Raw genomic sequence first — 72,089 nt, 5'->3', positions numbered from 1 at the left:
GATGCCCCTGAACAATTGATGCAAATTATACATCCAGCCACTGTTGCCTTTCCCTTGGTTTCTTTCGTCTATTTTCCATTCTGAAGGAGAAAATCACAAATGTTATGTTTAACCTCTAGGGCATTGTACGAAATGAGGATTAAAGCAGACCAGGCCATTCATACTCTCCTAATATTACAACAAAGTTGCACGGGAGTAGAATTCTGCACTTGCGCATATCTCTTCTATGGCAGAAAGAGGAAGAGTCACAGCCAGATGAGGATATGAGGCAATTTAAGTCTGGTAATTGTATTTTACATTTTACAATAATTAATCCCAAACCAGCATTCTAACATAAATCAGCATCTATTATGTGGGGGGGGGGGGGAAGGATTTCCTCTATGTAATGTGTAACAAACTTATTAACCTGTTTACGGTTCTCTTAAAACATAGCACACAAAGAAAATCATCTTCTGTTACCTCACCATTTAAACCAGGAGGGTGCTGTTATCTGTTTCAATGACTATGTGATATCATGAAACTCTGTGGGTAAGTTGTATGATCAGATAATAACCATCTGCTGTTGATGGGTTTTTAAATATACTTTTCGATTGGTTAATTTTGAGTCAACTATCAGAATAATTGTCGGAGGTGATTCTATGTTTTTTTTTCAAATTCTTTTATTTGTCAGTTTCTTTTCCATATTTTGCTTTTCAGTGTACAAGAGACTTTAGTCTTTTCAGGCCAGCAACTTCATTCTCATGTTCTAATTTTTCATCTTGCAGTGCTCTACATTTCTGGTAATCTTTTTCTTTAACTGCCTGAACTTTCTGAACTACCTCTCTTTCCCTTTCTGCCAAGAGCCCTTTCTGTTATTCAATATTGACCTTAAGAATTTCCCATTCATTCGCCGTTGCACATTATCTCTCCCAACAATGGAATTTAACCAATTTGTAGCTTGGTGACTCTGGCAATTACTTTCTTGTTTCTGGTTGGAGGAAAATTCTTAAAGTCTGTTCTACCTCCTCCACTTCAAGGTTTACTGCAGCTCTTCACAACTGCTCAACCCAGAATAGCAGGATCATCTGTTTCAGTGACAAGGAACACACAGCTAACATCTTTACCTCGTGCATCTCTCAGATTCAGGTCGTTCCCAAATGTATAATCTCACTGCCTGGTACGTAACTAACGTTCACACCATACAAATGCCAGACAATGACCATCTCCAACAAAAGGGAATCTAACCATCTCCTCTAGATATTCAATGGCATTAGAACATAAGAACATAAGAAATAGGAGCAGGAGTAGGCCATCTAGCCCTTCGAGCCTGCCCCGCCATTCAATAAGATCATGGCTGATCTGTCGTGGCTCAGTTCCACATTCCCGCCCTCTCCCCATAACCCTTAATCCCCTCGCTTATCAAAAACCCATCAACCCGCGTCTTAAAAATATTTAGCGAGGCAGCCTCCACTACTTCAACGGGCAGAGAATTCCAGAGATTCACCACCCTTTGAGTGAAGAAGTTCCTCCTCAACTCCATTCAAAACCGCCCCCCGTTTATCTTGAGGCTGTGCCCCCTAGTCCTACTGTCCTTTCTGAGCAGGAAGAGTCTCTCCACCTCTATCCTATCCATCCCATTCATCATCTTATATGTCTCAATGAGATCTCCCCTCATCCTTCTAAACTCTAACGAGTACAAGCCTAGTTTATTCAGCCTCTCCTCATAGCTTAACCCCCTCAACTCCGGTATCAGCCTAGTAAACCTCCTCTGCACTCCCTCCAAGGCCAAAATATCCTTGCGTAAGTACGGCGACCAAAACTGCACACAGTACTCCAGCTACAGCCCCACCAATGCCCTATACAGCCACAGCAAGACCTCCCTACTTTTATATTCAATCCCCCTCGCTATGAAGGCCAGCATCCCATTCGCCTTCCTGACCACCTGCTGCACCTGCAGGCTGGGTTTTTGCGACTCATGCACAAGGACCCCGAGGTCCCTCTGCACCGTCGCCTGCTGCAGTTTTTCGCCCCGTAAGTAATAGTCCTTCCTACCATTATTCCTACCAAAGTGGACCACCTCGCACTTGCCAACATTAAATTCCATTTGCCAGTTCCTGGCCCATTCGCCCAGCCTATCTAGATCCTTTTGCAGACTCTCCCCACCCTCTGCACAATTTGCCGTTCCACCAATCTTGGTGTCACCAGCAAATTTCGACACCATACACTCGGTTCCCTCCTCCAGATCATCTATATAAATGGTAAATAGCTGAGGCCCCAGCACCGACCCCTGGGGCACTCCACTAGTCACCAGCCACCAACCCGAATAGCACCCATTAACCCCCACTCTCTGCCTCCTATTTGACAACCAATCCTCTATCCACGCTAACACCCTACCCCCAACTCCATTCCCCCTTACCTTCTGCAATAACCTCTTATGAGGTACCTTGTCAAACGCCTTCTGAAAATCAAGAAAGACCACATCCACCGGCTCTCCTCTATCCACCGCCCTAGACACATCCTCATAGAACTCCAATAAATTTGTCAGACACGACTTCCCCTTAACGAAACTGTGCTGCGTCTGCTCTATCAAGCAATTCCCCTCAAGATGCCTCGCTATTTCCTCCTTGATGACGGATTCTAACATTTTACCTACAACAGACGTTAAACTAACTAGCCTATAATTCCCTGCCTTTTGCCTGGCACCCTTCTTAAACAACGGCGTAACATTAGCCATTTTCCAATCTTCCGGCACTTCCCCAGAATCCAGCGACGTTTGGAAAATAACCACCAAGGCATCCACTGTCACCTCCGCCATTTCTTTCAGAACCCTCGGATGCATTACCATCACTGAATTCTCCACTATTAACATCCTGGCGATTAGCATTGACCTTATAAGGCTAGCCCAATTAGAATTGGACTAGCCTTTTAAAGAATGTGGCTACAAGAGCAAGTTAGAAACCCTGTGGTGAACAATTCACTTATTGAATATCTAAAGCCTGACCATTATCTACAAGGTATAAATCAGGAATGTGATGGAATACTTTAGGAGCTCAATATCTTCTAGGTCAAAGCAACCCACTTGATTGGCATTCCTTCCACAACATTCACTTTGGGGTGGCGCAGTGGTTAGCACTGCTGCCTCACCAGGCCAGGGACCGGGTTCGATTCCCAGCTTGGGTCACTGTATGGAGTTTGCATGTTCTCCCCATGTCTGCTTGGGTTTCCTCTGGGTGGTCCGGTTTCCTCCCACATTCTGAAAGATGTGCTGGTTAGGTTCATTGACCTGAACAAACACTGGAATGTGGCGACTAGGGGAATTTCACAGTAACTTCATTGAAGTGTTAATGTAAGCCTTGCTTGTGATGAATAAATAAACATTAAAAACTTTTTACCTCCATTGATGACATACAGTGGTAGCAATATATACCAAAATGACGGGCAAAAATAGTCTAGCGAGTGGTCCTCCTTCATCTCACTGGGCTACAAAATTTACATCAGGCTTGTTCACTAACTATGACCCCATGAATAAATTAAATTCATTGCATACATGTTGTATATTTCATAATGGATTATAGCAGGTGCTTCAAATGACAAAAACAAAAGAAATGTTTACATTTTAAATGCAGAGGGAGCCCATGGCTCTGATAGTCAATGCCATGTGCAATCAGCATGAACCTCACTTCACATGCCTCTGCTTTACATGTGTATCTCTTCAACCAAAACGCTAACAAAAAGTCTATGCTGATGGAAATCAGCAGAATGTGGCAACCATGCGTATCCGGGCAACAGTCAACAAAATGTCTTGTGGGCTCCACTCAGAACCCAGATGAGTTGCATTTGGTCCTGGGCTGCAGTTTGCTCACCACTGCTGTACCATCTACAAGATGCACTGCAGGAAGTCAACAAGCCCCCTTTGGGAAATACCTTCCAAACCCATGGCCATTTTCATCTAGAAGGACATTGTCAGCAGATACTTGAGAGCACTACCCCCTTGGAAGTTCTCCACCAAACCAAACACTCCCCTGACTTAGAAACATATTGTCGTTCTTTCAGTGTCGCTGTGTCAAAATCCTGAAACTCCCTCCCGAAGAGCACTGCAGGGCCACCTCATGGACTGCAATGGCTCAAGAAGGCAGCTCACAACCACCTTCTCAAGGGCAACTAGGGACGGGCAATAAATAAATGCTGGTCTGGTCGGTGATGCCCACATCATGTAAATGGATTTTTAAAAAATATTGGAGTTTTGTGAGTGATAAAAAGTATATACCATATATTTGAAAAGTTTTAGCTATACCAACCACTCTGGAAAAAAAACTTAACAATTGTATTGTATATTTCATGGCATCAGAATGTTCCAGAGTACGTTACAATTAATGATGTACTTTTGAAGTGCAGTTACTGCTTTCCTGTCAATGTTTTCAATCATAATCGTCTGCCCTGTATTCTAATGGAAACTAAATATCAAAACCTGTAATATTGTAATCATGCCTGTGGAATGGCTATTTACGGGAGAGTGTAATTACAGAATGAGAAGTTTATAGAGACAGTTTCTGCTATACACGTGGATATGCAACTATGGAAATAAGGGAAAATTGCATAATTTTAAATCAAATTATTCCTCCTCTGACTGTAACTGACCTGAAAACTACCCGATGTTGATGACTCTGGGTCCGATTTTACCGGGCATGAAGACATGGTAAAGTTGGACGTGAGGCCATTAATACGATCTGTGCCCATGCCTGCGTTCACGCAGATGCCCACTTTACCAATGTCTGAAAATGGCCAAAATTTTCATGTATTTAAATTGAATTAATGAACTGCCTGTCCAACGTCATCAGCCTTTCCCCCTTTACCGTCACGTTCGCGCGTCTAGATTTGGCGTGAAACAGACCTGTTTGACAAAGGTCTGTTTTGGTGGTCCAGCTGCTGAAGAGGTATGTTCAGTGTTTCAACGGCTCTCTGACTCAGATCGGTGGTGGAGAGAGGGAGACAGCCGAGCCAGATCATTCTCTCTTAGAGGGATGGGGAGAAGGGAAGCCTCATCATTTCCTGGTGGGGGGGTGAGGAGGAGGTGGGTCAGATGTATCTCTGGTGGGGAGGGGGGACAGAGGAGGGAAGCCTGATCATTGTCTGGTGGGGTGGGGAAGGAGGAAGGAGGCCAGATTGTTGTCTGGCAGGGGGAGTGGGGTGGGGGGGGTGCAGATCATTGTTTGGTGGGGGAGGAGGGAGGCCAGATTGTTGTCTGATGGGGGTGGGAAAGGCCCAAACTTTCTGTCGGGAGGGTGTGGAAGTGTGTAGGAGGGGGGTGGGTTGGGTGGGTATTGGTGGTGCGATCATTCCCTGAACATAAGAACATAAGAAATAGGAGCAGGAGTAGGCCATCTAGCCCTTCGAGCCTGCCCCGCCATTCAATAAGATCATGGCTGATCTGAAGTGGCTCAGTTCCACTTTCCCGCCCTCTCCCCATAACCCTTAATCCCCTTGCCTACCAAAAACCTATCTACCCACGTCTTAAATATATTTAGCGAGGCAGCCTCCACCACTTCAACAGGCAGAGAATTCCAGAGATTCACGACCCTTTGAGTGAAGAAGTTCCTCCTCTACTCTGTTCTAAACTGCACCCCCCCCCGCCTTATCTTGAGGCTGTGCCCTCTAGTCCTGCTGTCCTTTCTAAGCGGGAAGAACCTCTCCACCTCTACCCTATCCATCCCTTTCATCATCTTATACGTCTCAATGAGATCTCCCCTCATCCTTCTAAACTCTAACGAGTACAAGCCCAGTCTATTCAGCCTCTCTTCATTCTCTGGTGGGGCGAGGGGAAGTTAATTCTATCACATTTCTAATTCTGATCATTCCTGTTATAAATGCTACTTTGATTATATTTCACTTGCCATGAGTGTTGTTTTTTCACCCCTACACCAGCAAGTTCAGAAGAAGTAGAAATTATTTTATTGCCATTTCCCAAATTATCTTGTGGTTGGGGTGTGGAAATGACTGCCTGCTGTGATAGCGGAGTCTGACCCTTTAGTAACTTCCAAGCAGTTATTAGATAGGAACATAGAGCACACCAGAATGACAGAGAATGGGATACTTTGATCTTGGTTTTGGACAAAGCTCGGCACAATACCGAGGGCCGAAGGGCCTGTACTGTGCTGTACTGTTTTATGTTCTATGTTCTATCTTCTAAACTTGGAAATACAGCTCTTAGGACTTACTGCAAGTTGCTGATTTTGCAAGTACAGGCAGCAGAGAGAAGGAATTCCACAGCTATAACAATGCATGTGCACTTAATGAATGAAACTGTCAAAGTACTCGGCTGTAAGTGAGTATGTGAACCACTCTGGGAGGGAGGCTAGTTGGATCTCTGGTGGGGGAGCTGGGGGTGGGGGGTGGGGGGGGGTGGCAGGGGAAAGGTGGGTCCATTTGCCATTCTGCGGGCGATCAGTGGGAGGGAAAGGGGGCAGAGGGTTGTGATCAGTCTGGGTAGTGGGGTGGGGGGGGTTGGTGGTGGATATGGGAGAAAGTTGTAGGGGTGGTATCTGCAGGGACCATCACTCCCGGGCGCTTTATCCACTTTTTGTGGCCCAGGAGTGATGTGACAGCGGCGTGATTTTCAATTTTCTCTTCCTCACTTTACATGCGCAGTTCAGAGCTCCAAACATTTTGGGCGTGCTAAGCCCCGCCCACAATGCAATTCAGACCCACAATTTTGCTTTCAGGCTGAGTGCATATGGGGGCGCCTGAAAGCAGATTTCCAAGTCAGATCTAAATTGTACCCAGATTCAGCACTTAGAATGAAAATGGTAAAATCAGGCCCACTGTCGGCAATTCTATGAGAAATCATTTGGTTCACTTAAGTTCTGATGAACTGATCTAATTCTGTATTTTTCTTGTAAATATCAACAGCATTAGTTTCTCATTCCTTTCAGTTCTATATTCAATTCTTGTAATAGATTCCAGTGCTAGTTTTAACCTGATTGCCAGGGACTAACAGTGTGATACCTTTCTGCCTACCAAATAAATGACTAAGACATGGTGGACATCCTGTCTTAATTCCTGTAGTATTATACAATGCTGAGGCACACTACGTAATCTACACAATTTCACAAGTTATGGTTCAGAGGTGATATAACACTGCCTGCAGAAGCTGTTTTGATTCAGTGAGCCTGATGATAGGTTGTGAGGAGATGGTTTGAACTGTAACATCGATTTTTATGCATGGAATGCATTATCTCTCCCAAAATACCGATCAAGCAGCAGCATACCAGCATTTTAGCATAAGATCACTGTCCCCAACCAGCAACAGGATGACATGGAGAGAAGAGAAAGATACTTAACATTGAAAGTACAGAGCCTCTGATGGTAATGTTCTCCTTCAAAACATTCATACTGAAATTTACAATAATGGCCCTATTCATAGGTTCAGTTGGTGTAATCAGGGAAGCTACTATGAGCTCCTTTTAGATTGTGGAGTAATCAAGTGCATTATTCATGATCCTATTCGCATAGGCATTTTGTGAAAATACTGAAAAGGGCTGGCTACTAAATTAAGACTAGCTGGGGCAATTGACCTAAAAGTAAATGGTTTCTCCTGTGGTAATTTTGTATGTTATATAAGGATTAGTATTTTAGCATGAGATTAAATTCTTGTATTAAATAATTATAAGATTGCGGTATATCCCTCTCTCTACCATTACTATCAAGTGGGAGATCAGCCCTGGTTCAATGAACAGTGCATGAGGGCATGGCAACAGCAGCACCAGGCATACCTAGAAATGAAATGTCACCTGGCAAAGCTACAACAGGACTACTTGCATGCCAGGCTGCACAACAGAGCTAAGACAAAGCTAAGTGATCCCATGACAACCGGATCAGATCAAAGTTCTGCTCTCTTACCCAATTCAGTCATGAATGGTAGTGGACAATGAAACAACTCACTGGAGACTCCACAAATATCCCCATCCTCAATGTTAGTGGAGTGCAGTGCAAAAGATAAGGCTGAAGTATTTGCGACCAGCTTCAGCCAGGTGTGCAGAGTGGATAATCTATCTTGACCTTCTGTTGAGGAGTCCAGCATTACAGATGCCAATTTGATACTCTCCATGTGATAGCAAGAAATGTCTGAAGGCATTGGATCTGCAAAGACTTTGGGCCCTGATGGTACTTTCACAATAGAAGACTTGCATTTCAGAAACAGCCATCCCCCTAGTCAAGCTGTTCCAGTACACCTACAATGCTAGTATGTATCAGGCAATGTGGAAACCTGACTGGGTACGTCCTGTCCACAAAAAATGCAACAAATCAAATCCAGCCAATGATTGTCCCGTCAATTTTACTTGATCATCAGCAAAGTAATGGATAGGGTCAATGACAGTGCTATCAAATGACACTCAGCAAAAACCTGCTCAATGATGTTCAGTTTGAGTTCTACCATGGCCACTCAACTCCTGATCTCATTGGTCAGACTGAATGACCTTGACAACATTTGGTTCCGTGTGGATCAAGGAGCCCTAGCAAAGCTGGAGTCAGTGGGAATCAGAGGGGAAACAACTGCTGGATGGAGTCAGATTGAGCATTAATGAGGATGATTGGAGGTGAATCATCTCAATCCCAGGAGTCTCTGAGGGGAGTGTTCTAGACACAAGCATCTTCAGCTCTTCATCGATGACCTTCCCTCCATTATAAGTCAGAAGTGAGGATGCTCGCTGATGATTGTGCAATGTTCATCATCATTCATTATTCGGATATTGAAGCAGATTGTTGCCCATATTGGGCAAGACCTGGACATTATCAAGACTTGGGCTGATAAGTGGAAATTAAAACTCATGCCACACAAGTGCCAGGCAATGACCATCTCCAACAAGGGACAATCTAACCACTACCCCTTGACATTCAGTAGTCCCTCTATCAGTCTCCTGGATGTTACCATTGGCCAGAAACTTAATTGTTTCTACAAAGGCTGATCAGATGCTGGGAATTCTGCAGCAATGAACTCACCTCTTGCTCCACCCTACCCCTCACTCCCCACCCCCCAAGCCTTTCTATAATATTATCTACAAGGTTCAAGTCAGGAGAGTGCTTGCATATTCTCCATTTGCCTGGGTGAGTGCATCTCCAGCAACACTCAAGAAGCCTGACACCATCCAGGACAAAGCAGCCCTCTTGATTAACATCCCATACACTGTCTTAAACACTTACTCCTCCCATCACTGACGCACAGTGGCGGCAGTGTATATCACCTTCAAGATGGATTGCATCAGTTCACCAAGACTTCTTCAACAGCCTCACAAACCTTTTTGAGTTCTTTGAAAAGGTGACCAAAGAGGTGGATAAGGGTAAGGCAGTTGACGTGGTGTATATGGATTTTAGCAAAGCGTTTGACAAGGTTCCCCATGGTAGGCTACTGCAGAAAATGCAGATGCATGGGATTGAGGGTGACAGCAGTTTGGATCAGGAATTGGCTAGCTGATAGAAGACAGAGGGTGGTGGTTGATGGGAAATATTCAACCTGGAGTTCAGTTACAAGTGGCGTGCCTCAAGGACCTGTTTTGGGGCCACCGCTGTTTGTCATTTTTATAAATGACCCAGATGAGGATGTAGAAGGATGATTTAGTAAATTTGCTGATGACACCAAAGTCGGAGGAGTTGTGGACAGTGAGGATGGATGTTACAGTTTGCAGAGGCACATAGCAGAGCTGGACTGAGAGGTGGCAAATGGAGTTTAATGCGGAAAAGTATGAGGTGATTCACTTTGGTAAGAGTAATAGGAGTACAGAATATAGGGCTAATAGGAGGACTCTTGGTAGTGTCGACGAGCAGAGAGATCTTGGTGTGCATGTGCATAGATCCTTGAAAGTTGGCACCCAGATTGATAAGGTTGTTAAGAAAGCATACGGTGTGTTAGCTTTTATTGGTAGAGGGATTGAATTTCGGAACTGTGAGATCATGTTGCAACAGTACAAAACTCTGGTGCGGCCGCACTTGGAGTATTGCGTACAGTTCTGGTTGCCGCATTATAAGAAAGATGTGGAAGCATTGGAAAGGGTGCAGAGGAGGTTTACCAGGATGTTGCTTGGTATGGTGGGAAGGTCTTATGAGGAAAGGCTGAGGGACTTGAGGTTATTTTCGTTAGAGAGAAGAAGGTTAAAGGGTGACCTAATTGAGGCATACAAGATGATCAGAGGGTTAGATAGGGTAGACAGTGAGAGCCTTTTTCCTCGGATGGTGATGGCTAACTCGAGGGGACATAGCTTTAAATTGAGGGGTAGTAATTATAGGACGGATGTCAGAGGTAGGTTCTTTACTCAGAGGGTAGTAAGGGCGTGGAATGCCCTGCCTGCAGCAGTTGTGGACTTGCCAACTTTAAGGGCATTCAAATGGTCAGTGGATAGGCATATGGATAACATTGGAATAGTTTAGGTTAGAGGGTCATTAGATTCATCCCATGGTCAGCGCAACATCGAGGGCCAAAGGACTTGTACTGAACTGTAACGTTCTATGTTCTAGCACTTTCCAAATTTGCAACCTCAACCATCTCGAAGGAAAAGGGCAGCAGCTGTAACATCAGCAGCTGCAGGTTACCCTCCAAATCGCACACCATTCTTACTTGGAACTACATTGGCTTCCTTCACTGTCGCTGAGTTAAAATGCTGGAACTCCCTTCCTAACAGCACTGTGAGTATATCTGCACAACATGATCTACAGCTGTTTGAGAAGGTGGCTCACCACCACCTTCTCAAGGTTAATTAGGGATAATGAAGGTTTAGCCAGTCACACCCGTATCCTGTTTAAAAAAAAATCTGATTTATATTTTCATGGAAATTCCCTTCCTCCTTACCTTTGGAGAGATGCTTCCCACTTGAAGTATTCCACTGGAGCCAGTATTACTGGACCTATCCATTATTCATCTGTACATCTTGACAGTAAGACCTGGGTTTTCTGCCGCTGGTCACGATCATGGCAAAAATCAATGTTTGTGCAAATTGGTTGCTATGTTTTCTTACAAAAAACACTGATCACTTCAAAAGTAATTCATTGGTTATAAAGTTGTTCATTACTTCCCAAAGATATAAAAGATAGTCTATAAATGTTAGTTCTTCATTGATTTTGCTCATTGTTCCTTGCTGTTTCGGCCAAAAAAAACTAATTGATTGCAGTCCTTATTATAGTTTTCCAAAGGCTTTCAGAATTGCTGTCACTTAATCTTGCCACTCCACTTTAATTGTTACTAATCATTTAAAAATATTAAACTCTCACCACTGGTATTCTCCCTACACCTACCTAAATCTGTGTTTGAAATTATGGTAATTAGATGTAAATAATACCTGTCGCTTAATTCTATCTAAAATTTGCCACTTGTCACTCAGGGCTCAACAGTAGCAAAAAACCTAAGCTGTAATATCAACAGCCTATTGATTATGATGGTCAGTAAGAACTGAGCCTGATTCTGACATTATATTGAGTAATTCCAGTAAGGATCATTGTACAGTGGTGAGGCAGTGGAGATAATGGATAGTCTTCCCTCACCCCCTCAAACCTATAGCAAATTGTATCATCCCTGTCATTGCTGCAGTTATGGTCAGTGAACTCAGCAGGTACCAGAAATGTAAGCCAAGCCATGAACAGGTTGTTGCTCACTGAACAATCTTCCTGAACTGTGAAGTAGTTCTCACCTGTCATTTGATATAATTCATTCCACGATAAAACATGTCTAATGAAGAGTAGGCTCAGCATGGGTTGCATTTTGGGAAATCGTAGGACAGCAGCTCAGGATTCTCTGTCCAATAGTTTTAATCACATCACAGGCAACAGGATAGCAATTATTAAAATTCTTAAAGCGAGTTGGAACCCAAATGAAATCTTTAGCTCCTACACAATGATTTATGTCTACTTTATTTCCACTATAAGGATCTATATGCTGTTATTCTATTTCTTTTACTAACTTCCCTTCTTCTGTAATTCTCTTATTGTACTTTCAGTTCATTCTTTGCTCAATGGTTCCCTGTGTCCACTCTACTTTTCCATAAATTCATTGCAAGCATCCTTTTGTGCATATTGCGAGAATTTCAGCTTAGCTTCCTAAAAAGTTATCCAGCAAGATGGATCGCATGGTCCCTAGTGAATCTGCATGATTTTCATTCCTTTTCTCAGTGTTTTCCAAACTTTTTTTCCAGTGACCCATTTTTATCAAATGGCCATCCCTCGCAACCCATATCATGTGGGATGTGTAATGAAGTACGATCCTTCCACATAGTATCAATATTACACAATGTATTAAACATCAGGGGGTCAGTTTAAGATCCAGTTTCCTATTTATTCGGGTCATATTCTGGCACAAAGGAAATTGGTGTCAGTATTTTGCAAACTCCTCTCATCAACATATACATTCAAAATAAATGTCTGAAATCAGACAACACATCCATTTACTGTGTATCAGCGGTCCACTGAAAATTGACTGCTATTTATCTGTACAGATTTCTCAATTAAGACACACCTTTCAAATGCGGAGCTCACCAGATCAACTTTTTATTTTCTATATTTTTATACCTATTTCATATATCTTATAGGCATGTTCAAGAGGGAGCTGGATGTGGCCAGGGATCAATGGGTATGGAGAGAAAGCGGGAGTGGGTTACTGAAAATGCATGATCAGCCATGATCATATTGAATGGTGGTGCAGGCTCGAGGGACTGAATGACCTACTCCTGCACCTATTTTCTATGTTTTCTGTGTTCTGTTTTTAGGTGAAAACTCAATAGGGCAGACATCAATTATCTATCTATTACCATCTCATCAATAAAGCTCACTGGTAAGTAGGATATGCCACATCAATGACTACGTTTTGCTGCAGCCATTGAAGTCTGTTGTTTGTGTTGATTATTCTTTGTCACATACAGCTGTAATTACAGAAAAAAAGTCCCAATGGTTTTCCTGTTTTTCAGATGTCATCTCATTTGGAAATTGATTCAGCATTTTTTATGCACACGGGAAAAATAAGGAGTTGGATTGTGAGATATACTCATCAAACTCTGAAGCTATCACCGGCCTTCATGGCAGGAAAATGGAGACTCAGGCAGAGTCCACAGACCAGGCAAGCTGCAGTACTGCCACTGCAATCACAATCTAAATGGGATTTATTTTACAATTGAAAACACACTCCTCTGCTAATTACCTTTCTCCCTTCATAAAGTGTGCACAACTTGAATTGTATAAGGCAATCCTAAACTTTGTCTCCACATCAGAAGTCCTTATGCTGACTATGTCATCATCTGAGATGTCCTCCTTGCCATTATTTATAAAATGTTCACTGTAAATAAATCATCTTGCAACTTTTTGAATAGGATCTCTTTTTTTTTAAACAGGATTGTGAAAAACCCTACTTTTTTTTAGCAGGATCACAGGACATACTGCATTTTTGTAACAAGATCAGGTTATAGAGCAGCGAGAATTTACCCGTCAACCCATTTTCAGCATTCTGGGACCCACCTGTGGATCTCGACACGCCCTTTAAAAAATCTTGGCCTAGATGATGAAGACAAAACTGTACTCTAGTTTCATATTACATAATGGAGGACTTACATGTTCTTGGGTTTATAGGAAACTGCAATTTTTAAGAATGTGTTTATGAAATGTGATTATCGCTAACAAGGTTAGCATTTATTACCCATCCCTAATTGCCCCTGTGAAGGTAGTGGTGAGCCACCTTCTTGAACTGCTACAGTACATCTGGTGCAGATATCTTCACAGTTCTGTTCAGGAGAGAGTTCCAGAATTTTTACCCAGAGATGGTGAAGGAACACCACCACCATTCCAAGTCCGATGGTTTGTTGTTCGATGGGGAACTTGCCTGTAGTGGTGACACCATGCACCTGCTGCTCATGATCTACTAAATGGTAGAGGGCACAGATTGATAAGGTGCTGTTAAAAGAGCGTTGCTGAGTTTGTTGCATCTTGTAGATGGTAAACATTCCTGCTACTACATGCGACTGGTGGAGGGACTGAAATCTAAAGATAATGGATGAGATGTCAATGATGTAGATTGCTGTGCCTTGGATAGTGTCAAGCTTCTTGAATGTTGTCAGATACTTATCCAGGTTACAAAAGCCTATTTCCTTACGCTCCTGACTTGTGCCTTGTCAAAAAAAAGTGCATTTTTATAGAACGTTTTACAGATATTGTCTACAACTGGATGTCTCAAAGAGCTCTGATGAAGGTCATCCAGACTGAAAATGTTGGCTCTATTCTCCCTCTACACGATGTTGTCAGACCTGCTGAGATTTTCCAGCATTTTCTGTTTTTGTCTCAATGTGTTTTACAGCCAATGAAGTACTCTTCATTTATTGAAGTGTAGTCACTGTTGTAATGTAGCAAACACAGCAGCTAATTTGCACTCAGCAAGCCCCCACAAGCACAATGTGATCATTACCAGGTAATCTTAGAGTGGTTCACCTTTAGTTTTCACTGTCACCCAGCTGTCATCTGTGGCTCTAAGGGATTATTTGCATGCAACAGCCACCACATCCTGAACCTGCAACCCAAATAATAATGGCTGAGGCCACAGAATCGTCTTTCATTCATCTGAAGTAACGATGGACCTTGGCAGCCCAGATCAACGGAACCATTCTAGTCAGGATCACACTGCTCACCTCCATGGCATAAGGAAGGATCTGGAACAAGTGCCCAAAAACATTGTTTGCTACATTTACCCTGGCCAATTTACTATGACTGACAGGGATCCTGTTAAAATAATCAAACAATACATATAAAGAAGACAGAGGTAACATCACCTACCATTGTTATGTGGAACACAAAAATGCTCATGCTTTATGCCAGAGCTGGCAGACCAAAGGTGAACAACCCTGGCTGGGAGAAATCTTTCCAGATACAGCATGTATGTAGCAGCATTGAGTGAGACTTGGCTCACCTAGAATGAAGGGTAAATTAGAGGAACTGGAACTTGATGCAGCTTATTCTGCTGCAGTGGCAATAGCAAAGAGTATCATGAAGCAGGAATAGAGCTGTCCTCAAACTTGCCAGCCTTCCCAAAGGCAAAACTCACTGCCTTATGACATTGCAGCTTTCCCTCACAGCGAAAAATCATGTCACCATTGTTTGTGCTTACGCACTCAGGATGTCAAATTCTAAAATTTATGAAGAGCTCAAACCTTTGATTGCTGCAGTGCCAAGATCAGACAATCTCATCAGCGCAGAACTCCTGTGGAGTGGCAATCACTGTCAGATTGCCACTCCAATCTTTTTTACTAAGCCAGCTTTCGAGCTGCAGGTCTCCTGTCTAATCCTCAATCCTGGGTCTGGTGAGAAATGTGAAGGCAGCATCTCCAGGGGGGGGCCATCCACCATGGTAGCATCATGGTGATGGGAGGGAGGGGAGGTGGGAATGGTTGGAGGGGGGTATTGAAGCCATGCTCCCTTTTTTGCAACACTAGCTGCCATAACCAAGGAAGATTTAAGGCTCCCAGCTGTCCTTTTCTTGTCATAACATGTTACCTTGGACTGATTTAATGTACAGGACATAAGACATCAATCAGTCACAAGGGATTGGCTAAATATGTTTTGAGTTTGGGAGGGTTGGGTTTTTGGGGGGTTTGGGTGCTTTTGGGGATGGGGGCCACGTGAGGTCGGAGGGTATGTGATGTGATCCTTTCCCTCCTACTACACCCACTCCACCAATTCTCTTTTAGTGCCAGTAAGAAGTCAAATAAACCTGTTGGACTTTAACCTGGTGTTGTGAAACTTCTTACTGTGCTGACCCCAGTCCACACAGTGAGTGAGATTGGCCCAGCACTTGCCGGAATACAGTCTGCATCTAGAACCTCAAGGACAGGGGTTGTTCAATGCCACCCACAACAGCTATCTGAAATACCCTTAGTGGAAGTTGAGCAATTGTATGTTCCATCTTCAAACTGTAGAGAACAAGAAGCATTTTGTAAGAGTACCCAAGATTCGTTAAAAAACCCAAAAAGTAGGCATTAGGAAACTTCAATGGCTGATATAATTGATAAAATACACAGATGGAATTGCATATTTTGTTTTTTTTTGTTATCCTGAATCTTATGTTAGTGTTAATATTGACACTGAAGTGAAGGCAAAACCCTCAAAGCTATAATGAGGCAGGCAGTCAGATGGTAGTAGTAAGGACAGTGTTTACAATGATTGTGGTGCTGTCAATGTATGGGGAATGGGATGGATTGTTTATGGGTGAGCCACTCTCTGAGATCTCGGGTAGCTAGGGATGCTAATGATAGATGTTGTTTTTGATCATCTGCCTCAGGCTGTCCTGCTGGTGGCAAGACTTAGCTTCCCCACTGTGGCAAAGTTGTGGAGCATGCAACCAGAAGTTGGGGAAATGGAATTCTTTCTCATTCCTGCGATGGGGCACAAAAAGATATGGATGAAATCTATGGTACCATGGACCTTGGAATGTGAGTGAAGAATTGTGTACTCTGGCATTGCTTCACTCTACTGGAAAGAGATGCATGTATTTACTTTGACATAAAGCACTTTGGTGACTCCTTGCTAAAATCGTGAATACTTTAAGTTAAATCTAATTGACTGGAATACATTGCGGCTGGAATCAACATAAGATATTCTGCAAAGTCTGAAATTATTATTCGTACCTCATCAAATACAAGAAGAGATAATTTTAGATAATAGAGCACAATGCTCATGCTCTGGGTTTTAATGCATTTGCAAAATCGTATGGATTGTTCACATTATGAACTGCTCTAAGTATATGTGAAGTAATGACAGAAAGACAGAGCATTCTAAAAAGAACCTGCTTATGGAAGTTGAAGGATCCATATCGATCTTCAGTCAGACTCTGAATTGATACAGCACAGCAAGTGAAATGAACAAAGCCTTTTTGCTTTCTATTTCAACTCACGTGGCAAGATTTTTTTTGTTAATTTGTGAACCTCCTGTAGAATCTCCTATAGACTTCTGATTTGTAAGTTGTATTCTGAGTTCCTTTAATTGAACTCTGAATTGTCAGAGCAGATTTCCGTGTAGCTGGATCATCCTGGCTGTGCAGTCAGGCTAAAAACTAGTTACCTTTACAACAAATCTGGCTGACTGCCTGTGGTATCAGTCTTCATTGAAACTGGGTGTGCAGTACCTTATCATCAACTATCAGCCTGCTAAAGGTACTTTCTATTAACTAAGTACTTCTAATTTAAATTTCTGCACCTTTCAGCAAACACTGACCAATTAATTCTGATAAACTTTGTACTTGCATGACTAATATATTCACACAGAATAGTCAAGTCTTATGACATGACTATTTTGAATATTTTCCAATAAAATAATTTGAAGACAAAATTAAAAAGTTATACCATATAAATATCTCTTCACGCTTATGTTTATTGACAGTTTTCACTATTTTGCTGAATGCTATATTTTAAATGCCTTCTGGCCTTTCATCCTCATTTTGCATTTGTATTTTGTAGCAGTGTTGTTTGTGCACTTGTGATCTTCTGTTGAACAATGAGGCAAATGTAACTTCTCCTTTGGTACACGGGGAAATTATGGCCATTCATTTATCTTGTAAATTCCTTCAAAATATGTGGTAATGATACAAAAATTGTTAAAACTAATTAGAGCTACTGTTCATGTCATATCCTCCACATTGAGAACTTTGGCAATTATAAGAACTTTGTTACATTGCCCTGGATAACACAGTTGTGAAATTGGCAAGGGTTCTAGCAAGAGTGCGCTGTGTATGCACCTAAAACATGCTGAGTGGGTGGATTGTGATATCAAATAGTTTGCAACACTATTTTGGGACATGAGGATCAGGATTTGCTGCCAGTGACCATGGTTCTGCAATTCTACTCCAGTGGATCCTTCCTAATGGGAACCAGCACATAGTACAACATCTTGAAGTTCACCAGTTGTTAGTACATCTGGACAAGGGAACTTCATTGCTTTGTCATTGACAAGCAAGGAGAAGATGGGGAGAGTGTGTGAATTTCTGAGACTGGCAGGATTCCTGGTGGTGCAAGTTGCAATCAATTACAAAAGAGGGTCTGTAGCTACCACTTGTTATTGGGGAAACTTTCTTTCACCATAATCATTAACTAGGGCCGGGATTTTCCACTCTAGTTCAAGTTGGATTGTTATAGTGATGGGAGAAGAAACTATTGCAAGGCTAAAGTGAAAACATGAAGAGATTTTACTTTCCACCCATCAGTCATGACTGCAATTCATGATGCTGAACATTGGGAACTTCATTATAATAAATTATCATATCATTATCAGGCCCATATGTCGGAATCATCCGCCCACATCACAGAATCCATCCATGGCAGCATGAGGGCAGAATGGTTTGAAGCACGACTGCAGTCCAAATGTGTGAGGCTGACAGGCAGTACTCACAGGGAAATTAGGCAAATGCAGCACTCAGTGGGAAGAGGTTCATGCCATGTAGTGCCAGGGTTGTCCCTGGGGAGTGCCAGTAAAGGTAGCGTAGGGTGCCAGCTTGATGCTGGTGGTGCCAGTGTGTCAAAGTAGTACCAGGGCCTTTGCCAATGTTGGAGAAATCTCAACCTAGGAATCCACCTTGTCTTATTGTTATGCCCCCAATATACCCAATTTGCAATAACATAAAAGAGCTTACATATGAAAGATTTGAAGCCATAAAATGTCATCAGTCACCATGAGGTGCAGGGACAGAAATCTCTCTCTCATTTATTTGTAACAGTTTGGAAGTGTATTTTCTTGGAACTGCTCTGTTTGTTAGTTTTACAACGTCATTAACGCTAAATGAGTAGAAATTGCATAACAAAATTATATTGAGAGAAAGGTGTGTGGTTTTGAGTTATTTATAAACATTCCAAATTTTATTATGGTAGTTTGATCACTTCTACTTGCTGACTGATTCATTTCTGTTTACAAAATGTTATATTATGAATGATGTTGTTTCACAGAAATTAATTTGCCTCTGGATAAAGCAAAAGAAAAATTATCCACATAAAACAAAAAGAGGGCTGTCAGAAGGTAACACTGATGTCATCATAATTAACGTCTTGTCACTTTATAAATATTTCAGTGTAATTATTCCTTTTTCAACAGGCCTACTTATCAATTCCTGATTCTCTTTGTAAATTAAAATTCAACCAGCCTCTGTACTCAGCTGGATTTTTTAAAAAGTGATTTCCTCACTAAATAGGTTGCTGAAAATGAATTTGAATAGCTAATTAAACGAAAATGATGATGAAAGTGTATGGAGGAGTACAAGGATGAGATAATACAGTTGTTTCCAAATAGGTCCAGTGAGTCTAGCAAAGTAGACCTCTTTAAAAAATGGAAACCTTCTCATTCAGACAACAAAATACAGATTAAAACCATCCTGCTATATATTACTTGATGCGTTGTCTCACACTTTAAAAAATGTGTAACATCCATTTTTTCAGATGCAGCTAACTACATTTATAGCAGGCATCTATTTACTTGGGAAGAGGTCATTCGTTTTCACTTGTCTTTTATTCCAGCCTAATAAACATTAAATATGATAGCCATTATCTGCAACTGAGTTATTATAAATGTTCACATTGATGCAAATGCAAAGGGATGGCAATTTCATATTCAATTTCAATTATTTGCTGTTTAAAGAACTGACTTTATGCTCTCAGAGCATTAGCATTCATATTAAAATACTACCATCCTTGACCACAAATTGACAGTGGCAGACTTAAAATTGTAATGTTGATATTGGTGATATTAAAAAGACAGCTTTATTTTGTTATCCAGAAAGGTAATTCGATTGAACCTGATAGGGAGTGGATGATCGCACGCTGAACTCAAGGGACCAAAGGTAGAAAGTTTCCAAATGCATCCTCAGGTGAGAATTGATGCCTCCATTGCAATTTGCCAGTCAGGATATGTGGTAATTGTCCCTTTAAGGACAATACAACAAAAAAGGGTCACCTGTCTTGGGGACCAATTGATATTGAGACTGGGTAATCACCCAGGAGATGGAGTGTTCTCTTAGGTGAAAACATCCAGAGGCATATAGCAGAAATGTAGAGACTGGGGCAACTAGCAGGTTGCTCTAGGGCAGTCAGGGGGCTACTAGCCTCTGTAAAGCTTTTCCTTATTAATAAATACACTTTGCATTTCTGACAAAGCCTGTGAGCGTGTGTCATTAGATGGCAGTTCAAATTTCAAACAGTTCCCCTAGGGAGGATAACAGGTGGGGAGTGTGAGTGTGTGTGTGGGCCAGAAGCAGAGACTGAAAAACTACTGCATTTTGGGAGCACAATTAACAATAACACCTCATCAATTCCAATAACTCAAACCTGGATATGAACATAACACACCATCACTCCACCACCATTGCTCCACCCACCCTCAGAGCCCTACTTTACCATTTTGATTCCAAGTGCTAGGTGAGCTTGAAACTGGGAATGTTTCAGATCTGACTTTTAGACCCATTCTCCGGCGCCTCCTTATGCACTCTGCCTGCAAAAATGTCAGCAATTCTGAATCACACTGCACTAGTCTGTGGGTGGGGCTTACCACGCCCGCATTCCTGTAACTCCGATCGGAGCATCCGACTGCGCATGCGCAGAAAAAAAAGAATGTTGCTCCCCTGTCACATCCTTGGCTCCCTCTGGCCCCCACAGACATTGCCCATCCGCACATCATTACTGACACCCTTATCGTCATCCTGCCCAGTTGCGGGTGCCTCCCCCCCACTGATCATAGGCAGAGAGGCAGCGGACCCTCCCTTCCTCACCATTGATCTCAGGCAGAGCGACAGCTGACTCCCCTTCTTCCCCACTGATCTCAGGCAGTGTGCCAGGGGACGCACCTCCACTCTCCCCAACAATCTCAAGCAGAGAGCCATCGGACTCTAAGCACCTACCACCTCACTAACTGAAGCGCCCAAATTGGACTTCTATGGAGCAGTGTCTTTCGTGCTGGTTGTGAGTGGGTGAACGTGGTGGTAACGAGGGAAGTGCTGGTAAAGTTGGGCATGCAGCCCATTAGGTTAATTTAAATGCACGCAAATACATTTAAATGGCCGTCACGTCCATTCTGGGCATGGTCCTGATTGCAGCCATTTTCTGGCCTTGGTAAAGGGGGAACCAATGTGGAGACAGATGTGGATCGCACTACTCGCCACTACTCATGCCCAACAACGAAAACGGGCACAAAGCAATGGTAAAATTGGGCCCTCGGACTGCACCAGCCAAGCAGGCTGTTGACCCACTCGTTGATCACCTATTTATGTTACACACCACACCCAACGCTGATACTGTTGGACAGATGAAAAGAATTGTTTAGAAAAACTTTTATATTTACATGTTTTGGACAGTGGTACAAATAGGGACCTATAACGGAACTGAATATCAGGTGCTGGACAGTCCCAATCCAATATTGCCCATATTATATCAGTTCCCAAGACAAACTTTTACCCCAGGATCTGATAGCAAACAAATTTTTTCATTCGGTGTTAAATGCTCAAAGTTGACTTTGGTTATGACAGCGTACGACTTTTTAGTTAAACTATTTAAATAATAATGTGCTCAGTAAATTCCATATTTATGAGCTAGAAATCAGTCTGTTATGATTTGCAATCTAGCTGCACCAAATGTCATGGAGGCAGTCTGCACAAAATTAATTGTGTTGCCTCATTTACCTGACAGCATTGGTCCATTTGGAGATCTGCTCTACCAACCTCTTACACTGCTCAGTGTGGACGCTGTGTAGTTGTGTTGGAGGCTCTGCATGCCTCACATGGAGGGCATTGGACTTTCATAGCATTGACTCCAGTTACGCTGTAGATTCAAATTTCACGCCCAGTGTGTTGAACAAAGGCACACACTTATAGCACACTTATGAAACTTAAAGATATTTTCTGATGTCATTGATATTTCTAATCGCTACATCTAAATTTGAAAAGTAAGCATTTTTTAAATCGTTTACACAAAATTAAAGATAGATATTTCAATGAAAAAACTATCAACTTGAAAACTTAAGAGATCTGATTCTGAAAGGCACTAACATCGCCTCCCCTCTAACTTTATTCCATTTTTCTCCCTCACTTGAAAGTAGTACTTGTTATTTATATCAAAATTTAAATGTGCATTCGCAGCCATATTCTCACCAAATGTGACATTCTTAATGCAAATCTAAATATGCATGACTTATTTCCCTCTGGAAGCATCTCAACATAGTGTAATCAGGTTCTTGCATTACGTGCACGCTCTTCTGTTTTTCAGCAAATAACGGAAAGTAGTTGATATTTTCCCCCTCTGACCTGGAAATGCAGAGCATAGATGTAATACGTTGACTGAATTGAATAAACTCAGAACAGACCAGAGTCATAGCATTTTGACAGCAGATCAGAATTCCTGAAATTGATGGCAGATTGGTCACAAATTAGAATGACCTTTTAACAAATAGGATTCATGCTTTTTTAAGCAAGTGCTGCTTTTGATGAAGTGATCAGAGGATGTATATCCACATATTGTAGGAGACACGGTAGCAGATGTCCTAATATGTTGTATGAATGGAAGAAGAAAACCAATAAGGTAAGCACACTAGGAATGGTTTTATAATTGCTTTTTGAAGAATTAATCATGCACCAAAATGCTAGACTTGACTGCAAATCCACTGACACATTGTTGTACATTTGCCATGTCAAATGCAGGTAACACAGAATCATGGTCTGATTACAGAAGGAAGTAATTTCTCCCATCATGTCTGTGGCAGCTCTTCACAAAAAGCACTCACTTGCCTATTCTTCACAGCTCCACAACCCTTTACCCTTCAGGTTCATTTTAAATGCCACAATTGATGATGATGATCACAAGCAATACATTTCTAGCCACTCATAAAAAAGTTTTTCTCATGTCACCTTTCATTCTTCTATCATTCACCTTAAAATCCATGTCCTCTGAATCTCAACTTGATGTTAATATAAGTTGTTTCTTTCTATCCACCCCTCATGATTTTGAACTCTTCTTTCAAATCTCCTTTCAACTTCTTCCTCCCTAATGCGGACAACTCCAACTTCTCTAATCTAATCAGGTAACTGAAGTCCCTCCTCCTTGGAACAATTCACATAAATCATTTTTATGCCCTCTTTAAAGCCTTCAAATTGTGGTGCCCAGAATCAGACACAGTACTCCAGCTGAGTCCAGTGGTTTAGAAAGGTCGACTATACTTGATTATATATTCCGTTGGTGTAATTTTCTGCCCTCTGCTATGGAAAGTTTGGTAATGTGGATGGGGACATTTAAATGGGCAGGAGGGTGAGGGTAGTGACTCTATTACTTTCCTCCCCTTCACTCTGATTAAGTCTGTGATGAGAAGAGTGCAAGTCACTCACTCAGAATTAACTCTCCAGAGTGGTATTGTTTGTATACTGAACAGCAGATTCCCAAAGATCTATCTATCTCTGCCTTGAAAACATTCAAAAACTCTGCTTCCACTCGGCTTGAAGAACAGATTTCCGAAGACTCACTAGTCTCACTCAAAAAAAAAATTCTTTCATCTCTGTTTTAAATGGGTGACTGCTAATTTTTAAGTAGTTTTTTTACTAGCAGTCCTGGTGTTTTCTGGCTAGGCTATCATCGGTATGTGATCAACTTAGGGAGGGCTCATCTGTATGGGCTTGCTGAGAGAGGTCAATCTCACCTTCTCCACAGGAATGATCTTTGGCTTTGCAAGCTAGCTCTGCAGCACCCTCCTCAAACTGGGATATTTTCTGGACTCCTCCTGTCTGGAATTTCACCCTCCGCTTGTGGGTGAGCTTGGCCTGCATGAAGATAAATGGATGGAATGTGTGAGAAAGGATGGAAGACAGGTTGGGGTGCATGCTTGCCTGCTATGTGTGTTGAGCCCTCCCTCAGTAAATGCTGAGGATGGAGTTTGTGCAGAATGGTAGATGAGATGCTGGTGATGTTAAAGTGTTGTTGAGACAATCAGTTCAGATATCTTCCCTGCTAGTATTGTGTGAGATTCATAAGAAATGTAACCCTTTGAATGTATAATACCTGAATGAGATTGGAATAAATTGAAGGATGATTTACCCTGGTAGAGCTGATGAAATCATGAATCCTCTTTGTGCATTGGATGCAATTTCTTGGGCAGGAGCCCAGTGAGCTTACCTCCCCCAGTCACTGAGGTTAGGCTGGGAGCCATCCCTCAGCTAGAGGACATTCTGGTGCTGGTGGACTCCATGGAAGAGAGCCTCAAGGGAGTCAACCTGAGAGCTGTTTTTACTTCTTGGTGGTGCCACATCAAGTAGTTTCCTGCATTCAGCCAGCTTGCTGAACAGAATGTGTGTCTTTGGATGCTGTTTAAAGATGGAGCCTGGGCCTTCAACCCCATTATGCCAGGTGGACAAATGATTGTCCTTCCCTCCATGTGATTTGACAATTTACTTGCCAATGCATAATTAATGAGGTTCTAAGTGTGAAACTGGGTGTGATTTCCCACCACGCTGCCCAGTGGGAAATGTATTATGAAACCCAACCTCTACCCCACCTAGTTTCCGGAATGGACAATTCTGCCCAGGCTACGTGTGCTTTACCAATAGAAATGTGGCTGTTCCATACATGGTATCAGTGCTCTAAACCATTAGTGCTACGATACAGTCATAAGCAAATTTAATCTCACTCATTCTAATACTTGCAAGGCCACATGGTGCACTTGCTTGAATTAAGCAAAAATGTTGGTATTAATTTATGAAATATTTGGGATTAAAACTGAGAACAAAAATGCTGTGCCAATGCAGTAAATAGCCACTCTTATTAAGCTTATCAGTGTCCTTGCAAAAATGTTTACGAAGAATTTGCTTGTGGCTCTCCTGATCAACTTGGTGTTTTTCAGAATGGAGATCTGTAGTTAGTGGTGTTCCATAGGAATCAGTGCTGGGATCTCTGTTGTTTGTTGTATATATAAATGATCTGAAGGAAAATGGTTGGTTTGATTAGTAAGTTTGCAGACACAAAGATTGGCGGAATTGCTGATAGTGCCGGGGATTGTCAGAGGATACAACAGGACATAGATAGATTGGAAACTTGGGTGCAGAAATGGCAGATGGAGTTTAATTCAGACAAATGTGAGGTGATACATTTTGGAGGATCATTTTTAGGTGTGAATTATACTGTAAATGGCAGAATCCTCTGGAACATAAACTTACAGAGGAATCTGGGCGTGCAGGTCCACAGTTCCCCAAAAATGGCAACACATACGGCCACACTGATTAAGAAGGCATATGGCATGTTTGCCTACATCAACCAGGGCTTTGAGTGCAAAAGTTGGGAACAACCTTGGTTAGGCTGCATTTGGAGTATTGCAGTTCTGGTCACTGCACTACTAGAGGTGTAGGAGCTTTGCTTTAAGTTTATTTACCAGTGTCACAAGTAAGCTTTCATCAACACTGCAATGAAGTTACTACGAAAAGAGAGCGTAAAGAAGGTTCACCAGGATGTTGCCTGGTCTCGAGCGTGTTGGCTATGATGAGAGGTTGAATAAACTGGGATTGTTTTCACTGTAAGGATGGAGGTGGGAGGGAGAACTGATAGAGGTCTACAAAATTATGAGAGGCATAGACAGGGTGGATAGTCAGAGGCTTTTTCCAAGGGTGGAAGTGTCAATTACAAGGGGGCACAGGTTCAAAGTGAGAGGGGGAATGTTTAAGGGAGATGTGTGGGGGGAAGTTTTTCACACAGAGAATGATGGGTGCTTGGAACACGTTGCCAGAGGATGTGGTGGAAGTAGACACAACAGCACCATATAAGAGGCATCTGGATGGGTACATGAATAGAGAGAGAATAGAGGGATACAGGCTGAGTAAAGGTAGAAGAATTTTGTTTAGTTTAGTTAGGACATCATGATCAGCAGAGGCTTGGAGGGCCAAAGGGCCAGTTTCTGTGCTGTACTTTTCTTTGTTCTTTGTCCTAAATTCAGAGAAAGATGTTCCAAGTGTGGCACAATGGTTATCACTGCTGTCTCACCGCGCCAGGGATCCGGGTTTGATTCCTGGCTTGGGTCACTGTCTGTGTGGAGTTTACACATTCTCCTTGTGCCTGCATGGGTTTCCTCCTACACTCCAAAGATGTACAAGTTAGGCTGATTGGCCATGCTAAATTTCTCTTTAGGGTCAGGGGGATAATAGGATAAATAGTGTTATGGGGATAGGGCCTGGGTAGGATTGTGGTCAGTGCAGACTTGATGGGCCAAATGGCCTGTCTGTACTGTAGAGATTTGATTCTATGAAAAGCCAAGATACACAAGTAACTGATGTTTTTGTTGACATATGGAGGTCAATAGGAAGCCCTATTAAAGAAACATTTAGTAAAACCACTAAACAGGTGCCCACTAATCTTCTGTCAAAGTCATGGTTATCTCCTCAGGCAAATTTCCAGCATGTTTCAGTGGTCAAAAGAAAGGGAAAGAGATTCTGTTTATGACAACTGCATTTCAGGAAACCATTGGTAACTTTCAAATAGCAAGTTGGCTAATGTTTGCAAATCAAAGTGTCTGAAAAGTTTATGCAAAGTCACATAGCTAAAGCTCCACGACAAAAAAGCTATTATTACTGTGCTGCTAAACCCACACAGCCTTTTTTAAAAAAAAAACTTCTCCGAATTATATGCACGCCACACTTTTCCTATTGCAAAGACCAACTAATTCAATGTCATTTTATTTCCAAACAACAGCAAGAATCTCCCTGACTAAAGCTTGTCATCCAAATTCCATTGCATAGCCGAGTCTTGTGTTCAACCCCTGATTGCCAGTTACCTTGATGATTGCTTAGAAGAATTAGGTCAATTGCACTTTCTGTATAGAATACAGATTCTAATTTTTTGGTTTTCATATGTATCGGTGACAATAAATTGCACATTGAAATCTAAGCAGCTGTCAGCATGAAGCCTAATGATAGTTCTAGTGGATTATTACCATAAAGAAACTTAGTGACTGCTGATTAAATTCATCAGATCTGCAAGCCCAGAAAGTAGCCACGCTTACAGAAAATTGGTGCTGCAACACTTGTAGATCATGCATCCCTTGAGCATTGTTCCTGCTGGGAGAGCTAGAACAATAAAATCACTCTCAAGATCCAAAGTTCACATATTTGATCCATTGACTGCCCTGTCATGCCTGTGGCTGTGATCTAAAGCTTTCAGGAAAAGGTGTACTGTTACATACAAACATTATTGTTTGCACTCTAATGAATGTCCCAAAACAAGACCATTTGGAACTTACTTCTGACAAAGAGTCATCCAGTCTCGAAATGTTAACTCTGTTCTCACTCCGCAGATGATGTGAGAACTGCTGACATTTTCCAGCATTTTATGTTTTTGCTTCAGATTCCAGCATCCACAGTAATTTGCTTTTATGAACAGGACTGTATTGCCAGTGACATTACCACCATGTAAGAAGGGATGAAATGACTCCCCTATTCTCCCACTCCAACACTAACCATACTTCTTAATGACTTTAGAGAGGATGAGCTTTGCATGCAGTGGAGTCCCATGATTCATGTTTTCAGATTGTAAGCAATCAGTCAGACAGGTTTTCTTAGGTCAAACAAAGAATATGATAAGTTTATTGAAACTATTACCCCAAATTAAAAAGCAACTAGGTAAATTACAATCACCATTCACATATATGCCCACATGCGCAATAGTACAAATGATTAGGGCAGCATGGTGGCCCAGTGGTTAGCACTGTTGACTCACAGCACCAGGGACCGAAGTTCAGCTATGGCCTTGGGTCACTGTCTGTGTGTGAACTTTCTTGCTGTGTCTGTATGGGTTTCCTTTGGGTGCTCTAGTTTCCTCCCACAGTCCAAAGTTGTGTGGGTTAGGTTGATTTGTCATGCTGACTTGGCCCTAGTGTCAGGGGGATTAGCAGGGTAAATGTATGGGATTACGGGAATAGGGCCTGGATGGGATTGTAGTCAGTCAGACTCGATGGGCTGAATGGCCTCCTTTTGTACTGTAGGAATATTATGGTAAATTGAAGGATCTTTTACAATTCATGAAAGGACTACCAGTTAGCTGTTCTTTGGCTGTTTTGAATGCGATGATTCCATGTTGTAGTTTTGTTCAGTTTTCTTCCTAGACGTTCTTGACTGGAGCAGGTTTACTTGTTTTATTCCCAAAAGATCTCGACTTACAATAAAGTTCTGTTCTCAGGATGGTTACTTTACAAATCAGGGCACAATACTTCAAAAGCAGAGACAGGCAGAGAGCAAACAGCTTCAGTCACCTTTTCCAGTAAAGCATGGTCTTGATTTCTCTCCTGCTTGGTAAACAGTCCCTTAAAATACCCTGATGACTGCATACACAATTCAATAAGTCCATGCCAGCTGTTATCATTGTTTTAGAACATGCAATAGTATTTTTGACAACTCAACATTTGCAAGTTTACAGGACATGAAGCCAATGGGAGATAGTGTCTTGCCTGTTCCCCAGGGGGTTGGACATATTTTCTTTCCAACACATTTGGTGGAATGTAAGTTATATATTGTAGCCATTTGTGTAGTCTCTGTTGTCTACTGAGAGTTTCAATGTTTTTTTAAATCCAGCTGGAAGAAGAAAAGTTAAAAGTTAGAAGATTTGGCTGGGATTTTCCAGTCCCCCATTGCATGACTGGAAAATCCCACCCAAAGTCAATGGAACTTTGGTTGGTCCATCAAATTTTCTGCCCTATTTGTGCTGATTCTTATCACGGGAGGGAACAGAACGTCACGGCCTTTATCTTTAAACAAGAGCACATCCTTGTAGCATTATCAAGTGGCATGCAAGGCATACATCACCACGCATAATTACTTAGGAATGACAGAAAGAGTTGTGCCTTAGGAAATTAGCATGGAGACTGTAACAGAGCTGCACCATTACTTTTATAAAGCTATCTAGGCCACATCTATCACCTGACATTGCTGGCAGTAGCTAAAGTCACCTTTGCACTTAATCTTTGCATGTCTGTTTCGTTTCAATCAATTATTTGAGACAGCTGTCATGGGTATATGAAGAAAGTGACAAATGCATTGATCAGCAAGGCAAATTACTTCATTACCTTTTGTAAGGATGAGGACAATCAACAAGAGAGGGATATTCTGTTTCTCTGAGTTGCTATCTTCCCAGAAGTCCAAAACCTCATTGATGAGACCACTTGTGCTCCTTTCACCGGTGATCAAAGTATTTAGGAATAAGTAAGAATCCCATTCTGTCAATGGTCAGGTATTATGCAATGTTTAGGACTAAATTGGACATCAGTATATCTGTCTACAGTGTCACCATTCTTTAAAGGTAGCTCCATCTTACGTGTCTGGATCCTGGCTGACCAGAGATAGCTTGTTCTTCTTCTCTGTAGTGTGTTTGCCAGTGGCATGAGACAGTACACTGCTCGCTGGCAGCGGGATCTTACAATCCCTCTGTTGTCAGTGGGTTTCCTATTTAATGCACCCCCTACTACTGGAAACTTTTGACAGGGCTGCGCTGTCAGCAGGATTGTAAGATCTCGCCAGCGCGAAGGTCGGAAGATTTTAGCAACTCTTTTGAGATATGGCCAATGACATCAGTGCAGGGTTCCAGGAGCTGCCATAGAAAGGAAACTTTCTCCACAAGGTTTAAAACTCAAAGGAAGAGGATTTGCATTTATACACCACTTTTTAACAGCCTCAGGTTCTTCACAGCCAATGGTGTGCTCTCGAAATTGTAATGTATGGAAATAAAGCAGCCGATATTTCCTAGCAAGTTCCCACAAGCAGCGATAAGACAAATGAATGAATAGCCTGTTTTTCTGATATTTATTGAAAGTTAAATGTTGGTCATGGAGCCAGAAAATCTCCAATTTTTCTTCTTTGATTACATGGGTTCATTTAAGTTCACCTGAGTGGGCAGATAATGTCTCATCTGAAAGAAATATGGCTCCTCCAACATTACTCCAGTGAAGTGACGTCTGAGTATGTATTCATGTGTCTGCAAAGCTCCCCATGCATACAATGAGCCTGTTAAAGCAAAGAAAATGCAATTTGGATCGGTCCAGAGGGTCTTTACTGTGCAGCTTCAGAAAGACATTCAAAATTATAGTTGTATGTTGTACATGATCTACAAATATACCTTCGGGGGTGGGGGTGGGGGGGGCGGTGCTCAGAATGCAGGGTTGACAAAAGAAAGAGCAGGAAGGGGTAAAGAAGACAGAGACAATTAAATTGAGTCACAGGGATTGGCAGATTCACTAGAGCAGCAATACAAATGGTAAATCTGCCAATCATTTTTTTATCCTATTCCCAATAGACTGTTGCACCAGCCTCAAAAAAATTGCAACTGTGTACCATGCCTTGCTGTCCATTCATCCACATCAAGTCTGATCCCAAATCAGAAATATGGGGTCCAATTCTCCCATTGCGAGCCGCAACTTTTCTGGTGGGTCCAGTTAGGAGGATCGCGTGTTGGCCATTTTGTGGGAACGCACATGCGTCTCCCAGAGCCGGAGAATAGTCACAGTCGAGACCGTGCTGGAAACCAGCGGGAAGACAGGTAAGTCACTTGAATCTTTTTTAAATGGATTTTAAATATATTTTGCATATGATTATCAGGCCCGGCCTGGAGCTTGCTGGGCCCGATAGAATCTCCCACCTCGCCAGGTGTACTTCATTCTGGCGTGGTTTAGAGTAGCTCACCATGTTCGGGGAACTAGCAGGAGACCCCACCCCAATGAAAGGGGGGCAATTGGGGCCCCCTCAGGGGATCGAGCAGTAGGGGAGGTGCCCCCTGGGCATGGGCATTCTGGCAGTGCCAGCCTGTGCCCCATAACACTGCACAAGAAGCAAAGTGCCAAAGCCCAGGGGGCACCCTGACACTGCCCACTGGGCATTGGGCAGTGTCAAGAGGATGGCGCCTAGGTGTGATTGGTGGATATGGGGGGTCCTGCTGCCACTCTGCATGGGGATCAGTCTGGACTGGAGGGAGGGCAGTGATTGGCATGGGCTGGGGAGGGTGGTCTGCCGGGGGGCCTGCCTCCCAGGAGAGGGAGTCTGACCCTGGGGTGGTGGGGTCTGCCAGGATGAGGGGGTGGGGAGATTGCCACTGCTGGGGTGGTGGTGGGATGGACATTGGGGCTGTCTAGGACAGAGGGGTTAGGGTTGGCCCGGGAATTGTTGTGGGATCCAGGGCTGGCAAGCGATTGAGTTGGCCAGCAAACGGATAGTTTGGTTCCACTGCACAGTGTTCCAGAACTGTCAGACTCTGGCACAAATAGGCCCCGCCCCGCGGATTCTAATGAAATTCACGACTGTGACTTCTGCAGTACGCAGAGTGCAGAGATTCAGTCTGAAACTGCACTGAGAAAACAGTCGTGACCGAGACCAGTTTCCCCGCCAATCCTGCCCTTTTGGGAGAATTGCTCCCGTGATATGAACCAAAACTGCTTCAAGCAAAAAGTTAATGCCAAAATTCCTTTAATTAATTGGTGCAATAACCATTTTTGTTTTTGCAATGCCAGTGTACTTTATCCTTTATGATAATAATGAGGTAGATATTCGCTTGAACCCATTTCCCAGGCCCAAATCAGCTGAGAGAATTGTGAATGTTTGCCCAAATCCGGAGGTCCAGGGTTCACTTGAAACTTTACTAAGAGTAAAGCTGCTGTGTGCTGCCTCCAGAGACAGAATCTCCCAATATTGGGAGTGCAATTTGAACCCACTATCTCATGACTAGCATTCCACAGGTAAATCCTGGGAGAGTGACTGAGGAAAGTACCAGGGATGAGGGATACAATCGTAGAATAGGATCATAACAGCACAGAAGGAGGCCATGTGACTGACTGTGTTTGTGCATTCACTGGCAGCAGGAGGAATTTATATCCATCAGCAGGAGGAAGGGTCACCGCAGTGATATGCCTGGGACTAAGTGTCAGAACATTGACACCAGGAAGGCAGTAAGAGGTGTCACAACACCAGGTTAAAGTCCAACAGGTTTATTTGGAATCACAAGCTTTCAGAGTGCTGCTCCTTCATTAGAAGAGATTTACCTGATGAAGGAGCAGCACTCGGACTCATAATTGCAATAAACTTGTTGGACTTTAACTAGGTGTTCTGAGACTTCTTACCATGCCCACCCCAGACCAAGGCCAGCATCTCCACATCATGGCCTTCAGTGAGAGGAGTACCTGTTGGGACCACAAGGAGGATGATTGGGCCCCTCGGAGATAAGTGAGGGAGGTCTGTAGGTTTCTGGCCCTTCATGGAAGTCTCCTTTGGTCTGAAGGGAGCTTTTAATTCCACACCCCCCCCCCCCAACACAACTTAACCATTGTAGGTTTTTAATGTGTTTCCTCCTCTTCTCCTGATCTTTCACCCACTTGACAGCCTAAACATTGAGGCTGAGTGGGAAAAGGCCCCTTAGTGGGAATGGACAGGCTTCCCCCATCCAAAGCCTTACTTATCCGACTGTAAAATTGCTTCCAGGTCAGGGTGGGTGGGATCCTGAAGGCAACAAAATCCATGAAATTTCATGTTCTGTGTCCCCCACCCCCCCCCACCACTTCAAAACCCACCAAGGTGGAATGTAAATATCAGGCCATTGAATCTGACAGATGTATCGGCCCAACTGTCAGCATATCCAAACAAAGAGTAAAGCTCTTCCTTGACAGCAATCAGCTGGTTTGAGAAAAGGGATCTCACCAGCTTTACTGAGTAATGAACTACTATCAAGCGTAGAGCTCTATGAATTCTCACCAACTGCAATGGAACAACAACAGTCACAAGGCAGCAAGGTCATGGGAACATCATTCTCCGGACAAAGAACATCACCTGGAAGAACAGTCCATGCACACCTTCCATTGAGCGACCCGAATTGTTTAAAGATTATGGTTGGAATTTTCTGCTTCCATTTGTGTCGGGTGAGGTTTGGCAAGAAGAACGGAAAATATCACTTCACATCAACATCAAAGCAGGAAGCAATCGTCCCACCCCAATGGTGAGCCATGTTTTCCATTGTTCAACATCAGGAACTTCATTGTAATATATTTGCATATCATTATTGGGCCCATACCGGAACCACACGCCCACAACAGAAAAATGCGTCCATGGCGACGTGATGTCAGAACGATGCAATGCATGGCTGATTTCAGAACATACATACATGGTGAGTGAACTCCCAAGGGGAGCTCAGAGCTAAGCATAATGCTCAGGTAGGGAGAGGATGACGCCAGGATAATTCCAGGGTAATATTGGTTTTATACCAGTTTGGTATCAGTTTGATACTGAGTGCCAGGGGATTGATAGGCAGTGCATCTGGATGAGGAACGTTTCCTTGTGTCCTTGCTGTGTGCTGGGGAGGCCTTTAAAAATGGCACTTAGCTTATCGTCGCACTGAGTTGATGGTAGTGCTGGTGAACCAGAAGTCTCCCCTCAGTGATACATCAAGGAACACCTGCCCACCTCCTTTTACCTGCCTGTACTTTAGGGCATAAAAAGCCTCCATTAGCATTGACAGGCTCAGTGCTGCTTCAAGTTACTGCAGATGCTGGAGAAATTGCTGGAAAATCTCAATAGATCCGATACAGGATTATCCAGACTCGAAATGTTGGTTCTATTCTCGTTACACAGATGCTGTCAGATGAACTGAGATTTTCCAGCACTTTCTGTTTTTGTGTCAGTGCTGCTTTTCTTACCCAACAAAGGACTTTGCCAAAATCAGAGAAAATCACGCCTGAAGTGTGCAATGCATGAACAGAGACAGACTTGTGCGCATGAACATATGAACAGAGAAGATAGGAGGAGAAGTAGGCTATTTAGCCTCTCAAGCCTGTTCTGACATTCAATAAGAACCTGGTGGACCTAATAATGTTTCAAATTCCACATGCCACTCCATCCTGATAATCTTTGATTCCCTTGCCAAGCAGGAATCTATCTACCTCTGCCTTAACAACGTTCTTTGACTCTGCCTCCACTGTCTTCAAAGGCAGAGAATTCCAAAGTCATATAAGAAGAAAGTGCACTTTATCTCTGTCCTAAAAGAGTGATTTCAATCACGTTCCCCCTTTAGTTTTCCAGTCTAGTGGAAATAAACCCAGTCCGTCCAGCCTTTCCTCATAAAACAACCTGCTCATTCCATGTATCGACCTAATGAACCATTTCCAATGCACTTGCATCCTTCCTTAAGTAAGCAAAGCAAAACTGCACATTTTTCAAGATGGGGTCTCAATAATGCCCTGATATCTGCAACATAGCATTTTTACTTTGATGTTCAATTTCTCTCGCAATAGAGGATAGCACTCCATTAGCCTTCTGAATTACTTGCTGTACCTGCATACTGACTTTTTGTGACTCATGGACTAGAACATCTAGATCCCTCTGCATCTTGGAATTTTGCAGTCATTCTCCAGTTAAGTAATACTCTGCCTTTTTCCTGCCAAAATGAACAACTTCACATTTTCTCACATTCTACTCCAACTACCAGATTTTGCCCACTTGCTTAACCCATTGATATCCATGTGGATTTTTTACTCCAGCATGGTCGGGCCACCAGCTCCCCACTAGCGGAGAGCTGTTGTAAACGCCGCTGGAGTAAAACACTTCTTGCGGAAGAGGGAGGTGGATTCTAGCGGGCCCGGAGGCCTCAGTCCCGGGTCTGTTAATGAAACAGTAATGAACATCTGAATAATTTATTTAGCTCCGTGCCGATTTCTGGCACAGAGCTGACGGTGTTGGAAATCCAGCAGCCGGAGGCACGTGGAGGCCATGGTGCCCAGTGGGAAGCCAGCTGCACTGTCTCCGCTGGGAGAATCGCTCCCGAATTGTCTGTATCTTTGGTTCAGCATGAAAGAGGGGATGTTTGAGTTTTGAGATGTAATCTGTCAGATTGACACATGGCGGGGGGGGGAGTGGTTTCAGCAGTCATGTGACCATGCCACAAGACTGCCTCTGGAGGCAGATATCTTAGGATCTGTTCAATAAAACAGAAACACACTGCTGTCTTTAAACTTGCAATAGATTACCTGACACCTGAGGGTGGCAGCCTTGCATGCGCCGCCCCTCCCCCCCATCCTGCCTCTGGGAAGATGGCCTGGGAAGTAGCGAAGTGGCCAGGATGTTTCTGGGAAACTGACACATTAGATAGCAGCGTGCCTGTCATGCTGGCCCGTATTGGGCCTTAAAATTTAGCCTCATAGTGCTTTTCAACAAACCTTTCACTGGGCGGCTTTGCCAAAAACCATAAAATGTAAATTGTAGTCAGTTATTCAGATTAAGCCAATGGGAAATAACAAACTATAAATCCACTGCATTATCTCAGCTGGTATTTCAAATTCCAAAAGCTATAGAGATCAGCTGCTCTTGTTCAGAAAACACAAGATGTGCAAGGCTAGATGTTCCCATCAGCATAATTTTAAATCAATCACAGTCCCATTAAAATAATGTTGATGGAAACATCTAAGTTGCAGCTTTCTGGGACTGCAACATAATTCATATCCCTTCTAACATTATAAGACAAAACATTGGAAGATTGTCCACGCCTTTGCTCACGTTAAGTCAAAGCTAATACTGGAATAAGAAAAGGGTTCCAAGATTTGGAAATGGGGAAAGGGTTTAAAGTTCTACTGAAAAGACTTGGAAGGAAATTTTTAAGGAAACAGATCTAGTCATTTAAGAAACTGACTTCCGATTAATTGCTGGAAAATACATAGGGCCAGATGTTCCTGTTCATGAGTCTACATCTGTGCCTGAGCATACTGAGAACAATGATGAAAATTGTGTGCAAAGCAATCATCGTAGAATCCCTATGGCCATTCAGCCCATTGAGCCTGCACCAACAACAATCCCACCCAGGCCCTATCCCCTAACCCTACTTATTTATCCTACTAACTCTCTGACTCTAAGGGATAATTGAGCATGGCCAATCAACCTAACCTGCACATCTTTGGAGTGTGGGAGGAAACCGGAGCAGCTGGAGGAATTACATGCAGACACAGGGAGAATGTGCAAACTCCACACGGACAGGAACTCTGAGGTCAGAATTGAACCAAGGTCCCTGACACCGTGAGGCACCAATGCTAACCATTGTGCCACTGTGCTGCCCGTGTTACATCTAACTTTTTTTTTTAGATGTGTGGGTAATTTGTTTAAATGTATGGTCCCTTATAAACCTTTGTATATATTTTTGGGTTGCTGGAAAGTAATGGAGCTCAGCAGAATCATAAGAATAAAGGATAATTTGTTGTTAAATCAGGACACCTAACCTTCCTTTCATTTGAACTAATGGAATGAGTATTGACACTATTGTGTCAGCTATTGTGTTGGAGGTTGGGCAGAACTTACTGTTGGACTTAGGGCAGGATTCACATAGGGCAGCAGAGTTTACTGCCCCAGCACTGAAAAAGTCATTGTGAGACCTGGCCCTCTTCTAACTGGCTATTTAGTGGTTGGAGAGGTGTTAAGTGGCCCAGCAAGGCACCACCTTATCTTACTGGACCACCCACCCATCACTGACCTCCTTCTGCTGGATGAACAATTGTGGCCAGGTTGGAATCGGCCCCTTAGTCGGCATTAATTGCTTATTGAAGAGCCTTAATTGATGCAAGGGTGAGTGGGCTGCCTGAAACCTTGCCTGCTGTTTGTGGCCAGGTTCCGGACAGGCAATGTATGCAAGGGTAAAGGTACCCATGGATTTTAATGGACCCCCCTCTTACCTGTAAACCTGCCCACAGGGTACGGTACAATATTAGGAGCAGGACACTTTTGGACAGCTTTGTGCCATCCCATACACCAGCTTTTAGCAATAAAAACTTTGAATTTTACACAGAATGGTATGGGATTTCATCTCAGTTACACAGAACTTGCAACACAGAAAGAGGCTGCAGAGCCCAACAAGCAAATAGATGGGCGGTAATTTCCAATGGCTTGTTCAGGCACTAACAAATCCCTAAATGACCAAGTTGGGATCTTGAGCTGAAACTTCAGTTCAGACCACATTGCTTCCAAGATGCCGTATTGGTAAAAGAGTTGAAACTTTTATTAGATATAGATCCAACGTACAATTGTTGCCACCCCAGTTGCCTGCTTGTACTCATTAATGAGTTTGAACAGTGTTTTGGTGCTTGACCTAATGTCTTTCTCACAACAACAAATGTCTAATTGGAGTAAACAAGTAATTACTGGGAATGTTGAGTACTCATTAAAGGCAGATCATCTTTTACTGTTCACCTGCTGCTAGTCTATTAAAGATTTAAAAGCATATGAAGTCTTTTGGGACACTTCAACTCTCTATATCAACTTTTAATTTTGAAGTTCTTGGAGGACTTTAGCAAAAATGAAAGAGTGTATGCTACTCTATCTATTGGATGCTTTACAGGGAATCACCAGAAAACAGGTTATTGGCATCTAACTTGGGTTCCCCTTGGTCTGCAGGAGGAATGGGTTGAAGACATGTAGGCAAGCACAGCCATCTCAACTGCTGCAGGAGCAAGAGGCAGGAAGCTGAGGTGGACTCCTCTGTACCTACTCACACCAGGATCTTCAGTACCACATTCAAGAACCTACACTGCCCTCATCCTCTGTCCCTCAGCCATCCTGAATTTTTGTGCTGTCTCAGCTTGAGCACTCCACCCCTTTTATGGCAACAAGTATATGAAACCATATACACAGCTCCATGAAAATTATGTTTCATCAACACTTGAGCATGAAACCTGCAGATTTCTGGTTTGTAACTCCAGAGGAGTTAAGAAATATGGTAATTAATAACAAGGTCCAAAATTGTATGCTAGAACCAGATTTCTAAATGTTTTTGAGTAGTACATACACTGCCCTCTTTCACCCTTTCAGCAAATCAATGCTGTCATTTTTTTTGTCATAAGACTCTAGTCATGGGTTTTCATTTGCCAATTTGAAGGCATGGGAAAGTATGTGTTTATCCCATATTTAAAAGGAGATTTAATTCAGAAATGAGATGGAAAATAAAATTCATCCCTGGTTGCTGCTGGATAATACAGTTTGCATTTTCTTGAAGTCATGATTTAAAAACTTATTAAACCCTTCTTCAGATAATTACAGATGTATTAATGGCCTCTATAGAGCATTGAAATTCTACTGCCATAATTGTGTGTATGATTTTTGTTCCTAGTTTATATTCTGATGTTTTACTTCATGTTGTGGTCTTTATCAGGCTGCATCCATAATTAATTCAGAAAATCCCTAGTTGATGTAGAATTTTGTTGATAGCACAAAAAATGATATTTGTTCTGGGAAATATTAAGTTAATACCAATGGATTTAATTTGGTCAAATTTCTGTCCTTAGATGAATGAAAGCAAAAGGTTTCATAAAAAGCCCACGTTTCAATACAACGTCATATTTTAGGAAAGCTGGCTTCCATTATTTATTTGCTCTCTCATGCATTAACTATGGTGAGATATCAACTGATCTGTGGCCATTCTACATTTCTGAGATACTCATTTTATCTGTAACATTCAATCAAACACAACACCTATAAAAATTGCAAGACCTCCCAAATGCCCGAAAGCAACATTACATTAAAACACACATCTGACTAATCATAATTTGCAAGCTATCTTTTTAACCAATCTGATTAATTGAGACAGAAAGCTATATTTAGCTAACAGCATTGGATTCTGTGGGAACATATTTTCTTGCTCCGTCACAGACTTTTGAATCGGAATCACCAAGTATGCTGACAAATTTAACTTTTTTTAATCTTCCTCAGCATCAGATATTTTGTTTACGGTTTTACATGTGGTGTGTTTTTGAAATTGTGGCATAGTAGTTAGCACTGCTGCCTCAGTGCCAGGACCCAGGTTCAATTCCTGGTTTGGGTCACTGTCTATGGAGAGTCTGCATGTTCTCCCTGTGTCTGCATGGACTTTTTCTGGGCGCTCCAGTTTCTTCCCACAGTGCGAAAGACATGCTCTTTTGGTCTATTGGCCATGCTAAATTCTCCCTCAATGTAACTGAATAGGTGCCTGAGTATGGTGAACAGGGGATTTTCACAGTAACTTAATTGCAGTGTTAATGTGTTGCCCAGCCTACTCTTAGGAGCTGGGTGAGTTGGACACTGAAATCATTTTTGCGAGTACATGCCTCCACTTTAAAATTTTTTTTAATTTTTAATTTATAAAGGCTGAAGGGGAATAGAGGCCCAGACTCCTGAGATTAAATAGTTTTACTGCATTGCAGGGGAGCAGAAGTGTTTCCATGTCATAAGAACCCTTGGAAAGTTTAATCTTCATCCTCAAGATGTCTGATCACTGTTCCGCAGTGCTAGATTTACCTGAAACTTGCTGCCTGGCTGGAATCTGGACAGAGGCAATCTAACTGGCTTTCAGTTGGCAAAACTCTTGAAGAAATTTAAAAGTCACTGTGTGGTTACTTACTGCAGAATGTACGAAAACAAACCCATACTTCTGGGCTTTCATCTGTAGATCATCTCTCAGCTCTTAGCCAGGCTTTTGAAAGTATTGTGGCTTTTGTCAATAAAGTCAGGTTGTTTAAGGGGAATGACTTTTGCAGAAACTCCATCAAACATGTTGTACTAGATCACCACCTGGGATTAAAATTGCCAATTGTGTTTTAGTTTAAGAATTATGACCTATAGAATAAATATCACAGTGTCCTTCCAAGCTATTCATTGGTCTCTATTTTTATGGCATGACTGGGTCCCTGACGCAATTACAGAACAAAAGACCAGAGACTGATAACCAAGCAATTATTGTAGCCTTTATATTACATATTAGGCTAAGATTACAATAATGCAAAGTCAGTTATGTATCTGGTAACTCTGCAATATGATCCTTCCTGTAACTATCTCCCAGCAGAACATGTTACTCAGTTTTAGAACAAGATTCATGACAACACTAAGGACCTTGTGTGAGCAAGAGTTTTAAGTGGGCTGACATGGAATAATGTATACCGGCCAAGCAAAAATTTCAAAGTAATTTTTCTCTAAATGATTAAGAATATGTGACATAAATTTGTCAAAAGTATTATCTCGGAACAATGTGATCTGTTCATGGACCATTACACTCAGCAAACAGTTTGGTTCAATGACAATTTTTATCTGGTCTATTTTGCTGCTATTAGCTTTGTTACAATTGGAAATAGATGTCTTTTATGTACATGTCCTGACAAACTTCACATATTGATTGACAATTGCCTTGAACTGGGTATTAAAACTGTCCATTGGAATATGATAGTATTTGCCATGTAGAGTGGATTTGTGGTTATGTTAATGGACTCGTAATTCAGAGGCACATACTAATACCTACATTATAGAAGCGTGTGTGCAAATCCCACCAAGACAGTTGGAATATACAAATTCAGTTAATTAAATAAATCTGAAATTTAAAAAAATTGCAAACATCAGACATGGTGATGAAAAGCTATCAGATTATTATAAAACTCATCCATTTCAGCATGTCCTTTAGGGAAAGAATTACCATCCTTACCTGAAGTTTTGCCAGTGACTTCAGGCCCACATATTGTAATTGATTTTTAATTACCCTCTGAAATGGCCTAGGAAGTCACTCACTTGTATCAAATTGCTACCTAGAAGCATAATAAGAATAAACTGGGCAGGCCACCTGATATCAGTCAAGCCTTCTGACACAGACTTTGCAAAAACCTCTTCATTATCATTGGGGAACTGGTGCCAAAATTGGCAAAGCTGCACACAGATTAGTCCTACTTAAGGAATTTCCTTTCAGCAAGACTGTTGCAGCATCTTTTCTGCATACATTCCGTCTCAATGGAACAACAAATCCAACAGAGGTGACAGCAACAAAGTCTACAGCAGCCTTGGGAATCCCCAACATTGACCCTGGACTCCGTGAAGTCTCATGGCATCAGGGCAAACTTGAAATCTCCTGCAAGTTACCAGCTAACACCCTACCTAGCAAATGAATCATTACTCTCCCAAATTGAGCACCACTTGGAAGATGCATTGTATGCACAAAGGGCATCGAATGTACTCTGGTGGAGACCATTAATGCTCATCTCATTCAGAGTAGCTTATTAGAACCACTACTGAGCGAACTGCTGGAGTCCTGAGGACATTTCAAACATGCTGGGTTTGCAGCAGGCAGTGAGGGTATAAACACAAGGGAAGAGAACTCTTGACCTCATCTTCACTAATGCATCTGTCTGTGACCATATGGGCAGGATAGATACCACACTGTCCTTGTGGATGCATAGGTATATCCTGTCCTCAAAAAAGTGCAACAAATCCAATACAGCCAAATACTGCCATATTTGCCTATTCCCAATCATTAGCAAAGTCACGGGAGGCGTAGTCAACAATGCTATCCCCATCAATAACCCGATAACCAACACCTAGTTGTTCTGCCAAGGTTACTTAACTCTAAATCTCAATTACACCTTACTCCAAACATGGACAAAAGAACTGAATTCCATGGGTGAGGTGAAAGTGACTGCCCTTCACATCAAGGCAATATTTGACTGAATCTGGCACTAAGGGGCCACAGTAAGAAGTCTCACAACATCAGGTTAAAGTCCAGCAGATGCCACTAGCTTTCGAAACTGGCTGTTCCTTCATCAGGGAAGTGACTAAGGAGCCACAGCAGAATTTAAATCAAGGGGAAAACTTTTCACTGATTGGACCGTGAGGTGTTGGAGGCCAGTTTTCCCAGCATTGCAGGACATCCGCCATAGGATTTCCTCAGGACAGTCTCCTTAGCCCAACTATCTTTAGTTGCTTCATTAATGACGTTCCTGCTGTCAGAAGGTCAGAAGTGGGGATATTCACTGCTGATTCCATGCTGGTCAGTTCCACTTGCAGTTCCTCAAAAAATGAAATTGGCCAGTCCCAGGTGCAGCAAGACATAGGTAACATTCAGACTTTGGTAATAGGTGCTAAGTCACATTTTCATCACATAAGCAGCAGACAATGGCCACTTCCAATGAGAAGGAATCTAACCATCTCCCCTTCATATGCAGTGGCATAACCATTGCTGAATTTCCCACAGGAACATCTTGAGAAAGGCATCATTAATCAGGAACTTCACTGGACCAGCCATTTAAATACTATGGCTGCAAGAATAGCTTAGAGATTTTGCACTCTATAGCAAATCACACTCCCTTTGACTCCTCAAAGCCTTTCCACCACGCACAAGTCAGGATTGGGATAAAATACTCTTCATTTTCTGCAATGGCTGCAGCTCCAATAACAGTCAGGAAGTTCAGCACCATCCAGGACAAAGCAATCCACCTGATCATATCCAATCTACTACTTGACCACTCATCTACTACTCATTCCATGGAGGAGGAGAAAGTGGGTTCCCGGACACGCGTCCTTTGTTTGAATAGAGGGGAGTACGGTAGGATGAGAGAAGAATTGGCGAATGTGGACTGGGGGAGCGCGTTGGAGGGAGGGTCTGTTGAGGAGCCGTGGAGGATCTTTAAAGAGATCTTTCTTGGTGCTCAGCGTAAATTTATTCCGATGGTCAAAAAGGACAGTAGGAGGAGAGGTAATAAGCCGTGGATAACGAAGGAGGTGAAGGAAAGTGTTAAACTAAAAGCGGAGGAATTTAGAGTAGCTAAGAGTAGTGGGCGAGAAGAGGATTGGGAGAGGTTTAAATGTCAACAAAGATTGACAAAGAAGTTGATAAAGAAGAGTAGGAGAAACTATGAAGCTGGGCTAGCGCTTAATATAAAAAAGGATAGCAAGAGTTTTTATAAATATATAAAAAGGAAGAGGCTGGCTAGGGTGAACGTTGGTCCTTTAGAGGATGAGAAAGGGGACCTAGTGGTAGGGGATGGGGATATGGCTAAGGTATTGAATAACTTTTTTGTTTCTGTCTTCACGGAGGAGGACGTGAATAATTTGCCGGGTGTTAGCGATGGAAAGGTGGTAGGACTGGAGGGTCTTAATGACATTACTGTTACTAGAGAGGCGGTGCTCGACAGACTGGAGGGGCTGATTGTGGACAAGTCCCCAGGACCGGATGGAATGCATCCAAGGGTTCTGAAAGAAATGGCGGAGGTGATAGTGGATGCCTTGGTGGTTATTTTCCAAACGTCGCTGGATTCCGGGGAAGTGCCGGATGATTGGAAAACGGTTAATGTTACGCCGTTGTTTAAGAAGGGTGCCAGGCAAAAGGCGGGGAATTATAGGCCGGTTAGTTTAACGTCTGTGGTAGGTAAAATGTTAGAATCTGTCATTAAGGAGGAAATTGCGAGGCATCTTGAAGGGAATTGCTTGATACAGCAGACGCAGCATGGTTTCATTAAAGGGAAGTCGTGTCTGACAAATTTACTGGAGTTCTATGAGGATGTGCCTAGGGCGGTGGATAGAGGAGAGCCGGTGGATGTGGTCTTTCTTGATTTTCAGAGGGCGTTTGACAAAGTGCCTCACAAGAGGTTATTGCAGAAGGTCGAGGGACATGGAGTTGGGGGTAGGGTGTTAGCGTGGATAGAGGATTGGTTGTCAAATAGGAGGCAGAGAGTGGGGGTCAATGGGTGATATTCGGATTGGCGGATGGTGACTAGTGGAGTGCCCCAGGGGTCGGTGCTGGGGCCTCAGCTTTTTACCATTTATATAGATGATCTGGAGGAGGGAACCGAGTGTAGGGTGTCGAAATTTGCTGATGACACCAAGATTGGGGGAACGGCAAATTGTGCGGAGGGTGTGGAGAGTCTGCAGAAGGATATAGATAGGCTGGGTGAATGGGCCAGGAAATGGCAAATGGAATTTAATGTTGGCAAGTGTGAGGTGGTCCACTTTGGTAGGAAGAATGGTAGGAAGGACTATTACTTACGGGGTGAAAAACTGCAGCAGGCGACGGTGCAGAGGGACCTCGGGGTCCTTGTGCATGAGTCGCAAAAACCCAGCTTGCAGGTGCAGCAGGTGGTCAGGAAGGCGGATGGGATGCTGGCCTTCATAGCGAGGGGGATTGAATATAAAAGTAGGGAGGTCTTGCTGCAGCTGTATAGGGCATTGGTGAGGCCGCAGCTGGAGTACTGCGTGCAGTTTTGGGCGCCGCACCTGCGCAAAGATATTTTGGCCTTGGAGGGAGTGCAGAGGAGGTTTACTAGGCTGATACCGGAGTTGAGGGGGTTGAGCTATGAGGAGAGGCTGAATAAACTGGGCTTGTACTCGTTAGAGTTTAGAAGAATGAGGGGAGATCTCATTGAGACGTATAAGATGATGAATGGGATGGATAGGATAGAGGTGGAAAGACTCTTCCCGCTCAAAAAAGACAGTAGGACTGGGGGCACAGCCTCAAGATAAAAGGGGGGCGGTTTAGAACGGAGTTGAGGAGGAACTTCTTCACTCAAAGGGTGGTGAATCTCTGGAATTCTCTGCCCGTTGAAGTGGTGGAGGCTGCCTCGCTAAATATTTTTAAGACGCGGGTTGATGGGTTTTTGATAAGCGAGGGGATTAAGGGTTATGGGGAGAGGGCGGGAAAGTGGAACTGAGCAGCGACAGATCAGCCATGATCTTATTGAATGGCGGGGCAGGCTCGAAGGGCTGGATGGCCTACTCCTGCTCCTATTTCTTATGTTCTTATGTTCTTATGTTCTTCACACCAAAGCTGCAATGTACAGTATCCACAAGATGCAGTGCAGCAACCTATGAAGATTTATTTGACAACACCTCCCAAACCCATGGCAAGGAGGACAAGGGCACTAGACAGATTTCACTGTCACGACCTCCATATTTCCCTTTTATTCACACACTGACAGAATCTTACCAAAAAATGGCAAAGTGTCAGGGTCTGACTGAAAACCAACGTGTACTTCTCCAGAGAAACAGGCAGATTTCCTCTCCGGGTCTTACAGTACTTTGTCAGAAAAAAGCAGGGATTTGTGTTTCACGCCGTCATTTTGATGGGTAGAGCCTAAAATGCTGCTAGAGCTGGCTGCACTGATTGGGGTGACCTTCTTAATCGAGCAAAGAAAAAGGTAACCTCCATCACCCTATCACAAAAATCTCTGAGCTCCCCCTGCTAGTGCGATCAGAACTGACATCCACCACTGGCGCTGCCCCATGATCCAGGTCAGCATCTTCCACTGCCCCCCCCCCACCCCCTCCCCCCCCCCACCCCCCCCCCCCCCCCACCCCGCCACCCCCACCACACAACCCCCATCCTAACCCCAACCACATCTCAATCCCCACCCTGACCTGAACTGACTACTTGGCAACTGCCCCCTTTCCCTTCCTCCCAAGCATTTCTGGTATCGGACTTCTTCTCTCCCCTCTCCCCTACAATCACCAACAGGCATCGCTGGTATCCCCTTCATCCCCATCTCCACCATCTCAAATAAATGAGTCCATCCACCACCACCCCCCACCACTCCCCATTCCCCCCTCTGCCCCAACAACCACCATGAGGCTCCCACTAGGGCCCACCCCTGGGAATTCCCCTGGCACAGATTTTGCTCTGCCATGTTAGCATTGCCTAGCTGTATCCTTCCCCCCATCTCATCTTTAGACATCATGACAGCAAGGTTTAAAAATATGGCAAAGGGGATTACGTGGCAAGGGGTTTGTTTAATGACATTCAAATGCATTTAAATGTATTCTAATCAAGTTCACTCCCATTATGGGAAATCGTTGTCTCGCTGACCAGATTCCCAATTTTCAGGTTTCACTGGAGTTTGGGCCCCCACCGCCATTCTTGGGGACAGACACCGTCCACAATGATGATTTCCCCCACTTACCCTAATTTGGAAATATATTGCCATTCTTTCATCATCATTGGACCAAAATCTTTGAATTCCCTATCTCACTGCACTTTCAGAGTACTTTCACCACAGAGATTGCAGTGGCCCATTACTTTCTCAAGGGCAATGAAGGATGAGCAATGAATGGATGGCTTAGCGATCCTGTGAATTAAGTAAATAAAATCTACATAAATCATGTAATGTTGTTGAAAAAGGTGCAAACCTACATATACTTTGAAACTGATAAGCTAATTAGTTAATGATTTCTAAGCCTCACCTTACTGCTTTTGGGATGGCATGGTGGTGTAGTGGTGCCTCACAGAGCCAGGGACCCGTGTTTACTTTCCGGCTTCAGTTACTGCCTGTGTGGAGTTTGCACATTCTCCCTGTGTCTGTGTGGATTTCCTCCAGGTGTCCTGGTTTCCTCCCACAGTCTGAAAGACATGCTGATTAGGTGCATTGACCCAATCAGGCACTGGAATGTGGCGACTGAAGCAATTTCACAGTATCTTCATTGCAGTGTTAATGTAAGCCTTACGTGTGACTAATAAATAAAGTTTACTTTAACTTTTCATTCATGTGTATTGTGATTGGGTTATGTGACCTTAATTTGCCCAGCTGACTCCGTGCCAATATCTGTTTCAACACAATAACACAGCTCTGTGGTGGTGTAAGTTGCTTGGCTTGCTTTTTAACAAAGTAATAACATCTTAACAGCCATCTATAAATAGATTATAATGGAGCCAAGTCAATGATTGTCAACCTGATCCAAATTAATTTCAAAGTGGCCACTGACTCCTAGAATATTATAGGTATGCTTACCTGGATTTTTTTTAGCTATACTTTGAATCAAGTCTTGATTGAATATGTCAGGGAAAGGAGGGGTGGATAGTTATTTCACTGATGTTTATTATAATGTTCCATGTGTGAATAAGGGAAAGTGACCTTGTTACATTAATATAAAGAACTGGTGAAGATGTTTTTAATACGAAATTGTGTATTACCCTCCTGAGTGGGTCCAAGTCATTATCTATAAGGAATTAATTGCACCTTTAAAATGAAGAACAATCAGAGCATCCTTACCAGTTAATACTTCATTTTGCATTATAATACTGAGTGGCTACCAGTGAGCATCCATATGGAAATAATTGCATTTTTAAAATGATCAAACAGAGCATCCTTTCCACAAACATTACAGGAATAGTATTTCACTTATTTATTATTTTACTCAGTTATTCAGAGTTATTCCTGTGATGGGTGAATTAGGCAAAGAACTTTCATCACTTCAGTGCAAGAAGACCATAGGTCGTTTAGCAAACAGGCAAGGACGGATTGAGTTGAAGTGCTCAAGCATGGAAAGCCCCATCCATTGCCACAATTTTATGACCTTACATAAGAACTAGGAGCAGAAGTAGGCCATCTGGCTCTTCAAGCCTGCACCACCATTCAATAAGATCATGGCTGACCTTTTCATAGGCTCAGCTCCACTTATCCGCCCACTCACCATAACTCTTAATTCCTTTACTGTTCAAAAATGTATATATCCGTGCATTAAAAATATTCAATGAGGTAGCCTCAACTGCCTCACTGGGCAGGGAATTCTACAGATTCACAACCTTTTGTGCGAAGAAGTTCCTCCTCAACTCAGTCCTAAATCTGCTTACCCTTATTTTGAGGCTGTGCCCCTAGTTCTGGTTTCACCTGCCAGTGGAAACAACTTCCTTGCTTCTATCTTGTCTATTCTCTTTGTAATCTTGTATGTTTCTTTAAGACCTCCTCTCATTCTTCTGAATTCCAATGAATATAGCCATGGTTTACTCACTCTCTCCTCATAAGCCAACCCTCTCAACTCCGGAATCAACCTAGTGAATCTCCTCTGCACTTCCTCCAGTGCCAATATATTTTTCCTCAAGTAAGGAGACCAAAACTGTGCTTAGTGCTCTAGCTGTGGCCTCACCAGCACCTCATACAGCTGCAACATAACCTCCCTGTTTTTAAGCACCATCCCTCTAGCAGTGAAGGACAAAATTCCATTAACCTTCTTAATTACTTGCTGCACCTGCAAACCAACTTCTGCAATTCATGTACAAGGATACCTATGTCCCTCTGCACAGCAATATGCTACAATTCTTACTACTTAAATAATAGTCCATTTTGCTGTTATTCCTACCAAAATGGATTACCTCACATTTACCAATTTTGTACCCTACTATCGAGGTAGCCATACTTCTTCTCTACTGGTAGGCAGGCTCTATTCCACATCAGATATGTAATGCAAAAATCATCACAATATAAGAAAAAGAAAGGTGACTGAGGAGACCAGAACAACGATACAGGCATCTCACCTCTTGGCATCAAGGGAAAGAGCTTTGCCAGGGTCACACTTAAAAGACGTTGGGCAGGTTTATACACCCTCTATCTCATACCACCCCATGCCTTGTTTTGGGATGGTGTGCGTAGCATGCCATTGGCCAGCAGCAAGATCTTCTGGTCACGCAACCATCAACGGGTTTTCCCATTTTTTGTGCTTCCCGCCACTGGGGAATCTATGGTGAGGCTCACTGACAATGGGACTGGTAGATCTCAGTGGCTGGAATGGCCAGAAAATTTCAGCTTTCATCTACTTAAGATTGAGTGTGGCTTGTATGCCAGAAGATCTACTGTGAACATGATCTTCCCCATTACATTCATAGGTCCCACTAATACATTCAACACCAGTAGCTGTGCAGGATTGTACAAAATTTTGGGGAAAACTGGCTGTCCACCAAATCTCCTCAATCTCATCTATTCCTTCCCTGACAACATATATTTTACTGTATAATTTGACGGCTCCTCTTCCAACAGTTTCAGTGGAGGAATGCAGTGAAACAGAGCTGTGTTCAAGCCCCCATTCTGTATCTTGCTTCCATTTGTCTTCCCTGCAGATAAGAATGGGGTCAACTTGTACACTGGGTCAGTAGGCAAGCTCTGCAATCTATGAAGATTAAAACTGAAATCAAAAGCACATTGCATCCTGATCAGAGAACTCTTCTTTGCTGATGATGCTGCATTATAGATTTCTACACGGTACTTCATGGACTACCCTTCCCATGACTGTAACTTATTCTTCCTGACTACAATGGTCAAGAAAATAATGGTTATTAGACTGGATTTTGTATCTGCATGTCTGATCATCCTAACAAAAAACATCAATTGGAAGTGGTTAGCACATTCTGCCATTTCGGGTGCACAGGGATAAATTATCTGTCCTTTGATGCAAAACTGCTACACAACTAGGGAAAGCAGCTACCACCTTTGGCTGACTCACAAAACATGCATGGGATAACACCAAGCTGACCTTTAGCACTAAGCTGACGGTTTTTTTTAAGGTTGATGTTGTTATGACTGTCAAACAAGGACAACTTACAACTATCTCAATAGAAGCTTAAAAATTTCTATCTCTACTGTCTGTAACACATTCTGGATACAACCTGGCAGGACATAATCATGAATGTGGTGGGCCTATCAAAAGTAGAACTCCCAAGAGTGTAAGTAGTCATCAAACAGTGATGGCTTTGTTGGCTTGGCCATGTTTGCAAAATGGACAACATCACATACTCAAGGACCTTCTGTACGATGAGGTCGCTGGCACCAGAAAATCAGTGGGGCATTCAATTTCTGGTGTGATTCAAAGGTGGATTTGATGCCCAACCCAATATTTCCAACCTCACTGTTCCTGTTTAATGTTTCTTCAGAAGGAATTCTTCAATGCAGACAATAAATATATAACAAAACTTATTTCAATTTATAAATCAGAAAAAAGAGTTTAACAAAGAAACTTAATTACTCCAAACTTGGGGCCTCACCCTGGGCCACTCCAAGCTCCCCATAATTCCCAATTGATTTTTGTTTGTAGTGCATTAACTGACCATCACATCATTCTGTAATTGGTTCTATGGTTTATTGAGTCAGCTGACTCTTACAGCTTGTTACCAGTGGTCATTTTACATCCAATATAAAATTGTCACCGGTTACATTCTGACAGATTCTCTTCATTTTTAATTTTTGTTCAACATAATTTAAGATAACCATCCTCCGGTATTCTTAATAACTTTCCAGTACCTACAACCTTTTTTGTAAAACAGTCAGATGTCTGTAGATTTACACCAACCCAGTTAAGTTTGGAAACTTCCTTGTTTTCCAGCATTTATTTAATGCTGGCCAAACCAATTCTTAGTCATTTTTCTGATATACTTTTTGTTGAGTGAACATTGTCTCATAAAGACCAATTGTCCAATTGACATAACAGTCAATCGGTACTATCTTACCCCATGTGCCCATAAAAAATAGTTTTGTTAATATGTCAGACAGATGTATCCCATATCCAACCCCTCCACTAACACTAGAATTTCAGCTGCCACTGTATTTTTGACTACTCTTTTTATTTTCTTTGTTTCCTAGGCCAAGGGACAACATTTCTTACCTGCCAGAAATATTATGAATCCACACCGCTTGAATGTCCATCTGGTAGATTGGCATGTGAAGCATCACTAAAAATAGTCAACTTCATGTCTTCCAATTCTTCTAGTGCTGGGAATTTAATCACACATTCCTCTAATTTTAGATTTTTTTAAATGTTTTATTAGCCTGCAAGATCTCTTTGACCGTGACGCTCCTCAATATATTACTGAGCTCTAGGACATTAAAGCTCCCATCCAGTCTTGCCTGTGTGCGTAGCCAATTTAGTCGTCCTATTATACTCAACAATTCTATTTCTTTTTTGTTGGCCTGTTCCTCTTTTTACATTGACCTTTCTCTAGTGATGGGAATGGGATCAATACTGTTTAGATATCTCTGTTGACTCATCGTTACACCAGAGGTGCAAGATGCCTCTTGCATCTTGCTCAATGCTCCACATTTATACCCAATTCCCATTACTCTCGAAGAGTGGGCTCACACTGTCTGGTTACCGTGTTGTAATGTAACCACCTCGTCATCTGTTCCTATCACTTTCCCGGGCCCTTTCCTCTCCTTTATGCCCTCTCCTTTATAGTAGACCCTATCTCTTTTCTCAAAGTATACTCCCGATGGTCTTACGTGATATCTTAAGGCCCTTCTTATCAATTCTGAAACCTCAGTCTTATTGAAAGCCTTTCTCCCTGCATGCCTGGCTTTTTAAGTGTGCAGAAACCATGGAGCAAATGCTTGTTCCTTCTAGCAAGGGGAGCATCTGTTGATACTGACAGCAATTTTGGATTCCTCCCGTAAACCAACTAGTATGGACTGTATGGACTGTAGCCCCCCACAATCTGTAAAGAATTTTTTGCAAGCACTGCCCATGCTAATGGAACCTACAATTTTCAGCTCAGTTGATTCACCAAATTTTTATGCAACATGTCATCTATAACTGCGAGATCCCTTTCACAGAGTTCATTGCTGAATGGGCTCTTTGCTGCAGTGTGCATTATTACAATATTTAAAGTTTCGCACATATCTTGAAAATCATCATTTGCAAAGTTGCGCCTATTGTCTGTCAAACATTTAGATGAAGCCCCAATCCTGTTCCAATCCAGTGAGTCATAACTTTATCTATAATGGTCTTCTTATCTTTGCTGTAAATCACTGTGGACATGATAAGCCGGGTGGCCATGTCCACAAAGTGCAATAGATGGATGCCTTTGTCCTTGTCCCATTAGATTCATCGCCACTACATCATTGAAATCTCATGCTAATGGTAGACTCACGACTGAATGCCGGAGTGTCCTTCTATATTTTATGAAAATTTCACACTGGGCTGATATTTGTTCTATGAGATCATTATATCCTTTGTCCAGCACACCTGCATCCTGCAGCAGTGCTCTCAGTCTCTGGATGACCAAACAGCTAATGGAGTTTCAGAATAATCTTCTTTTTGTCCATCATGCTGGTGTCTGTTAGCAACACTAATGCATCACAAATCCTTTGGTCTGATAATTTTGGTTTGCTTAAAGGAAGACAATAATGGCCAGATCTTGTAAAATGTAGGTCCAGAGTTTTCCCAAATACCACAGCTTTATCCTATTTCAAATTGATGGTCATCTGAGCTTTCTTCATCGTGACTTGCTTAACAACAAAGGTCTATCACTTGAAACTACATCTGTACTTATAAATAAATTGATTCCAGAAATCCTACAGGGAAGTATCACCCTTTTAGAGGACGTTAAAATATTGTCATCTCCAAACCTAAAGCAAGTGGGACCATTATGTTCTTTTACTATCTTTCAGTCTTTGTGATCAAGAGACCCTAAATAATAAGTTAGCTGATCTTGGCCACAGACAGTGGCCATGTGTTCACTATCTAAAACAGCACAGTTGAAAGAGTCTATCATTATGGAACTCAACCTTTCTGCCACCAAAACAATGCCTCCATGGTCCTTATCCTCGTCACTGTTGGTTTCCACACATTCTGTGTCATATGCAGTTTCAAAAATACGATTTCTTCCTTTTGGACATTTTACAATGCAATGGGGAATCGCATTGGAAACAACGGTTCTCAATCCCTCTAGCATTCGTTCAATTTAAATGTCTTTTATCATTTTCCCATATGTGTCTTCTTCCCCATTTTTAAATCGGTTATAACTGTTTACAACATTAGATCTGTTATTAATGTGACTGTCTGTGTTTCAGAACCTTTGTGTACCATTTGGTCTGGCATGCGGCTGGGTCACCATTGACTCCTTCGTTCTGGGTGCTATTGCATTCCAGTCTATTGAACAAGGTGGCGGGGAAGGGTTGTTTCCTGAAAAACTTACTTAATGATGGCTGATATTTGATCAAAGAAGGCTCTGTTCCCCTTAATTGAATTCCAGTCATTGCCAAAAGAGTATCCATTTGCAACAAATATGCACAGTCCAACAACTTAAAGGCCAATACTGCATCTGGAATCTCCAAATTAAATTTCATTAGCCTGTTTTGGTCCCTATTAAAATCCATGATATACTCTTCCATGGACTGGGTATCTTGTCTCCTAATCTGTCAAACATCACCCATCCTTCATAGTTCTTCAAGAACTCATCTTTTTTTTTACTTATCTAAGTACTGTATCAGGAGCTGTAGCCCTTCTTCTCTATTTGGGGCACTTGCTGTCCAAATGGAAAATATTTTGCTTCTTATTTTGCTCCTAATTAGAAGCAACAAAACTAACGCCATAACTTCCTTTTTATCGGTACTGAGGTGACAAGATCCACATTTCCATCTCTGCCTTCCATTGCCAGTATGGTTCAGCATCTGAAAAGACAGGGTACAATCAGATCCCACCAGTTTAATTCTATCGTCTGCCATGGTTATAGCACTCCTTCAAAATCAAACACCAAATTACGATGGGTTTTCCTCTGTTACCAATGTTTCTTCAGAAGGAACTCTTCAAATACAGACAATAAAAATATAATGAAATTTATTTCAATTTATAAATCAAAGAAAGAGTTTAATAAAGAAATTTCATTACTCCAAACTTGGGGCCTCACCCTGGGCCACTTCAAGCTCCCCACAATTCCCAATAGGTTCTTATTTATAGTGTCAGCTGGTCAGCTGACCATCATATCATTCTGTAATTGGTTCGATGGTTTACTGGGTCAGCTGACACTTACAGCTTGTTACTATTGGTCACAATACATCCAATACAAAATTGTCATCGGTTACGTTCTAACATTTAAGACCTTACCTTGAATACAAATAACTGAGCATATATTCACTGCCCACCAGAACTGTTTGAAGTTCTTGAGGTCATTCTTTTTGACGATTGACTTAAAGTTGCAAAATGGATCGTCAACAATGGCATGTATTCATTTGCTGACCCTGACCACCGTATGAGGTCATTAAATCTTTCTTACATAGAGTCCAGGTCCCTGGGGCTAGATTGCTAGCAGTGGCCAAAATGGTTGCCTCTACCACTGACTCCAAACTCCCTGAGAGAAGAGAACCTCTCTCCTACGGTCCACCTTCTGCATCAACTGCTTCAGTGTGGCATCAGAGAACCTGGGGGCATATATGCCTAACGGCAACATCATTTACAGTCCTTCTAAATCTCCAAACATTGTCCAAATAATGACAGTCCTGACTGTAGCCAGAATGCATCTCTTTTTTAAGAAGTGCAGCTCTGACTGTGCAGGCTAGTCATAATTAAACTAGCCTCAGGGGTCTCTCTTGGGCTCTGCTGTGACTCATCAGCATGTTCAGCACTAGTCTGGATGCCATAGTCATGGAAATAAGCTGGCAGCAGGACGCTTGCTTGCTGCCAATATCACTTCAATTAGGCGTGGGTAATCGAGCACTCTGATCTTTGCATCTGAATTTAGTAATCATCCAATTTAGCCCCCCACATGTTTCTGTTACTTGGCCTCAAATCGTGTAGTCACGTCAATGGTTAAATGTTTATTGACTGTAGAAGATATTTCCTCTTCTGCCCCTCAGGCATCTCGTCAGTGCTGCTGTGGATGACAATGGTTCTGTATTAATAGAACAAACCCTATCCTGTCTCTCTGAAGGAGTTATGACTTATATCACAACACAATAGCAAAATACTGTAGATGCTGCAATTCTGAACTAAATTAAAAATGCTGGAAATATTCAGCTGGCCTAACAGCATCTGTGGGGAGAGAAACAAAGAGCGGCATTTTCTAGTCATTCCTGCCAGCAGGATCTTCCTGTCTCAACCACAGTGATGCCTCCGCTGCGGATTCCCTGGTGGCGCAAGATGCGAATAATGGGAATCCTCATTGATAGCAGTGGTGCCAGAAGAATTCGCCATCGACTATTAGCCAGCCATTTGTGTCACTGCAACACATATCATGGAGAGGTGGAGGGAGGGAGGGGAGGGGTTGGGTTAAATCCTGTCAAAGTTAATGAAGTGATGATGTCTTCCAGTCATCTCTCATGTCAATTCTTCACCTTGCTCCAGTGTGATCTTTCGTCCTGAGACTCCTACAGTGTTTCAAAGAAGGTCAACACATGTTCGAGAAACAGCACCTCTTCTTTCAATCAGACACCGTACTGCCTTCTGGATCAAACACAGAGTTCAACAATTTTAGATCATAACATCAGGCCCCACTTTATTTCTTTTTTGTCTTTTTTTCGCTTTCTTTCTTGCTTCTTCCTTATTTCCTTTGCTTTCATACAGCGGCTTTTCGTGATGTTGCCATTCTCACCTCCTCTGTGCACATCTTTTGTTCCTTTACTTCTCCCATTCCCACACCCTTTGGCCTTGCACCATAGGCCTGCCCTCCGCCCTGTTACGAATTTTCCCTTCTGTTCTTTTTCCTCAACCTCCTCTCTTTCACTTGCTCAAAAGCTTTTCCAAGTTCTGATGAAAAATCACTGGACTGTGGAGAGGTGAATGGGATGAGATGGCACTTGTGGGGAAAGGGTGGCCAGGAATGGTGGGGAAGGAGTTGGAGAAAACCGAAAAGGGTTTGCTGATCGGCCTTCTGGAAGCTTGGGAAAGCAAAGCAAGTTACAGAGAATCCTTGAGCCCCCAGTAAATATTTCTGGACTCGGAGACAATTGCCTTTCAGTGACTCATTAATGAGCTTCATTGCCTTCCTGCAGCTGGTGGGTTGGATTCCAACATTGGCCTCTTTCTGTCCTCCCTTTAATTGGGGACAGTTTATCTGCCTTTAGGAATCTGATGTGGTGATCCCATCTATTTCTCCAAGCCCTGGCACCATCATGCCCACTCTGGCAGGCTCCACTAAATCCAGCCGATGAATGCCATTCCCCTGTCCATAATTGCTGTGTATTCTCAGCATTTTCTGTTTTTATTAAGACTTAAATCATGTTTATTTTGTGCTTGGCTTATTCATCTTAATTTTGGTTCAAATCATGCTTCAGTGCAGCATGTCAACATATTTCAAAAGCTGGACTCTACTTGTCAATGTATAATTCAGAAACTGGATCCACTTTTGTTGCACTTCTCTCGCTTGTTCTCATGGTCTAATTTTGTAACCACAAGAAGTAAAACCTGAAACAATACTTAATGTTATCTTGTCACTTTCTTGGATGTATGTTGAGTTGGACTGCTCTTTCCTCTAAATATTCTACAAGCTTCAGTGATTACACCCACACATTGTCATCTATTGTAGTTCTTAACTTATATTTACATATTTTCCAAAGCTACCTTATTCAATAATGTCTTCACAGCTTGTCATTTGTTAGTACCAATTAGTTATTCCATACATTGCATGTTATAAATTAAAATGTGTTCTCTGGTATGGGATTATGGATTGTTTTAAATAGGCAGACCGCAATTCAAAATTCAGTAACAATCCCATGCAAATTCCGACTATCTGTTTTCCAGCAAATTGGAGTGCATTCTGTTTTGAGTATTTTTATTTAAATTTCAAATTTTAAAATATGTGCAATAAATATATATTAGCTTCCCCCATGCCTATTATTGATGCAGATTTCTTCACCCAAATACCTTTAGTCTGCATTTTAATGAGCAGAAGACCTAGTTGACTGTTACGATTAGAGTTAATAGGACCAGTGACAAAATCCAAGGGAAAAGCAGGCATTAATTATTAATGACCACCATAGTTTTATACTTGGTGCAGTGATTATTACCATGTTTTTTTTAATGCAATTTATTGTTCATTGTAAGGAAGTGGTGAGTATACTGACTGGTTGAAGTTGACAGGAAAGCAAACAGAATGTCAGCGTTTGTTCCTACCCAACACAGTAATCATTGTCCACATTTTAGTGGGCTATATGCAACTTCAAATGTGAAGAACCCACTAAGAATGATAGAAAATGAGGTGTTCTGGACATTTGGGATTTTACCCCCAAAAAGAGAAGGCTTCATCAGGTAAGAGGAAAGGGGAGAGCGCCAAACACAATCACTGTTAACCGAAGATCAGAAGTAAGTGTCGGGCCAAGATACCAAATGAGGATATTTGGGTCCCTAAACCTCATCTTTATGCTGCTGGTTAAGTACCCATATACTGAACAGATATTTGGGGCCGAAGTTTCCCAGCCCTTTGGAGGTTGGGTTAGGAGAAAGCGATGTGGGAAAATAACTCAAAAGTGACAGGATCCTGCCCTCTTCTAGATTTCCCAAGGGTGTCATTGAAGGCGAGTGGGGAATATGAAGAATCCCCTTGGATTTGTTTGAAGCTGGTTGAAGTTAAAAGAAGCCAATTATGATGTCCTTGAATTCTAAATCCTGGATTTCCCAGCCATGGAAACTGTTTCCCAACCTGTCAGCAACTCATTAGGTCACAATAGGAAGATCTTCTTCTGTGAAACTGACAAGTTAGGAAGGTTTTAATCAGTTACACTCAAGAGTTCTAACCATGGTCATTTAAAGGCTGATGTTTAAAGCACTTTCTTTGTCTCAAAGAATGTTGGCAAGGGATTGCTAAATTCTTGAAAGGCACTTTACCCGCCTAGCACTTCAGGCATCTTCAGCGTGGCATGGGAGCAGCTTATAAAGCTCCAGCGTCTGCTGAGGGTGAACAGTAGAGGGCACACTCCCACAACTGGTCCAGCTGAAGCAGGAGCAACACCAGCAACACCACCTGTTGGTGTCTCCTCAACTACAAAAGATCAACACTATGTACAGGATTTTCTGGACCCACAATGGTTAGACCTGCCATGGGGTAAGACAAAAGTCTTTCACAAGGGCTGGAAGATCCCAGGCTAACTCTCAGCTATAAAGAGGTGGTAACCTCAACACAAGATGTACAGACAGAGGACCAGTTCTCTCAATTTCTGATTTTAGGAGGCCTTGATTCTCATAACAGACAGCTGCTGACGTCCTGGAACAAGGCCTCCCGCATAAAGGAAAGCACATGCTGCCCATGGCTGATGTGATGCCTGTCACCTGAGAATCAACAATGCTCACTACTCCTGCCTCCCAACCTCACAAGTGGTTATGTGCCCTCTTCTCTTACAAAGATAGAAAGCAGAGATGTGTGAGTGTTTGTAATGTTGTGCAGAGAAGGGAAAATCATTTGAAGAAGGTGACTATGGAGCATGGCTGCAAAAGGGCTAGGTTAAGGCCGAGGCCAAGTATTGGCTGTTCACATGGGAAGGTGAGGAGCCATTTTTTACTTATTCTTTCATGGGATGTGGGCTTGGCCAGCATTATTTGCCCATTCCTAAAATTGTCCTTGAGAAGATGGAGATGAGGCACATTTTTGAAACATTGTTATCCATGTACCACAGGTAAACCTAACTGCTGGGACACCTAGCTTGGGGAGAGATGACAGAGCAGGATCTGAGGAGATCTGTGCTGGGGAATGTTGGAAAAGCTGGAGTGAGGGGTTTGGTACCTGAAAGCATTGTGTCCTCAACTGTCATGTCCACTTGAGATCCTGGATCCTTGATGCATTGACTTCAAATTGAAGGAACCAGATTCCTGCTGCTGATTTCCACCCATGCCTGTTTAGTTGGAGGATTTAATTCCCCTCTCCACCCCCAAATCCTGGGACAGCTCACCTCATTGTTTCAGATTCCACAGCAAGACCGCTTTTTAAGAGTGAAAGACCCAAAGAGCAGCCTTCCCGGGTTGCTTTTTCAATTCTATGGACTCTGCAGCCTGAAAGATTCACATGCTATTGAGCTTTCCTGAACATCCTGATGGGAAAGCCTTTCTTTAGACAGGATGGGTGCGTCATCACACCCACATTCCCAAGTTGGATAGTGAGTGGAGAGGTAGGATGTTGATTGGTTTGATTTGATTTGATTTGATTTATTATTGTCACATGTATTAACATACAGTGAAAAGGATTGTTTCCTGCGTGCTAAACAGACAAAACATACCATTCATAGAGAAGGAAACCAGAGAGTGCAGAATGTAGTCTACAGTCATAACTAGGCTGTAGAGAAAGATCAGCTTAATGCAAGATAACTCCAGTTAAAAGTCTGACAGCGTCAGGGAAGAAACTGTTCTTGAGCTGGTTGGTATGTGACCTCAGACTTTTGTATCTTTTTCCCAAAAGAAGAAGGTGGAAGAGAGAATGTCCAGGGTGCGTGGAGTCCTTAATTATGCCTGCTACTTTGCCGAGGCAGCAGGAAGTGCAGACCGAGTCAATGGATGGGAGGCTGGTTTGCGTGATGAATTGGGCTATATTCACAAACCTTTGTAGATCTTTGCAGTCTTGGGCAGAGCAGGAGTCATACCAAACTGTGATACAATCAGAAAGAATGCTTTCTATGGTGCATCTATCAAAGTTGGTGAGAGTCATAGCTGACATGCCGAATTTCCTTAGTCCTCTGAGAAAGTAGAGGCATTGATGAGCTTTCTTAACTATATTGTCGGCATGGGGGGACCAGGATAGGTTGTTAGTGATCTGAACATCGAAAAACTTGAAGCTCTCGACCCTTTCTACTTCGTCCCCATTGATGTAAACAGGGGCATGTTCTCCTTTATGCTTTCAGAAGTTGATGACAATCTCCTTCATTTGTTGACATTGAGGGAGAGATTATTGTTGTTGCACCAGTTCACCAGATTCTCTATCTCATTCCTGTACCCTGTCTCGTATTGTTTAAGATCCGACCCACTACTGTGGTGTCATCAGCAAACTTGAAAATCAAATTGGAGGGGAATTTAGCTACACAGTCATCGGTGTATAAGGAGTATAGTAGGGAGCTAAGAACACAGCCTTGTGGAACACCTCTGTTGAGGATAATTGTGGAGGAGATGTTGTTACTTATCCTTACTGACTGTGGTCTGTGAATTAGGAAGTTCAGGATCCAGTTGCAGAGGGAGGTGTCAAGGCCCAGGCCATGGAATTTGGAGATGAGTTTTGTGGGAATAATAGTGTTGAAGGCTGAGCTGTAGTCAATAAATAGGAATCTGACATAAGTGTCCTCGTTATCTAGGTGTTCCAGGGTTGGGTGCAGGGCCAAGGAAATGGTGTCTGCTGTGGACCTGTTGCAGTGGTTTGTGCTGGTAAAATGCAAATTGGACTCACCATTTAGAGATTCGAGTTCCAGGCTTGAAGATAATCTGACCATTGTGCTAGGGGCTAATTTAGTATGATTCCACCCATATATTCTTCTCCTAATATCAATGCATAACATTTAAACAAAGTTCAAATAAACATTAAATAGAACAACTTATTGCTTCAAAACCAGTCAGGTTTGCTGCTGAAGATGGGTTGCCAGTTAGAATTATAGAAGTGATTTAATGAAGACCACAAGAGGGTGAAATGTGATGTGCAGACTGATTTAATTAGGCAGGATGTGAAATTTCCCCTTTCTGATGGTGGGTTGAGATGCAGAGATAAAGCCAGCAGCATGTTTGTGATGTGTTAAACATTACACCGGCCTGCGGTAGTTTCTGACTTGTAATACAAGTAATAAATATTCATTAGCATGAAACCTTTTTAAAAATGTGTCCTGCCTAAAACATTCAGTCAGTGGTGCGCAAGAGAACACAGTTCAGAATTGTTTAAAGATGGTAAGCACCTCTATACCTGTGTGTGAGGCCAACGGTTTTCCTTGTTTAATGCTACATCACATGGGGGTGGAACAGGGGAACAGCAGCTTGCCTGGAACTTGAGGATGGCAAAGTTGTGCCATCAGTGATGGATCAGTGCGGGGGTGGGGACGGGGGGGGAAATGGCGGAGTGAAATGGGAACGGCCTGGTGTCCTGCATGTGGTTAGGGGTTGGAAACAGTCAGTCAAGATATGAAAATAAGGCACCTAAATGGCGCTGTTGGTCTAAGTATGTGCCCATCTCGGGGTGCAAAGCTGGAAGGGCTTTGAGTTCACTTATAATATTTCAATTATCCGAGTTGAAAGAGATCTTGGGCAATCTCCTTTCCACTCCACAGAAAAGGAGGGTTAGCTGCACCTGCAAGTTCATCCCTACCAACAATAAAGGAAGTGTCCCTAATTTCCCTGTAAGCTACAGTCTGTGCCAACCGTGAGGTGAGACTAAGCTAGTCTCAATAATTTTTTTTATTAATTCCTGGGACTTGGACATCACTTTATTGCCCATCCCTAGTTGGCTTTGTTCAGAAGGCAGTTGCGAGTCAACTACATTGCTGTGGTTCTGGAGTCACACGCAGACCAGACCAGGTAAAGGACATTAGTGAACCAGATGGGGATTTTTTCCATGACAATCAGCAATGGTGTCATGGTCATCAGCAGATTCTTAATTCCAGATTTCTTGATGGGATTCAAATTCTACCATCTGCCATGGTGGGATTCGAACCTGGGTCCCCAGAACATTAGCTGAGTTTCTGGATTAATGGTCTAACAATAACACCATTAGAGCATCACCTAGTGGTGTTATCATTATTAAATAACAATGATTCACACATTAATAACGTTTGTGCTCTCATGTCTTATGGTAATGGTACTGGGGTTGGGCCATGTTGTCCCAGCTTGCAGGTGCAGCAGGTGGTCAGGAAGGCGAATGGGATGCTGGCCTTCATAGCGAGGGGGATTGAATATAAAAGTAGGGAGGTCTTGCTGCGGCTATATAGGGCATTGGTGAGGCCGCAGCTGGAGTACTGTGTGCAGTTTTGGGTGCCGTACTTACGCAAGGATATTTTGGCCTTGGAGGGAGTGCAGAGGAGGTTTACTAGGCTGATGCCGGAGTTGAGGAGGTTGAGCTATGAGGAGAGGCTGAATAAATTAGGCTTGTACTCGTTAGAGTTTAGAAGAATGAGGGGAGATCTCATTGAGACGTATAAGATGTTGAATGGGATGGATAGGATAGAGGTGGAGAGACTCTTCCCGCTCGGAAAGGATAGTAGGACTAGAGGGCACAGCCTCAAGATAAAGGGGGGGGCGGTTTAGAACGGAGTTGAGGAGGAACTTCTTCACTCAAAGGGTGGTGAATCTCTGGAATTCTCTGCCCGTTGAGGTGGTGGAGGCTGCCTCGCTAAATATTTTTAAGACGCGGGTTGATGGGTTTTTGATAAGCGAGGGGATTAAGGGTTATGGGGAGAGGGCAGGAATGTGGAACTGAGCCACGACAGATCAGCCATGATCTTATTGAATGGCGGGGCAGGCTCGAAGGGCTAGATGGCCTACTCCTGCTCCTATTTCTTATGTTCTTATGTTATGACCAAAGCTGTATTTATGATGCAGAGCCTCTCCCTTTGACCAGAAGGTTCTTTAATCCCACCCATATCTGCAGCATTATTAGCTCTCAGCAGATTTCATCAACAAAAAGTTTTGCCTGCCGTATGATCCCACATGTTTTGAATATACACTGCCAGCACTTAGAATTTTAATTGCAATTGTGTGGGAAATGGGAATGATGAGGAGATGTTGGCATTGGACTGGGGTGGGCACAGTAAGAAGTCTCACAGCATCAGTTAAAGTCCAACAGATTTATTTGGTAGCACAAGCTTTTGGAATGTTGCGCCTTCATCAGGTGAGTGAAGGGGCAGCGCCCTGAAAGCCCGGTTACCAAATTGATCTGTTGGACTTTAACCTTGTGCTGTGAGACTTCTTACTAGGAAATGGGAAAGGAGGGACAGAGAGCATAAGTGGTACATAGTTCTGATTACAACATTGGAAATGGAACCCTGTTGGCAAAGTCTCAGCCTGTGTGACATTGTAAAGGACAATTACCCCAACCCAAAATTTTTCATATCATTTGACATCAATTGTTTTCAATAGCTTTCGTTTAATATCAACTGCTCTCAATTGCAATCACTCTCCCATAAGTCAGGATGTGCTTTGTTGACACTGAGGTTCCCAAGATTGTACCTGGTGAGGTTCCTGAGAGGACCTCCAATGGAATGCTTCTCTCATGGGAGGTAGGACTTGTAGCCTCCAGATGGGGGAGGGAGAGGGGGTAGGATCACCCTCATGCTGCATGGTGTGGGAGGAGAGAGGGTGCTAACCCATATTTTCAAGAAGGAGATAGACAAATTTCTAATAAAAAAATGAAGTGGTATGGGGACAGGTGGGGAGGTGGGTTTGAGACTAAGGAGAGATCAGCCATTCATCTGACTGAATGGCAGAGCAGGCTGAAAGGGGTGAATTTGCCTACTTCTGCTCCTAACTCATGTGTTCCTATGTTCAGAAGTGGGTGGAGGACACCAGTTTGCGCTGAGGGAATTCCCCTTTTCAGGGTCACCATACCTGGTTCTGGAGGGTGAGGGGGACCTGTCTGTCAGTGAGGAGATTAGGGTGCCCTTTAAAAATGGTGTCTGATTTCTATATAGCCAGGCTGTCCTGGTATGTGTAAATTTAAATGCTAAAGGTGGGAGAATCCCACATGAAGGCAGTGCTAACACTAAGGGAAACGGTCCAGCTTTCCCAGTGGCTGGAGCACTTAGAGTGCAGATGGGATAATCGCACCCAGGTTAATATAAATACTTAGCAGTACCAAGTTTCCATGTCCAGCAAAGATGACAATGTTAACATTTACTTAACTGGGCTCTTCCTCATTTGCTTGTTTTCTTCTGTTTCCTAATCAATAAAAAAATCTACAGTTTAAGATCTCAGTGGTGAGGTTTAATATGTGCTTACACACTGAGGAGAATGAATTAACACTACCTCAAAGATCAAGGCAGCTGGAAGTGTACTCCTGACATTGTATTTATTGAAAAATCAATAGAAATTTTGAGAAGTGTTTGATGGATTGAAATTAAATATCTGAATTGACTGGTCAAACGTAAATGTGAAAATATAGAAGAGTTATTGCACCAAAATAAAATATTATGGAATATCATTTGGACTTGAGTGAACGTTTTAATAAGTTGCAGTCTATGTTGGTGAAATGAATTATTACTACTCTGCAAAAGTTGCTGATCATTGCTAAATAATGACACAAAATTGCAAAATAATTGCACAAGCTATTTCTTGCAGGAATATTATATTTTATGACAATGGAATCACATATAGCTCCTCATAGTCAATGCTGAACTGAGGGTTTATCCAATTGCCTTTCTGAAAACTGCACAAACCATTTTACTTCCAATGCTTTTGTGAAATGAATTAAATGCAGGTCAATCAGAAAACTCTATTTGGCATTCAAACTTTTAAACTGGTTCACTTTGTATGAATACCGTGTATTATTTTTAAACAGAGACGTTGGAATGAGCCTTTTTGATCGATGCTTAGGTATGATCATTTCTGATAATAGAACAGAGGTTTTGCTTCACCAAGGTAACCAATGTAGTAAGAAACTGCTAAATTTAACCACAAAAAAGCCTTATTAAGCTTTTACATTCAGGGCAGTTATTCTTAATCAGAGCACTGGGGAGGCAATGGCCTAATGGTATTATCGCTAGACTATTAATCCTGAAACTCAGCTAATGTTCTAGGGACCCAGTTTCTACTCCCACCATGGCAGATGGTGGATTTTGAATTCAATAAAAATACCTCGAATCAAGAATCTGCTGATGACTGTGAAACATTGTCGATAGTCGGAAAAACCTGTCGGATTCACTGATGTCCTTCAGAGAAAGAAGTCTGCCATCCTTACTTGGTCTGGTCTACATGTGACTCCAGAGCCACTGCAAGGTGGGAGATAATGCTGCAGCTATATAAGACCCTGGTCAGACCCCACTTGGAGTACAGTGCTCAGTTCTGGTCATACAGGAAGGATGTGGGAGCCATAGAAGGGGTGCAGAGGAGATTTACAAGGATGTTGCCTGGATTGGGTGGCATGCCTTATGAGGATAGGTTGAGAGAGCTCGGTCTTTTCTCCTTAGAGAGACCGAAGAGTGAGAGGTGTCCTGATCGAGGCATATAAGATGTTGAGAGGTATTGATCAAGTGGATTCTCAGAGGCTTTTTCCCAGGGCTGAAATGGCTGTCACAAGAGGACACAGGTTTAGGGTGATGGGGAGTAGGTACAGAGGAGATGTCAGGGGTAAGTTTTTCACTCAGAGAGTGGTGGGTGCGTGGAATCGGCTGCCGGCGGTGGTGGTGGAGGCGGATTCGATAGATTCTTTTAAGAGACTTTTGGATAAGAACATGGGACTTCGTAAGATAGACGGTTAAAGATAAGCCTAGTAGGTAGGGATATGTTCGGCGCAACTTGTGGGCCAAAGGGCCTGTTTGTACTGTAGTTTTTCTATGATTCTATGTTCTAACTCCTATCTGCCTTCTGAAATGGCCAGCAAGGGCAACTAGGGAGATGGACAATAAATAGTGGCCAGCCAGCGATGCCCATATCCCACAAACAAATAAAAAAAATTTACTGGCAGTAATTTTTAATGCTCTATATATCTCCCAACTCAATGTTGAGATTGAACTTTTATTTTTGTTTGCACATTATTGGTGTAGGCTTGCTGCCAACGTAAAAAGTCATTGGAATGCACAATGAAAGAAGGTAAGTGTTAGTGTGGCATTAATATCACTGTTAGGGAAACAAAAATTAAAAGGTAGAAATGGAAGAATGTAAAGAACTTGGAGGATTGCAAGTCTGAAGGAGGTTCTAATAGTAGAAAAATGTGAGAAAATAAAGGGATTAAATACATGAATGAAGATTTTAAATTGGAGATGTTTGATGGAGCCAATACATAATCAGCTAACAGATAGGATAATGGTTATTTTGCTCTTGGTACTGGATAGGATGGGGCGAGCAGTGTTTTGGGTCAGTTGAAGTTTAAAGAGGGTAGGGGAAATGAGAGCTGGACTAGGGCAGTGCTGGAAGAGTTGAGCCTGGAGGTGATAACTGAATGGATGTGGAGTTTGGCAGGAAGTGGCTGAGGGAATGATTGAGATATGTGATGATATGGAAGTGGAACCAGTCTTTTGTAATGGAGGGCGTACACAGCAATAAGCTCAACTCAGGGCCACATATTTTACCAAAAATACAAATGGTCATTTTTAATGTGAAAGAGTTGTGTGGGAAGGAATGGAAACATTGATGAGAGTACTCACTACCCTTTAATAGTTCTCTTTCTAATGTAATGATTTTCCCCTTTTTCATATAATGATTTCCCTGCTCAAAGAATTCAAGGTTTTGGAAGGAGAGACAGACAGAGGGAGGGAGAGACAGAGAGACAGAGAGAGATGGAAAGTAGGATTGCTGCCTCACAGCGCCAGGGACCGAGGTTCGATTCCCGGTTTGGGTCACTGTCTGCGTGGAGTTTGCATGTTCTCCCTGTGTTTGACTGAGTTTTCTCCAGGTGTTCCTGTTTCCTCCCACAGTCTGAAAGACATGCTGGTTAAGTGCATTGACCTGAACAGACGCCGGATTGTGGAATTTCACAGTAAATTCATTGCAGTGCTAATGTAAGCCTACGTGTGACTAATAAATAAACTTTACAGCTTTTACAAATGGTTTTGCTCTACCTAATATTCAACAGGGGGAAATTTTGACTTATCAAGGATTCAATGGCAAACAGAGTAGCTGTCAACATAGAGTCAGTGGCAGGATCAAGAATGGTGGTGGGGAGGTAGAGTAGAGTGCCATTAGTCTATATGTGGGAGGACAATTAGAGGACAATTTCAAAGCCATTTCCAAAGGACTGGCCCAATGTGGCAAGAACAAGCATAAACCTTGAAAATTTCAATTAATTATAAAGAAAAGAGAGACACAAGGTAACTGTAATTTTATTTGTCATAATGAAGTCTGGGACAAATGAAGTGTAGCAATGCATGTTGATTGCAAAATGAAACTACATGTTCTGTTTTTGTTTGTTTAACTGTACCTTAATGAGGATAATAGCAATAAAACAAATCCTGTTCCGCTTGTAAATTTGAACTGTGCATGGATCATAAAACATACATTTCCAATTCTCTTCATCAATATAGGCACTGACTGCCACAATTAATGGTGTAATTGTACTAGTGATTTTGCTTATCCAGCATGTGGCAGAAGTACATTAATGGTATTATAATACTAGCATGCTACAAATAACAAGACCTTGTTTTTGGATAGAAAATTATTTACCTTTCCAATTATATATGTGTTTATATGGGTGGGTTTCCTGGACTCTGGAAAGTTTATGCAGTAAATCCAAATGAAGTTAGTTGTGGGTGAAACTTAAGCCTCTTGTATTTAAAGTAAATAAATCTGAATCACACTGAGCTGATGGATTACTATTCCTATCATGGCCAACTTTCAGGGGGTAGTTCAGGCACTGTGACCTTAGCTATGTCAAAACTGAATGAAGGCTGGGCATTCACTGCTGGCTTTGAAGGAAGGTGCCTACAAAGATTCGTCCATGGCATTGATTTTCCTTATTACAATGCCAAGTTCATTTTACATGCTGCATCTAGAAGGAATTTCTGGTGTTCAACATCAGTGAATTTTGCAAACTGGTGAAGCAACTAATTAGATTAAAATATTCTCATGAGTAGCAAACCAAGAAGTTTAAAGTGCTGATTATCAGTCACTTTTTACTCATTTTACAAAGGGCAAAATAAAAATTGAGACATGTGCATGGGAATGAAGGTAGAAGTTGGAATATCATGTAAAAAAATTAAAAATTCTTTTAAAAAATATTATTTTATAAATCTGTGGAAGTTTTATCATGGAATGTAGAGAATGACACTTGTTATTGTCAGATGGTGGAAGACAGGCTCTCCTCTCTTTCTGACTCCCCGTTAACTGCAGTAGATGTTTTACTTGTCAATTCTGTGAGGGTTTAACTGTTTAAGTGCTGTGACTGTAAATGACACACACAGACAGGGTTTCTTGAAATTTTTAACAAAAGGAAAATGTATTGATGTACGTAACAACTAACATGTAAAAATAATTGCTCCAACTGCCTCATGCATGCCCGTGCATTCAGGAGATTCATACACCAACACAGAAGTAAATTACAAAGAGGGAGGGTAGGTAAATAGTTTAGGAAGGTCATTTTCCAATCAACAGAAGGAAAGTTAAGCATATACAATTGCTGTGATGATTAATAACTTGCACCATCTCAGGCTAAGTTTGGTGAATGAAAGAGAGACAGAATCTGGGTCTCCTTCTCACTATAACAAATAGATGGAGTGGAATCTTGCCATATTTTTCAAAGTGTCAGGTTCAGACTGAAAATCAGTGTGCAGCTCTCCAACAGCACAGATCAGTTTTTGCTCATGATTTTGTGTCTCTCAGAGAGAGAAAAATGAGTGGGCAGTTTTTATGCTGCCACTCTGGTGGGGTGGGGCCTGATCAAAGGCTCAATGGAGATTGGGGCACCATGATTAAAGGGCACCCCAATCACCTTTACGAATAAACATCTCCCTACACAGGGGTGCCTCCTCCTCAGCACACAATCTCTCCCCCCACCCCAGCGTAATCATCGGGGGCTCAGTACCTGTTGTGGGTCAACAATAGCTGAGTTTTTAAATGGCCTTTTTCACAACTTATAGTGAGGGATCTGGTGCTCTGGCTGGTGAATGCACCAGAAAGCCCTGAATAAACCATTATACAGATAGTTCTAATTCTGGATTCAGTTCTAAGGAATTAGCAGATATCAACCAAAGGTGTACATTTGTTCAGGAATTGTCCATATCTACTCACAATTAATAGTTAGGATTGCACAAGATATAACATATGAGTATAATTGTCCAAGGACAATGTTTAAAAGTCTATTTAATTATAATATCATTCAACATGTATCTTCTCTACTTATCAACTAACTGCTAGACATGAGTAGGAAAGATACATGTCTGACCAGTGGTATATCAAACCCCCTTGCCCATTGTTCCTTGTTCTAATGGACACATCTCTGAGCTGAAGCTGCATATTGTTCAACTGAATTCATGTGTGCATACTGTGTAACTAAAGCCTCCTTTTTAATTAAAAGCTTCATGGTCCTTGACTATAATCTGGAGACTTTCTGGGTGTAAGGCATCTGGTTTCTCATAGCTTCTCTGTCTTTGGGAACTTAGCAGCTAGCAGCTTATGTGATTTTTGAAAACTTGTATAATTTTTAACCTTTTCACAGGTCCCAGCATAATCTTCAAGGCTACCCGCACCCCGGCACAATCTTTGGGGACCCATTCCCACCTCCATTGCCATGGACGTATTGTTGGCATTCCATCCCAAACTGCCTCCCCTCTCCCACCACACATAACAGGACAACCACCCCCACAGGGCTCTCATGATGGCCCTCCCCTGGAGTTGCCCCCTGACACTGCCCTGATACAGTTTGGCATCGTCAGGTTGCCAACCTGGCAGTACCAACCTGTGCTAAGGAGCAGTGCCAGGCTCTGCCTGGGCCAGGCCCTCTCTCGGGGGCTATATTTGCCTTTGCATCCCTGAGAGGACCCTTTTGACTGAATCTCATTTTTAAAAAGATGTTTTAGACCTTGCAAACGTGATGCCATGTTGTTGATACTTGAATATTCAGTGAGGGGGGGATCATGTGGCAAATCCATTAAAATGAGGTTCTTGCTCTTTGTGGTGAGAACCTCATGATGCCGCTGAAAAGGGGCAGAAAATCGGGAAACGCAAGCTCTCCAGAGAGAACTGTGTTTTCTGATTCTCTGCCCATGTTGGCGTTCTCTCTGATGGCAAAGACAGGCTGAAAATTTCCCTTAGAGTCTTTCTGCACTGTGACTTTTTAAACATTCATTCATGGGATGTGGGTGTCACTGGCTAGGCCTGTATTTATTGTCCATCCTCAATTGCCCCTAAACTGAGTGATCTGGCTTGCTAGACCATTTAAGAGACAACTACATTGCTGTGGATCTGGAGTCCATGTAGTCCAGACCAGGTAAGGACAGCAGATTTCTTTCTTTAAAGGACATAAGTGAGCCAGATGGGTTTTTATGACAATCGATAATCATTAATAGACTTTTAACTCCAGATTTTTATTGAATTCAAATTTCACCATCTGCCATGGTGCAATTCAAATCTGGGTCTCCAGATCAATAATATGGGTCTTTGGATTACTAGTCCAGCGGTTATACACAATCCCCTCCCCAACTGACAGATGTAGAAAATCAGTTTCTTAAAACACAAAGGGCTGGCTTACTTATCACCTTAATTGTTTTGTTCTCCACATATGTGGCCAGATGTGTTGAGTACCTCCAGTAGTTTCCGTTTTACTTCAGAGTTTCAGCATCAGCAGTATTCCTATTAACAAACTGTCTGTTTTTCAAACATAATCACAGCATGCTGGGGACCCTCAATCTGGGTCCATGGTTTGAAGTGATTAGCTCACGTGTCTGAGGGTGGAGGGGGTCATGGTGAGGAGTTCCCTTCTCAACCACGGTCCATTGTCCAAATTCTGTTGGCTTGACCCATACTTGGCTGAATATTTTCTGGATATTTTCTGTATTGTTCAGATGGGTCTTCGACACTCATTTGCATTGATTGTCTCTGGTGGTTTCTTTCTAGACAGCCTGACTCCATTCTGATAGCTTTGTAAATGGCAAGGTGTAGTTGTGAAAACGTTTGGCAATGTTGAAAACAGCTGTTTAAGTCACTGAAAATGCTGGTGCTCAGTCTTTCAAAAACTTTTTTTGTGGCATTAGCTCACTCATAAATAAAATTTTTTCGATGAAATTGTTTAACTCCTTGTTGAATCCAGAAAGCTGTTGAGGGCCTAATCAGAAGATGCAGTGCTGTTCACCAAGCTTATGTTAAATTACATTGAAACACTGCAGTCAGCTGAAGACAAGCAAATGGAAGCTCAGGATCATTGTGAATTGGCCAGAGGTGTCCTATAAAATGTAAATTGGAAAACAATATACCAAATTGTAAGCAGCACAGGTAAATCACTGGAAGATCGGTTGGGGCCTTGGATAGTGAGGAGAGCAGAGGTATAAGGGCAGATGTAACACCTCCTGCAGTTGCGTGGGAAGATGTCTTGGGAAGAGGATGAGGTGTCAGAACTGAAGGAGGATTGAACCAGGAAGTTGCAGAGGGAATGATCCCTACGGAATGTCCTGACAGGGGAAGAGAAATGGGTTTGGTGGTGGCATCATGCTGAAGGTGGAGGTGGTGAAAATAAAAGAGGATAATCATTTGATTATGGAGGTGTTGGTGTAGAAATTGAAGCCAAAGGGAACAGTATTACAGTTCTGTGGGAGGGAGTGAGAGCTGAAGTGTGTAAAATGGATCATACATAGTTGAGGGCTCTGTTCACGGTGATGGGAGTGGGAGGAGAGTGCCTGAGCAGCAGTGGAAAGAAGGAAGTTCCACATACCCCACAAAAATACAGGCACTAGCACCATTACAGGTACCCTTAGTAATACCTTTTATTTGGAGGGAGTGAAACAATTTAAAGGAAAAATTGTTCACTGAATGAACAAGTTCAGTCAGGTGGAGGAGAGCGGTGATGGGTGGGAATTGTTTGGGCCTCTGCTCAAAATAGAAGCCCTGAAACCCTCGTGGTGTAGAGAAATTGGGCATCCATAGTGAAGAGGAGATGGTTAGGGGCAAAAACTGGAATTTGTTGGAATGATATCATGTCAAACAGCCATGGATGTAGATGGGAAGAGATCGAGCAAGGGGGAAAAAATAAAATTGTAAGGAATAAGTTCAGTGGGTCAGGGAGAGACTGAAATAATAGGGTATAGTGGGGCAATCCTGTTTGTGGATCGCGGGAAGGTGGTAAAAGTGTTGGGGAACTATGATATGGGAAACTGTGGAGGAAAAACTCCAGAAGAGATGAAGTCTGCGACAGCGCTGGAAACAATGGCTTGATATTCAATGATGGGATCATTGTCCGGGGGAAGGTTAGAAAGAAGTGTCTGCGATTTGGTGCTCAACCTCTGCAAGCTCAAGGTCAGAATGCCAGACAGGATGGCACAATCCTTGCCAGAAGGTTTGATAACAACGTCAAGGATAGAGCAGTGAGAATGTATTGCAGCAAGTTCAAAAGGAGGCAAGTTAGCATGACTGTGGAAATTAAGAGGATGATATCACTTTCAATGGCTCTCAATGATAAAGTCAAGGATGGCTAAGAAGCTGGGTGTGGGGGAACATGTCGAGGTGGAGGGAGAATACTAGAGCCTAGTAAAAGGGTCCAGTGGTCAGTGGGGAGGACTTCTGACAAAAGATGTGAGCACAGAGGCAAAGGAGCTGAAAAAAGATCTTCACATCATGACAAACTCGAAACGCATTGAGACGCAGGCATAACAGGATAAAGCTGAATCGTTTCAGAGAGTATCATGGCAAGGAGTGAGATTAGAAGAAGGAATGGGGTCAGAGAGAAGTGAAGTGGGGGGAAACTAAGGGAGGGTGTTGGCACCCCTGAGTTGATGGAGCATACGTTCCTCAATATCTAACAAAATGTGGATTTTTTTTATTAAAGCATCAGATAAGATGAAGGATGAAATGAAACTGGGAACAAGCGTGGCTGAAGATTAATTTGAAATGAATGATTATTATCTGCTTATTTGCAGTTAATTTATTGTTTTATAACTTTATCTCATTATCTCCGTGCAGTTCTCTAGTTTTCTAAATGAATGTTAGCTACCTTTATTATTTTTGTAAACAAATGTTTATAAACATTGTAATTTACTCACTAATTTAACATTACAATGTATTTTGTTGCACAGAACAGTCAGCACTCTCCCATTATTCTACACTATTCAGAATT

This window comes from Carcharhinus amblyrhynchos, chromosome 7, assembly GCF_965287045.1.
Source record: "Carcharhinus amblyrhynchos chromosome 7, sCarAmb.v2.hapA, whole genome shotgun sequence".
Classification (NCBI taxonomy): Eukaryota; Metazoa; Chordata; class Chondrichthyes; order Carcharhiniformes; family Carcharhinidae; genus Carcharhinus; species Carcharhinus amblyrhynchos.
The sequence above is the reverse complement of the archived record's forward strand: the minus strand, read 5'-3'. Positions refer to the sequence as shown.